The following is a 72,089-nucleotide window of genomic DNA, read 5'->3' as shown; positions in this document are numbered from 1 at the left end:
GAAGCAGAGTTTTTTTCTGACTACCCCCAGAAGAGGAAACCAGAGAAATCAGAAGCACCAGAATGATTTGACACACTGTTGTTGGCTTTGAAGATGGAAGGGGATGTGTGAGAAATGCAGACAGTTTCTAGAAGGTGAAAGCAGCCCCAGGCCAAGACCCAGCAAACAGGGTCTTTGGTCTTACAACCACTGGTTGCTGAATCCTGCTGACAGCCTGAATGAGCCTGAAAGTGGATTCTTCCACAGAGCCTCCAGATAAAAACCCAGCCCGGTGATATTTTGATTTTAACCTTATTAGACTCTAAGCAGAGAACTCAGCTAGACCAAACTGGACTTCCAATCTATGGAAACGGTGAGATAATAAATGTGTCTTGTTTTAAGCCACTGAATTTATAATCATGTTATGTGACCATACAAAAGTAATACAACAGTGATTGAGGAAGGAAGTGAATCATGGGTAACAAATTTAAAGAATTAATATGCTGAAATGTCTTAGGAATTGATTTACAGCAATAGCTCCTAATAAGATCCCCAACAAAAGGTCTGGAAGTCTCTGCTTCATTCTTGGAAAAATCGATTTTAAGATGACACAACTACAGATTTCTTCCTTAGAGTGAATTGACACCTACCTCCCTGTAGTTTTCAGCTCTGGATCTTTGATCTAAGCTGGAAGATACTGAAGGAAATAACACTCAAAGAAGCTATGGGGCTGACGTGACCTACTTCTAGCAAGAAATAAGTTTAATTCTATATCTAAACCATGGAAGGGGTGGTTATGAAACCAGCATTTGCTAAACTACTTTATGCAAGTCTTGTTCCATAAAACAAGCTATTTGGTCCTCTTAAGGTAAGAGTGTCCATTTTATATACCAGGAAAGCAGATGTAACACTGAGAAGGGTTAAGTAAGCCACCCAATATCAAATTGCTTTTAAGTGGTAAAAGGAGAATATAGAAATTCCTTTGAATTGCCATTTGCTATACTTGTCCTTCTAGAAAAGGTTAGAGTTTCCTGCTTGAGTAGTCCTCAGGGAACTAGATAAAGTGGTCCATTTAATCATTGATCAGAACTCTTACATAGAGGGATCAATGTTTAAAAAAGAGTTTTGTTATTTTTATTAGTATTTTTATTCAGTTAAAATTTTTATTGTTATCTTAAGATGTTATGTATATTTCAGCAAAGGTTAGGTCATGTTATTGAACATTCCCCAGTCATATGAAGTCAGCAATTCCAAAATAGACATCTGGGAGCCATTTAATAAATTGATTTTTTTTCAAGTGGAGAATATAATAATGGTTTCAATTTTATCCATAGTGCTAATCCCCTAATTACTCTTTAAATTGCTCAAGCATCAGGAGCACAAACCTGACTGAACCTTTTGATATTAGGGGACCATACTTTTGGCAGGTTCATTTTTCTCCTTCATAATTATTATTATTTTCTTTTTCACATTGTTTAAATTGTGTATCACACTTATCACGGAGGGCACACCTTGCTTTGTCACTTCCATCTCACATAGGCATTGATCCATGTTTTCTTTTTTTTTAATTCTATACCTGCAATAGTTTTGCCATTTTTTAACCAACTTTAAGAATCGTTATTTACCTAGGGATTGTGCATTTTGAAAAACTAATATGGAAGGATTTTAGTCAGCTTCTCAAAGTATTTAAGCAGGTATAAAATTCATATCATTTGCTTTGAAAATGTTCAGATGTATGTATGTGACATGTTAATGTTTAGTGGAGCTAAAAGGAAAGGATGTATTAGTTTTGTTGAAATTAAAGGATCATTTTCTTTCTTCTTTAAAAATAAAGCTAATGTGTATTTGGAGCTTCCAGTGATGGTTAAGTCTATAATAAAAACAAAAGTCTACAATAAGGGGCAGAATCATGCATTTAATATTTAGTGTACCTTTGGAATGAAACTTATTACATGTTTAAACATATGTTTCTTTGTAAATGTTTCTCCTCTCCATTTCTCTGGCCAAGAGACAGAAAACAGTTTTTATTTTGCATGCTCCCTTCAACCTATTGATTAATAGTGGCTCCTTGAATATAAATCTGAGACTAAGTTCGAGATTGAGGGTCTGTTCGGAGGTAAACAATCTTAGTTCATTATCAGGAGTTACATGGACATAGAGGGACGCATTGGTACACATGGTGTATAACCTTGACCTCATCTTTTTCATCTCACTTTCTGGAAGGAGAAAGTTAAGTATGGATGTTGTGAAAAATCTCAGCTCATCTCATGTTCAAAGTGTCATAGGCTAAGTTGGGGAGACCCTACCACATTAAAATCTTCACATTAGGGACCCAGGTGTCTTTTGCACTTTTGGTGAGGACATCATATATGCTGTTGCCTTATTTCAAAATAATACTAAAAATTTCATAGAACATTCAGTTCAATATAGCCATAGGGGTCAAGTCCGTGCATAGCTTCCTTCTGCCTGTTAATATCAGCATTACACTATGGTTGATCTTAAAGAGTTAACCTAATAATATGCTGTTATATAGTTAACTCTCTGCCCACAACTGCAGTATCTTTCTTATAAGAGCTATCACTTTGCTTTGGTTTATACTATTTCTATGCTTTGGTTTTATGATCATCATCAAATATTGCCTATTAAGGGCCTCTTATTCTTGACATCTTTCTAAAATGAGCAGGGGAAACAGACCCAGTTCTTATCTTTGAACCATGGATGTTTTGGTATATTTAATTTTGCCCTGAAATTCTATAAAATTCTATTTTAAAACTTCATATATTAAAATATAATGAAGGAGTTTTTCTCCTTAATTTAGAACTCTGTACAAACATAGTGGCAGCTATGTGTTCCTTTGGACCATTGGACTAGGGTTTACAGTTTGCTATAACTACTATTGTTTAGCTTTTTTTTTCTTTTCTGTTCTTTCATTCTTCTTCTTCTTCTTTTTCTTTTTTTTTAAAGGATCAGAGAGAGGGACAGGAAGGTTAGAGGGAGTAAATCTTAAACAGGCTCCACACCCAGTGTGGAGCCCAACATAGGGCTTGATCTCACTATTCTGAGATCATGATCTGAGCTGAAATCAAGAGCCAGAAGCTTAACCAACTGAGCCACCCAAGTGTTCCCTATTTGCTTAGCATTTTACTATTCCTCAGACCTCTACCCAAAGATGCTACTAAAGCTTTATTATAGTCCAAGTAAAAGTGATGACATTGGGTTCTCCACCTTTTTAATTTGCTAATACTGATGCTGGATTATTCCTACACTATAATACCTTTTAGCTAAAAAAGACCCAGAGGTCTGCCTTAAACTTCTCTCAACTCCACCTTCTATTGACTAAATGACATATGCAGATAGTTATATCTCTGAAGAATAATACTATTCAGACTCTGAAGGGATAAACACAAATTTTATTCTTATTTTCTTCTTTCTCTATGTTACCAGTGAAGGAATAGGGGAAGATTCCAGGCTTTGGAACATTTGTAAAGCTAAGCATGTCAGACCTTATTGGATTAAGACATTAGATACCTGTTCTTGAAAAAGCAGTGTGGCGATCCCTGGGTGGCTCAGCAGTTTAGTGCCTGCCTTTCACCCAGGGCATGATCCTGGAGTCCTGGGATCAAGTCTCACATCAGGTTCCCTGCATGGAGCCTGCTTCTCCCTCTTCCTGTGTCTCTGCCTCTCTCTCCCTCTCTGTGTCTCCCATGAATAAATAAATAAAATCTTTTTTAAAAATTAAAAAAAAAAAGAAAAAAGAAAAATCAGTGTGAGCAATCACTTCCAAGGTAGGAAGTCCATTATAGCAAATGCTGGAAATGGGGAGAGGTTTTAGCAAAATCAAATATCTTGCTTTAGAATGTTCAGAAAATGAAATATGTTACTCCTAAGTAAAAAGAGTTGATTTGTGTAAGTTTCCATTTTTATTTAATATATGGTAACTATTTCCAACACTATTTTAGTCCTGCATTTCTAAAGCAGATGGCAGTCCTATGGAAATATAGGTATAAATAAATAATGGAGAAAATCAATCTATTTGAAAGTTGATAAATATTAATAATGACCCTGTGGAGAATGCATGCCTATCATCTTCTCAATCCAAGAGAGCTTTGTAGATGTTGTTGGACAATTTTGGGAACATATATTCCTTGGAGGAATCAAGGAGTTCATCTTGGAATGTAATTATGGTAGCTACTACTGTCACCATTAATAATAATAACACCAATACTGATGTATTGAGTAGCTCTAGTATACCAAGAATTTTACAATAATCACCTCATCCTGTCGCTCAATGAATATAAAACAGATAATATTATTTTCTCTGTTTGACAGGGTTGAAGAAATTGAGTCACAGAGGCATCAAAAACCAGTCCAGAATCAAATAGCTGTTGATATTGGAGCCAAGCTTCAGATATACTGTTATTCAAAAGTTCAGACTCAAAGCCTCTCTCTTCACCTCCATACTTTGTCTGTTTCCAACAGGATGTTTAGGCAGAAGTGTTTAAATATCTCAAAATGGGAACATATAACACAAGGACTGATAACAAAATTGGACAGAACAAAGGAAGTCTGTAAGTGGTGAGGAGAAGTTCACTATCTAGAAAAATGTCGAGGGAATCAACCTGGGATGAAATGGGAAGTGACTTCACGTTTTGACGGGGGCTATTTACATATGGAGCTTTAAGTACAAAATAATAGGGACAGGAGCATATAGCATATGCATAAAATGGACAGGAAATTATTGTGTTACTAAAGTAGAAGTTGATCTTGGCTACCAGTTTGTTTTAAAGGGATTACTTAGACAAGTAATGCTGGAGGGGGAAAAAGTCTGAATAGGCAGGAGCCTCCATGGAGAACATAAAGAACTATGAAAAATTCAGTTGAGATCAAAATTTGTTTCTAGAGCATTGATAAGAATGTGGAATCAGCCATAAAATGAGGAAGCTGTGGGGAAAAATTCAAAAGCTCTCTTTGATCTCTGAGTAGATTTTTTCAACCATGGCTAGCTGATGAGAAAATGTTAGGAAAAAAATTACCCACAGTGTACAGCCATAGTTTCAGAATGGAAAATAGACCTTATTCTGCTTATTTTTCTAATCAACATACTACCCTCTCAAGAGGAGTTTCTCAATCAAGCTTCTTAATTATCTGTTGTTTTATAGGATTCTTAGTCTGTTTTTTATTTTCACTGGGCTTTCTAGAAAAGCAAACTTAAAACTAGAAAAAAATATATATATACAGTAATACAAAAATACCTTTAAATGTTTGTTGAAATGTTTCCTTTCATATTTGATAAAATTTGAAAAATTCATTTGGAATATAATAGCTTTTATTACAAATGGTAACATTTTACATGTAATATTTTATGTATACTAGCCACTGTTTTAGCATTGTACAAAATATATCTGACTCATTATTTGTGTTAGAAATCAGGACAAAGACCTAATTTCCAATAGGTTTCTTAACATATTTTGGACTATTTTTAAGGAAAATGAAACCATTCTGAAATCTATTATCTTTACTTTCCATCACATTTATCTATGTGCAGTTTTTAATTGCTGTTTTTATGTGGACTTATAAAGTGTTGAGCATTTTATAAACAGTATTTGACTAGTTTATGGTCATACACTCAAGATAAATGTATCTTTGAACTCTTTGAGGGAAGGTTCCTATTAATATAATTAATATAATTGTCAATAGCCTAGCATAAAGTTGAAAAGAAAATTCAGTGCTGTGGTAAAAGAGATAGATAGATAGATAGATAGATAGATAGATAGATAGATAGATGATAGATGGTAGATAGATAGATGATAGAGAATAACAGCATTATGTGTCTTTTTCTAAAATGCAGTTGATTAAAAAAACAAGTTGGTAACAAACATTCTTGTTCATTTAAAAATTAAATTCAAAAGAGAGAGAAATGAGCAATAAAGATGTCACAAGGGAAAGAAAATGGAAAAATCATTTATTAGGAAGATAATAATGCTTAAAACTTTTATGGTTCTTTACACCTGGGAATTTCAAAGCTCTTCATTAAATGTTAGCTCAAAGGACTTCACACATGTTTCATTTCGTCCTTTTCTTCTGGGGAAATTATATAGAGGCATAAAATGCAATAGAAATTACCACTACAATGGATAAAAGCAGTTTGAGTATATTATGTGCCAGGCCATATTCCCCAAAAGAAGGATTTAATTGTGGGATATATATAGCAGATTGACTCTCCCCTGAGATTAGCCAAATGGTCATGATCACCCTACTAAATATGAAGTTGAAAATGGGAAGAAACTCAATGATGAAGAAAAAAAAAATACAGCCAAGCACCTAAAGATAATAGATGGATGGGTCTGTTGAGCATCACTTCCTACTATACATCAATTAAATGTCTTTGAGTGAGGTGCTTTAGACTGGGCCTTTTTAAATTCCTTCTCTGAATACGGATATAAAAGAGGAGCTGAGGAAAAGAGAAAAAAAAAAAAGAGGAGCTGAGGGAGAAGTACTTCTTTTTGAGATCATTAACTCCCAATTCAGAGGCTGGAAGAAAAGATTTAGATTTGGACTCCAAAGAGAATTAAAAAGTACATGCAATTTCCAATCCCTCCTGGGGTCATTTTGAGTGATGAAAAACTGTGGAATTTTATAATGCCAATATGTATGAACAAACTTAAATGCTCACTAAACTTAAAAAAAAAAATCAGGCCCAGTGTGCTTGAAGTACCTACCACAATTCACTTAGGAAGTTGCCTTACTGATCAAAAAAATCACAAGGCTGACAAACAAATATCATCTGCTAACCAGAATAACCTAGGAAAAGATGTAGGATGCCCCTACTGATAAAAACATTTCTGGGACCTTTTTTTTTTTAAGATTTTATTTATTTATTCATGAGAGACACACAGAGAGAGGCAGAGACACAGGCAGAGGGAGAAGCAGGCTCCCCATGAGAAGCCTGATGCAGGAGTCGATCCTGGGACCCCAGGATCACAACCTGAGCTGAAGGCAGGTGCTCAACCACTGAGCCATCCAGGAGTCCCCCTGGGACAGCTCTTACAAAAAACTTACACCTTTAATGCTTGAACTCCTAATTTTTGGTCAAGACAATCAACCATAAAAGAGAAGGAAATCCTGCCATTCATTTGTAACAATGTGGATAGAGCTTCTGAGGGCATTATGCTAAGTAGACTAAGACAGAGAAAGGGGGATACTGTATGATCTCACTTATATGTGGAATCTAAAGAAGAAAAATAAAAAACAATCACAGAGACAGCGAACAGGTTGGTGGTTATTAACAGATGTTGGGGGTAGGAAAAATGAGTGAAACTGGTCAAAAGTTACAAACGATAGTGACTATCGTTAACACTATTGTGTTTTTGAAAGTTGCTGAGAGAGTAGATCTTAAAAGTTTTCATTACAAGAAAAAAAATTGTAACCATATATGATGATGGATGTTAACAGGACTTACTGTGGTAATCATTTTACAATATATACACATATCAAATAATTATGTGTCCCTTAAATGAATAGAATATTATATGTCAATTATATTTCAACAGAACTGGGAAAAAGACATTTTGAAACCTTAAAATTAACTGATTTTATAATCATTTTCCACTTAGCTCCTCCCTGAAGCCACAACATCTTCCATGCCATTTATTTATATGAATGGAATCTCCTCTGAATTTAGAAGAGGGTCAGGGTCTTCTGCATCATTGGTAGTTGTATATAATCTTTTCTTTTTTAAAAATAATTTGGCAGAATGTAAATCATTTTATACTTTAATGGTGAGAATTTGTTTAAAGGCAGGACTAAGTATATTGCAATCACCTCAGGTTACTTACTCTCCTTTTATCCTTGTTCTGCTACAGTCTATTCTCAGTCTAGCAGCCAGTGTCATCTTTCTTTCTTTTTTTTTTTAAGATTTTATTTATTCATGAGAGACACAGAGAGAGAGAGGCAGAGACATAGGCAGAGAGAGAAGCCAGCTCTTTCTGAGGGAAGCCTGATACAAGACCCGATCCCAGGACCCTGGGATCACGACCTGAGCCAAAGGCAGACGCTCAACCACTGAGCCATCCAGGCACCCCTGGTGTTATCTTTCTGAAGGATGTATAATATCCCTCTGCTCAGAACCCATCAGCAGCCCATCATGCCCATCATTTCATTCAGAGTCAAAGTCTAGATCTACAAAGAGTCTTTCAAATGTCTACAAAGTGCTATTTGATCAGGAGCCCAGATACCTTTCTAAGCTCCTCTTGTTCTGTTTTCTTCTCTCACTTAGCTGTAACCACACTGACTTCCTTATTGTTCCTTGAATGCTTAGGAGTGTGCTGCCTTGGATTTTTAGCTCCAACTCCTCTTTTCAGGAAAGTTCTTTTTTCCAGATACTGGCTTGACTAACTCCTTTTCTCTGTTTCATCTTGGCTCAAGTATTTTGTCCTCAAAGAAGCTTATAATGGCCACCCTATTTAATATTTGGAATCTGTATACCAGCACTCCTAATCCTTATTCCTTAATCCTCCTTATTCTACTCTGCTCTTTTTCCCCCATAGTATTTATCACCTTCTAACAGATAATTTACTTAGTATTATGTTTACTTTATATTTTCTGCCTCTCTATTACAATGTAAGGTCTTCAAAGGCAAAATCTTGTCTCTTTTGTTCACTGATACATCCTAAGCTCCTAGAGCAGTTCCAGGAACATAAATACATACTAATCCACACTTGATAAATAGTTACTGAGGGAATAAGTGAATGAGAAAATACAACAATGACTATATCAGAGTTTAACTCCTGTCCATCCTTTAATCACAGAAGTCCCAGGAAGTATCTCACTACTAAATGGCTTTGGGATTGATCATCGGATGGTTTGAATCTTCTAGGTTTCCATTTTTTGCATGCCAATAAGCAATAACAGAACACATTCCATGTAAGTGGCTGAAGCAGTTTGGATTTGTGAGAGATAACTATATTACAGAATTCATTGTTTTTGATAGCCATCTAATTTATGTGATGATGCTTGTCTACTTGTTGGTGTTAATGTTTATTTTATTATTTCTTATGCTTAAGTTGTTATTTAAAACAAAAGTAGTAGGCTAAGAGAAGCCATCAGATAGCAAAGGCATAATTAATTAATTTGAAAGACTCAGAAGACATAGTTCAGATGATGATGTGCCTAAAGACTTGTTGCTTACATAATTTTAATTAACCTGTAATTGTGCTTACTTTTTCTGTAAATCTACCAAATAAAAAAGCATGTACCCAAGACCCCCCACTGGGGATTCCTATTGGATACTTATTTGAAACCATTGATATCACGTGATCAATAGATTTTCTTTTTTGGTATATCACGTCATAGTTAGGTTACCCCCACATACCTGCTTTGGGTATCTGGGCAGCTATAGATCTAGAAATCAATAAAAGAGCTGACATTTTTCTGTAAATTGGAAAAACAGTAAATATTGTACATATAAGCATATAAGTTCCTATTTTTCGAGTATATTTATCCATACTATTTTTCTCTACTGACATGTATACATCCTATTGTGTCTAATAGAACAAAAATATTTCTTACATTGAAAAGTTGATTTTATAAATTGTAACTCATAGTGATGAGAATTATGGAAAACTTTTCATATAGAAAATTTTATATCAAAATGACATTTATTAAGTATCTTTTCATTGTTTCTACTTCAGATAATATAGGAACCATGGACTGAGGGATTAAAAAATTATGCCGAGCAATATTTTCTTTACTTTCACTAATGAAATACTTTACTTGGCTGTCTCATTGTTAGCTACATCTAGGCATATAGAAAACTAGTTTTATGCCTTTTCCTAGTAAAACTGCCCAAGGTTCTGTTACAGATATTAAAGGTAAAAACCAAATCTGATTAGCCCCTAATTGGTTCTTCTTCCCACTTGATAATACTTAATGTGTCCTCAAATCCTTTGGATTTGAAATCTTTGCCTACTTCCCTACTCATATTCTTAGTTCAGCTTCATACCTCTTGTTTTTACGAGTTCATCCCATCTGGAATTCCTAGCCCATTGTCTGTTGATTGAGTTATCACATAATCATGGAAGTTATCTTTCCAAAGCTCACATCTGAGCATGCCCTATTCTATACATTGTACTCATTGGTGTTACTTAAAACATATTTTCAGAGCCCAACTTACCTTTCCTCTCCTACTCAGTCACCATTACCATTTTCCTTTTCCACAGTCTGTCGTTCTCACAATTGTTTGTGATATCTCAGTCTGGGATTTTGCATAAGTTTTCCTTTGTTTTAGAAGGCCTATCTCTCATTCATCTCCAAGGGAACTTCAAATAAGATGTCTTAAGTCTTATTTTGCATGCCACACATGGGGCTTTCTTTCTTTTACTGTCCTCTCATTCTCTGTACTTCTCATATATCTTACATCTCACATTTCTTTACTAAAAACAAATCATACACTGAAATTACAGTTGACCTTTGAATAGCACAGGTTTGAACTGTGCAGTTTCACTTCTATGCAGGTTTTTTTGGACAAATACCATATAGTGCTATAAATATATTTTCTCTCCTTTATGATTTTCTTAATCACATTTTCTCTAGCTTACTTTACTGTAAGAACACAGAATATGATACATATACAAAGTATGTGTTAATCAAACATACTTCCAGTCAACAATAGGCTATTAGTAGTTAAGTTTTGGGGGAGTCAAAGTTATATGTGGATTTTTGACTGTGCATGGGGTCAGCTTCCCTAACCCCTGTGCTGTTCAAGGGTCAACTGTATTTACACACACACACACACACACACACACACACGCATGCACACATGTGTATCTATATACCTGTATCTGTCTTTGCCTAATCCATATATAGTCAATCTTCATTATTAACATATTTTTTGTGTGTGAATTCATCTATGTGCTAAAGTTTATTTTATTCCCCAAATCAATACTCACTGGGCTTTCATGATCATTCACAGATCTGCACAGATGGGTGAAAAATCTGAGTCACCCAATATGCACATGCCCAGCTGAGAGAAAATAAGGAACTACTATACTTCCTTGTTTCAGTTCTCATACTGTAAACAAGTGTCCCTCTCAGAATATATTTAGTGCCCGTTTTTCACATTTTTGTGATTTTCCTTGATGATTTCACTGTTTAAAATGGCCCTCAGGTGTAGAGCTGAAGTGTTACCTAGTATCACTAAGCACAGGAATGATATATATTGTGCTTTACACAGAAAATGTAGAGGTTACATAAGCTGTGTTCAGGCAAGAGTTATAGAGGCATTGGCCATGATTCAAATTTTACTGAATAAATAATATTTATTAGATGAATTTTAATAAGGTGTATTTAAATAGAAATACACATAAAACAATGTTATATATTGATTACTTACTAAAAATGTTGTGATCAGAGGCTCATTAGAACCTAACTCTATATTAAACCCTAGGAGCCGGGCTCAGTTTTCACTTAGTTCTCTCATTCTTGTGCCAGTTTCTACCTAGGCCAAAATCTTCTCAAAATTGATGGCAGAAGCACAAGATAAACACTGCAAGTGCACTTAACGCCTTAGCAGCATGCAAAGTCACCATTTGTAGGAGGCAGGACATGTTCTTTGCCTGCTCTGATGGAGATACTAGAAATTCACAAGGTCTTGAATGCTTAATTCTATTTTAGGGAGGAAATTAATTGGAAAGGCTAAGCCAATCTACCACTGTAGTAAGAGAAGAGTTACAATTTAGTGTAAAACAATTAGACATTATTATTGTTAATATTATTGATATTATTTTAGCTTATAACATTGTTAATATTAGCATCTCTTTTCCCAAATGGCATCCTTTCCATCCTAATTTTAACATATTTTTAATGACTCTCCTGTTTGCTAGAAGTCAAATCCAATATTAAGGACAAGGAGATTGTGTACTTTGTAATTTGTAATGGCCTAATTCTGAGTGCTTTTTCTAAAGAGTACATGAGATATAAAAAAAACTTAGCCATACAGGCTCCAAGTAGGAGTTACAAGCAGGACTGCATGTTAAAATCATTTGGGAGAGATTTTTTAAAATGTTAATACCATGGAAGGCTGCCCCATACCAATTCTATTAGGCTCTCAGAGGCGAAGTTCAGGCATTTTAACAAAATCCTCAAGGATTTGTATGTACATTAAAGTTTGAAAAGCACTGCTCTAAAGTCAAATGGCTTAAGGCTGATTTGATCACTTCTGTGGATCGCACACAATGTTGCTTAACATTTCTAAGCTATTTTGTCATTTAAAAAACTAGAATAATCATAACACATAACTCACATACTTGCTCAGTGATTATCAAATGCAATCATGATTGTAAATCACAGTAGGAGATACATAAGTACGCAATAAATGATATGTCTTACTAGTGCTATTATCTCAATTTTGACATTGTCTATGACCTTGGCAAATTTGAGTTTCCCCCAGGGGGAATTTTCTCATGTAAAATGATGAGTAATTCTCTCATTTTCCTTTCAACTATAACATTCAAAGATTTTCTGGTGTCACTTCAAAATTATTATTTCATCATTACAGAGATAGGTTATCTCTTTGTATGCATGTGCTATCATAAGAATTTAAAAGAGTAAAGGAAATATATGACATCTCTTTCATTTGAGTTAGCTTTTGTGGTTGTTTTGGTTTGTTTTGGAATATGTGTTTATGGATTTGCAATGTCTAAATGTGGTTTGACAGGATGTCAAAGAGAAAGGAGCTGTTTCTATATTCTGGGTGGATTAGTATGGGTTGTCTAGAAAAACAGAATCAATAAGATGTATGTGTATGTGTATGTATGTATATATATACATACATATACATACACACGTACATGTATGTATATACACACATATATGCATATGTATATACACATGTATGTGTTTGTATATATGTGTAAAAATATATATGTATAAATAGAAAAAGGATATTTATGATAAGGATGTAAAAAAATAAGGGCATAATAATTGTCTCATGCAGTTGTAGAAGCTGAGAAGTTCCATGATCTGCAGTCAGCAAGAAAGGAGAGCCAGTCATGTCATGTTCAGTTCTAGTCCAAGTCCAAAGACTGGAAAATATCTGTGTCCCAGCTTTATGGTAGTAAGGCAGAGAAAAGAAATTCACCCTCACCTCAACCTTTTTGTTCTATTCAGGCCTTGAACACATAGTGATCACCCACAATGGTGAGGACAATCTGCCTTAATCAGCCTACTGATTAAAATGTTAATCTCATCAGAAACATCCTCCACAGACACACCCAGAATACTGATTAACTGTATACCTGTGGCCAGTTGATACATAAAACTAGCCATCACACTATAAGATGTCAATAAATCAAACTTATTTCCCCTCTAAGTTTCTCAGTCTTCAAAAACCTATAGAATAAGATTGCTAATTTCAGTACCTATATGTTGTTTTATGTTGTAGGTCTTTTTCACTTATTATCCATTTCTGAACAAATTGCTTATTGAAAATTTTGTACAAGAAGGTGGTTGTTACACATTCTATTTTCATGCTGTATTATGGTTTCCATTTTAAGTTTGTAATTCTCCATTACATCAACCTAGAACGGAATTACTAATATTAATTGGTAATATATTTTTACATCATTATCATCTATTACTATTATTACTATGCTTACTATGTTATGAATACATGTTAAGAATACCCTGTTATGAATAATCAAATATACCCATGACATCTAGAATGCAATCTTCCTGATGGCAGGGACCTTATCTCTCTAATCCCCCAACTTTTTACCAAAGGATCTTGTGAATAGTAAGCATTTATTATTTTTTTAAAAGATTTTATTTATTTATTCATGATAGTCACACAGAGAGAGAGGCAGAGACACAGGCAGAGGGAGAAGCAGGCTCCATGCAGGGAGCCTGACGTGGGATTTGATCCCGGGTCTCCAGGATCACGCCCTGGGCCAAAGGCAGGCACTAAACTGCTGTGCCACCCAGGGATCCCCATTTATTATTTCTTAAATGAATGGATGCTCTTTTTAGTTTTTCCAAAAATTGTATGACTAAGAGGCCATCTCAATTCTCATTTTATCAGTAAGAAATTGTATCAATTCCCTCTTATTACAGTAATGCTGTATAATACAGTATGTGTACAGTAATGCTGTAAAACACTTAAAATAAAATATGTGTTTGTTTTTCATATGCTTGCCAGTCAACTGGGACAGTTCATCTAGGCTAGATGGAGTAGGGACAGCTCGACTCCTCACATGTTGATCATGGAACTCAGGATCAAAGAAAAGAAGCTGCTCAGGATAATATTTTCTCTTGGTGATGACAATATGCAAGAAAGTAAGCATAAACAGATAAGGCCTCTTCAGAACTACATTCAGAAGTGGCACCTGGACCTCCACCCACATTTATTGGGCCAGAACAAGTTACATGGTCAAACTCAAAGTCAAGGGCAGGAGTGATACCCTCCATCCACAATTAGGCCATGATAGTGATGTGGATATAGGGAGAACTGGAGGGAGAAGTAGAATCAGTGATTTAATTTGCCTAAGAAACTGAGGCTAAGAAAATTCATTTGATTTGTTCAAGGTCATAGAGTTAGTAGACCCTGGAGTGAAAATTTGACTTCAAATTGTTAGCTCCAATGTTTTAAAACACTTTACTATGCTTTGATTAAGAAGTTCTAATGAATCCATTCTTGGTTAACATGGTAAATATCATACATTCATTCTCTCTCTCTCTCTCTCTCTCTCTCTCTCTCTCTGTCTCTTGCATTGAGTTTAGTACAAAAAATAACTAAATTAAAATACAATGCATTTATCACCTTGTTGAGTATGGGGATCTTACAGCTGCAAAGGATTTAATTAAAAGTTGATGATTTAATAGGCAGCTTCCATCTATTGTTTACTCTGGAGGGTGAGATTCAATTTAAAATTGGGCTCCAAATTTCATTTTGGAACAGCATTCTTGTCTTCAGCAGGCAGAAAATGTCCCAAAGGAAGCAGACATGTCCCTGAATAGGGAGCACTGAATCAGACAGCCAAGAGCAGCTCAGAAGTTAAAATACAAGGATTTTATGTAGTTTGGTTCTATGAAGGGCTAAGTATTCAGTTGTAGATATATGATTGCATATTTTTCACATATTTGTCCCATCCCACTGGTTCTCACTATGTATGTACCCACATACATATGTGTGTGTATATATACACACAGTGTATATATCAATAAGACAAAGTTTATATTCATAATATAAAATGACTTATTTCTATTTAATGCAATAAAACACTGGTTAATAAATATCGTAAATACTGTAAAGCTAAAATCCTTTGTAGTTTTTTTTGTGCACTACAGATTGAGAATGAGAAGGAAGACTGGACCATTATTTAGGGTTAAAATCTCAGAATAAATGTTTTTTTTTAAATTTTTATTTATTTATGATAGTCACAGAGAGAAAGAGAGAGAGGCAGAGACACAGGCAGAGGGAGAAGCAGGCTCCATGCACCGGGAGCCCAGCGTGGGATTTGATCCCAGGTCTCCAGGATCGCGCCCTGGGCCAAAGGCAGGCGCCAAACCGCTGTGCCACCCAGGGATCCCTAAAATCTCAGAATAGCATGAAGTTAGAACATTGAGTTGATGTGGGAAATGTTCTTGCCTTTGCAGATGCTGCTAGTATTTCACTTAGCATTGCCTATACTTAATAGCAAATGCCCTCCAATTGATTTTCTACATAACATTGGTACACATTCATGAAATTGTTATTCCAGCTGCCTGGTCTGACTGAATCTAGAGACCACTAACAACTCCTAGTAGGCGATTCTGGACCTCCTTTCTCATTATGAATGTCCTTAAATAATAGAGGGTTTGAGGATTTGAGTAGAAAAGTGTTTTTTTTTTTAATATTTTATTTATTTATTTGACAGACAGAGAGAGAAGGGATACAGCAGGGGGAGCAGCAGAGGGAGAGAGAGAAGCAGACTCCACTGAGTAAGAAGCCCAATGTGGGGCTGGATCCCAGGACTATGGGATCATGACCTGAGCTGACCACAGACAGCTTAATCAACTGAGCCATCCAGGTGCTCCTGGATAGAAATTTATCAATATATGCTTCTTCTCAAAAACAAAAAATCTTGTCAAATGTACGAAACTTGTATCAGTATTTTATTTGTAGACATTTATTTATATACACAGCTACATTTTCAGGTATATTGGTAGAATATTATGACTAATTTAAAATCAGGACTTTATTTTATCTGTAATTTAGTTTTAGCATGTGTTAAAATCAATAAAGAAAAGGTTGATTTTCTACAAACCTGAAACCTATTTGTTTTATTGCCAGAGAAATGTAATATATATAATATTATATTAGATACAGGAGATGAAGACTGTGTCTTTTAAAATCAAGCCAACCAGATTGTTGTACCAGGGTATGTTCATTTCTGAAGGTTGCACAACCACTCATGATGGCCATGATTTGCCTCTGCTGACTGCCATCTATCATAATGAAAATTATTCTGTGGGCCAGATCATTGCTGGCAATGCTGAAAATCAAATTTTGTTCTTTCTATTAAGACTTCAAATCTCTAAATTTCCATCATTAGAGTGAACACTTTTAAATCTCTCCAAATAAAGTGTCTCTGAGTATATAAAATCAGAGAATCAGAAAGAGCTCTGTGATGTTGTCATTACTGAACTAGGTTTAAATTGGCATGGCACTCTCTTAAACTTCTCTAATTGCTTCAAGTGTTGGAGTCTACAACTTGAGTTTGACACATGATCCTCAAGGCCTCCTATTGTGACCACATCGCAAAGTAACTGAGGCAGCCTTTTAGAGCAGCCAGTTTTGCTTTCTCATAAAAATTATAAAAAGGCTTTTACTCACAAAAAGAGTACTAATTAAGCCAATAGCTATAAAAATGTCCAGAAAGAGCATAGACATAGGAATGCAGAATGATCAGTTAGGCCAGGTAATCCTGGATTCCAAACTTGATTCTGCCCCTTACAAGCTGTGGACCCTTGGGCACTGTCAGTGTTTAGTTCTTCTATTAAATGCATTGTGAATCCTGTAAGTTCACATTTATTGCACACTTCCTGTCCTGGGCTGTGTACAGAGGAATTGCAGGCATTTTCTTATTTATTCCATGCAATAATCTGATAAGGTAGGCATTATTACTTTCCTCATAGTTTAGATGAAGAAACTGGCTTACAGAAGTTAAATAAACTACGGTATAGCAGAACAGTATAACATGAGAGTGCCTAGTATAATAATTGGTTCATTGTAGCACAATACATACTAATTTCAGAGACTGACTTCTAGTTTTCCACTCCTTAAAATTCTTCCTAATCTGTTCATATGAATGTCACTCAGTTTGGATCTTGTAAAACTTAATTCTTCCACCGTTAACTCACTTGTGCTTGTGGACCTTACTATTCCAGCTACTTCCAGTTCTAAAGTATCAGATAAAAATTGCAACATGAGCCTCCCTACATATTCAAATATTTATTGATTACTTAAGTATGCTATGTAAAGAAAACTGAGTAGTGCAAAAGTCAGTTGAGATCTTTGCTTCAATAGAAATTAATTCTACCAGGGAAAATAAAAAATAAAGAAAAGTGGATAATGAATAAATTAAGCAAGACCAACTGAAGTAACGAGAGGAATGCTACTATAGATATGTAGTCAAGGGAGAGTCTCTTAGATGGTATATTAATTTGCTGGAATGGCATAAAAAGCACAAATGAGTGATACAGATTCACATAATCAGAATTTGTTTTCTCATGGTTCTGGAGGCTAGATGTTGAAGACAAAGGTATCAGAAGGTCGGTTTCTTTTCAGGATTGTGAGAGAAAACCTTTTCCATGCATCTCACCTAGTTTAGCTTCAGGCATTCCTTGGCTTATAGATAGCATTCTCCCTGTATCTTCATATTGTCTTCCCTCTAAGTGCATGTCTGGTTCAAATTTCCCCCTTTTTATAAAGACATAGTCTTATTATGTTAGAACCCACCCTAATGACCTCATCATAACTTGACCATCTATCCACAAAGACCCAATTTTCAAATAAGGTCACATTCACAGCTACTGAAGGTTAGAACATCAAAGTACTTTGGGGGAGGGATACAATCTGACCCATGACAGGGGGTGAGATTTAAAGTATGCGCTACGGGGTAAGTACCTTAATAGTGAATGAGGAACATGCCAGATATTGGAAACATAAGAAGAAAATCACAAATATTCACCAAAAATATATACTAAATAATTCCCAAACCACTAATAATAACCCAAACTAGAAATTTTCTAGATAGCCATCAATAGTAGAATGAATAGACTGGGATTTAGTCACACGGTAGAAAATGAAACAAGAATTGGCAAACTACAGACCATGGACCAAATATGGCCCACTGCCTGTTTTTGTAAATACAGTTTCATTAAAACACAGCTACTACGTCCATGCATTTACACTTTGACTATGGTTATTTTGACTCCACAATGGCAGAGTTAAGTAGTTGTGAAAGAGACTATGTGGCCCACAAAGCTGAAAAAACTTGCTATCTGTCTCGTGTGTGTGTGTGTGTGTGTGTGTGTATGTATATTGCTGGATCCTGCTATATAGCAATGAAAATTGGCCATTTACAAATACACACAATAATATAAATGAACCTCACTTATATAATCTTATGCAGAAAAAGTCAAACACAGAAGACTAGATAATATATGATCTCTTTTATATGAAATAAGTGATCGAGGTTGTTGTAATGACAGAAGGGAGGTGTTGATAAGGGGGGAAGGAATGGGGGGATTGCTGGGATGCCAGTAATGAATTCTATTTCTTTATCCAGGTGCTGGTTACAGGAGGAGGGCTCAGTTTCAGTTTGTGAAAAATCATGTAGATTGACAGAGAATACTCAATTTTCAGTATATATATATATATATATATATACATATATATATACATATATATACACACATATATATACATATATACATATATATTAAAAATGAATCCATGTTAAAATAAAGATTGCAAACTTTGCATATTCATATCTAAAACTTAAAAGAGTCAGGTTGCCCACATTATTTGAAGCTTCAGCTATGTTAAATTGAGACACTAATTTGTGATTGCTTTATTCTACCCAGGGCTGATTTAAAGGACTTTCTGCAGTGATCAATGTGGTCTATTCTGTGCTATCCAATTCAGTAGCCAGTAGCCATGTGTGTCTATTAAATAACTGGAAGATCATTAAAGCTACTGAGCAAATGAACTTTTTACTTTGTTTTAATTAGTTAATTCTTTAATTAGTTTAATTTTACTTAGCTTATATTCAATTGGTTTAATTTTGCTGTGTGTGAACAGTGGCTATAATGTGGAAGGGCACGGCTCTCTCTACCGTATGACACAACTCTATCATCATCATTCTTCCTCTCGGCCCAGATCTGTCCCATATCCTTACTAAGGCTCATGCTGTGTAGCATTTAGAAAAATAAAAACCTCAATTTCCATCCTAGTCCAAATATGTGTTCATCTAATGTTTGAAGTCTAAAATTGCTTTTCTTATTTGAACTTTCATTTTGGTAGGGTAGAAACTAAATCGCTGGTAAAGAGCGTAGATTTAATGGCTCTGCAGGTTTATTAGCTGACACACTTGACTTTGAGATTGTTTTGCCTATTATGACTTTATGAAGCTTTTTAATAGGATGTTGTTTTAATGTTGTGTGCCTGAAAAGATATAGGAAATAGAAAAAAAATTACTTTCCAAATCAGTTGTGCCCCCAATTGCTATAGTGTTAATTTGAGGCATCTTCTCCTGATACTAAGAAAATAATAGACAGCGTATATTGAAAATAAAGTTATGGTGCTCAGAAAAGCAAAAGCAATTGAAAATTCTAAACTTTAAGTGGGTAATATACTCAAACTCACCTTTCGGGGACATATTTTAAGTATTTTAATGACATTTTTAGATTTTTCATATTTTCAAAACACATGCAGTAATCATAAAAATAGTTCACTCCAACATCATTTCTAACATAAACACAAACACATTTATAAAAGCAAGGAAATGGAGCTATTCAAATTTGGAAGAGCTATGACAATCGTGTTATTGTGAGGGTTTACTACTTACCTTGAAGTTGTTGGTGTAAAGATACACTACTGATTTGGTAATTTTTAATCAGTATATAAAATTTAGAGTAATCTAATAAATTATTATTTGCCTGGGACCAAACAAACAATATTCAAATGATATCACCTTTGGAACATTGTCTTGTTTGTCAAATTAAAAACGAATGACAAGAAATAAGAAAAGCTAAAAATCACCATGAGTATATTGAAATAATTAGCTCTTTGCAAAATTATGGTACTATATAAACCTACATAATGTACAGTGAGATATAGCAATCAGTTTGGCAATTTTTTTCTGGTTCTCTAAATTTTTTAAATTCCCTGTAAGGAGGGAAGATTAAAATGTTGATGTGTAAAGTTTCAGTTACAGATATATTTCATTGTGCTTAAGTTTTTAAAAATCAGCCATTTCTTTTTGCGATGTTCATCATCCCTAAGAACTGTGTGTTTTGTTGAATTAATTGCCACCTCTTGAACATCATGTCCCAAAGAAATGTGGTGGGGAGTGAGCCTGCATTCACTTGAAAATCACGTGTGTATCTACAGTTTTATGTGCATGGTGAATACTCTGTATTTTTAGGTATGGTGGGAGAAAATGTTGAATGGTCTGTCTCCAAAAATTCTGATATCTTTCTAGTCTGTAGATGGAGAAGGGCTTCCCAGATGAGTGGAAGCATTTTCAAGTATCAGATTCTAATTCTCCATACACTTAGGTGTAAGAGATTAGATAGAGTTGGACACCATTATGTAACCCACTATTGATGAAAAATGGGTTAGTGGTATACCTCATTTTATCTTATGTGACCAATAAACTATTATAAACTTTTTAAAGGATGGTGGTGAATTTCATAGAGCAAACATATATTTCAAATATGTATATCAGAGTTCAGGAATGGTAAGAGTGTGGAAAATTGGTAAGTTAACTGCAACATTGATTTTTTTAAACACATAAATCCCTATATTTTCCTAGTGCCATCAAAGAACACACACAGTAATTCTATATAACATATAATTCCTAGTTTATTACCTTAATCGGAAGTGTCAAAATAAAATGGCGGTGATCTCACCTTTGTTATATAATCCAATATTTTTTCTTGTTTTAGCAATTTGTTTCATTCAAGCATTCGGACATATGTTTAGCCCAAATAAGTCATTCAACTAGAACTTTAGGAAGATTAATTTGGGATGAGATCATTAAGGATGGGGAATTCAAATGTTCCATAAGGCAACATTTTGAGAATATGCCATCTTCTATAGAGAGCCATGTCTACTTTGTCTTCTTTATAAGCTTGTCAAAAGCAGTGATTTTTTCAGGACTATTTCTTTCAGAAAGCAGAATTCCAAACTTTCCTCTCTGATAGTGTCTTCACTTGTACTTCTTCATGCATTCCTTCTCCCTGGAATGATTTACCCTCTTCCCCTCACTTCTTCAAATTTTATCCACACCTGCATCTCAAGTGAATTCTACTGAAAATATTTTTATGTTCTTTACCTTCTTCTTTTTTTCTTTTAGATTTTTAAAAATTTAAATTCATTAGCCAACATATAGTGCATCATTAATTTCATATGTAGAGTTCAATAATTCATCAGGCGTGTATAACACCCAGTGCTCATCACATCACAGGTTCTCCTTAATGCTGTCACCAAATTACCCCTCTCTCCACCACCTTCCATCCAGGAACCCATAATTTATTTCCTATAGTTAAGAGTCTCTCATGTTTTTTCTCCTTCTCTGATGACTTCCCATTCAGTTTTCCCTCCCTTACCCTATTATCCTCTGTGCTGTTTCTTATATTCCACATATGAGTGAAACCACATAATAATTGTTTTTCTCTGATTGACTTATTTCACTCAGCATAAAACCCGCCAGTTCTATCCACATTTATGTAAATGTTAAGTATTCACCCTTACTGTTGGCTGAGCAATATTCCATTGTGTGTGTGTGTATACACACACACCACATCTTTATCTATCTATCTATCTATCTATCTATCTATCTATCTACACCACATCTTTATCCACTCATCTGTCAATGGACATCTTGGCTCTTTCACAATTTGGCCATTGTGGATGTTGCTACTATGAACATTGGGGTGCAGGTGCCCCTTTGGATCGCTATATTATATTTTGGGGTAAATACCTAGTAGTGACAATTGCTGGGTCATAGGGTTGCTCTATTCTTAACTTCTTGAGGAACCTCCATACTGTTTTCCAGGGTAGCTATACCAGCTTGCATTCCCACCAACAGTGTAAGAGGATTTCCCTTTCTCCACATCCTCCCCAATATTTGTTGTTTCCTGTCCTGTTAATTTTACCCATTCTGACTGGTGTGAGGTGGTATCTCACTGTTGTTTTGATTTGTATTTCCCTGTTGCTGAGTAATGTGGAGCATTTTTTCATGTGTCTGTTGGCCATTTGTATGTCGTCTTTGGAGAAATGTCTGTTTATTGTCTTCTGCCCACTTCTTGACTGGATTGTTTGTTTTTTGGGTGCAGAGTTTGATAAGTTTTTTATAGATCTTGAATATTAGCCCTTTATCGGATATGTCATTTGCAAATATCTTCTCCTATTCCTTAGGTTGCCTTTCAGTTTTGTTGACTGTTTCCTTTGCTGTGCAGAAAGTTTTTATATTGAAGAAGTTCCAGTAGTTCATTTTTGCTTTGGTTTTTCTTGCCTTTGGATATTTATCTAGCAAGAAGTTGCTGCAGCCAAGGTTGAAGGTTGATCATATGGTTCTTGTCCTTTATTTTATTAATGTAATGTATCACACTGATTGATTTGTGAATATTGAACCACCCTTGCAGCCCAGGAATAAATCCCACTTGGTCATTGTGAATAATCTTTTAATGTACTATTGGATCCTATTGGTTGGTATCTTGGTGAGAATTTTGGCAGCCATGTTTATCAGGGATATGTTTTGTAATTCTCCTTTATCGTGGAGTCTTGTCTGGTATTGGGATCAAGGTAATGCTAGCCTCATAGAACAAATTTGGAAGTTTTCCTTCTATTTCTAATTTTTGAAGCAGCTTCAGAAGAATAGGTATTATTTATTCTTTAAATGTTCAATAGAATTCCCCTGGGAAGCCATCTGGCACTGGACTCTTGTTTGTTCGGAGATTTTTATTATAGCTTCAATTTCCTTGCTGGTTATGGATCTGTTCAGGTTTTCTATTTCTTCCTGTTTCAGTTTTGGTAGTTTATACATCTCTAGGAATACATCCACTTCTTGCAGACTGCCTAATTTGTTGGCATATAGTTGCTCATAATATGTTCTTAAAATTGTTCATATTTCTTCAGTGTTGGTTGTGATCTTTCCTTTTTCCTTCATGATTTTATTCATTTGGGTCCTTTCTCTTTTCTTTTTGATAAGTCTGGATAGGGGTTTATCAATCTTATTAATTCTTTCAAAGAACCAGCTCCTAATTTTGTTGATCTGTTCTACTGTTCTTTTGGTTTCTATTTCATTGATTTCTGCTCTAATCTCTGCCATTTCTCTTCTCTTGCTGGATTGAGGCTTTATTTGCTGTTCTTTCTCCAGTTCCTTTAGGTGTAAGGTTAGCTTATATATTTGAGATTTTTCTAGTTTTTGGAGAAAGGCTTGTATTGCCATGTACTTCCTTCTTATGAGTGCCTTTGCTGTATCCCAAAGGTTTTGAACAATTGTGTTTTCATTTTCACTTGTCTCCATGAATTTTAAAGATTCTTCTTTAAAGATTTTTTATATAAATTTATTTTTATTGGTGTTCAATTTGCCAACCTATAGAATAACACCCAGTGCTCATCCCATCAAGTGCCCCCCTCAGTGCCTGTGACCCGGTCACCCCCACCCCCAGCCCACCTCCCCTTCCACCCCCCCCAGTTCGTTTCCCAGAGTTACGAGTCTCTCATGTTCTGTCTCCCTTTTTCCCACTCATTTTTTTTCCTTTCCCCTTTATTCCCTTTCACTATTTTTTATATTCCCCAAATGAATGAGACCATATAATGTTTGTCCTTCTCCAATTGACTTATTTCACTCAGCATAATACCCTCCAGTTCCATCCACGTTGAAGCAAATGGTGGGTATTTGTCATTTCTAATGGCTGAGTAATATTCCATTGTATACATAGACCACATCTTCTTTATCCATTCATCTTTCGATGGACACCGAGGCTCCTTCCACAGTTTGGCTATTGTGGACATTGCTGCTGTAAACATCAGGGTGCAGGTGTCCTGGTGTTTCATTGCATCTGTATCTTTGGGGTAAATCCCCAGCAGTGCAATTGCTGGGTCGTAGGGCAGATCTATTTTTAAGTCTTTGAGGAAACTCCACACAGTTTTCCAGAGTAGCTGCACCAGTTCACATTCCCACCAAAGGTACAGGAGGGTTCCCCTTTATCCAGATCCTCTCCAACATTTGTGGTTTCCTGCCTTGTTAATTTTCCCCATTCCCACTGGTGTGAGGTGGTATCTCATTCTGGTTTTGATTTGTATTGCCCTGATGGCAAGTGATGCGGAGCATTTTCTCATGTGCTTGTTGGCATGTTAATGTCTTCCTCTGTGAGATTTCTGTTCATGTCTTTTGCCCATTTCATGATTGGATTGTTTGTTTCTTTGCTGTTGAGTTTAATAAGTTCTTTATAGATCTTGGATACCAGCTCTTTATCTGATATGTCATTTGCAAATATCTTCTCCCATTCTGTAGTGTCTTTTAGTTTTGTTGAGTGTATCCTTTGCTGTGCAAAAGCTTCTTATCTCAATGAAGTCCCAATAGTTCATTTTTGCTTTTGTTTCTCTTGCCTTCATGGATGTATCTTGCAAGAAGTTGCTGTGGCCACGTTCAAAAGGCTGTTGCCTGTGTTAGCCTCTAGGATTTTGATGGAATCTTGCCTCACGTTTAGATCTTTCATCCATTTTGAGTTTATCTTTGTGTATGGTGCAAGAGAGTGGTCTAGTTTCATTCTTCTGCATGTGGATGTCCAATTTTCCTAGAACCATTTATTGAAGAGACTGTCTTTTTTTCCAGTGGATAGTCTTTCCTCCTTTGTCGAATATTTGTTGACCATAAAGTTGAGGGTCCACTTCTGGATTCTCTATTCCGTTCTTTAAAGATTTTATTTATTTATTCATGAGAGACACAGAGACAAAGGCAGAGACATAGGTAGAGGGAGAAGTAGGCTCCCTGCAGAACCCTGAATCACACCCTGAGTCCAAGGCAGATGCTCAACTGCTGAGCCACCCAGTCATTACTTAAATTCTTCTTCAATTTCTTGACTGATCCATTCATTGTTTAGTAGGATGCTTTTTAGCCTCCAAGAGTTTTCGTTCCTTCGAACTTTCCTCTTGTGATTGAGTTCAAGTTTCAGAGCACTGTGGCCTGAAAATATGCAGGGAATAATCCCAGTCTTTTGGTGCCAGTTGAGATCTGATTTTCGACCCAATATATAATCTCTTCTGGAGATTATCAGTACGTTTCTTTAATTTAGTTACTAATTGGCTCATATAATTGGCTGCTCCCAAGTTAGGAGCATAAATATTTATAATTGCTAGATCTTCTTGTTTAAAGGACCCTTTAAGTAAAAATAGTGTCCCTCTTCATCCCTTACTATAGTCTTTAGCTTAAAATATAATTTATCTGATATGAGGCTTGCTACTCCAACTTTCTTTTGAGGTCCATTACCATGATAAATGGTTGTCCATCCCCTCTCTTTCAATCTGAATGTGCCTTTAGATCTAAAATGAGTCTCTTATAGAAGCATATGGATGGATATTGCTTTTTTATCCAGTCTGATACTCTATGTCTTTTGACTGGAGCATTTAGCCCATTTACATTCAGAGTAAAGATTGAAAGTTATGAGTTTAGTCCCACTGTATTACTTTTAAAGCCCTGTTTCTATAGATTGTCTCTGTTTCTTTTGGTCTATATTACTTTGGGCTCTCTATTTACTTACAGGATCCTCCTTAATATTTCTTGCAGGGATGGTCTGGTGGTCACATATTCTTTCAGTTTCTGTCTGTTCTAGAAGATCTTTATCTCTTCTTCCATCCCAAATGACCGTGTTGCTGGATAAAGTATTCTTGGCTAAAGGTTTTTCTCATTTAGTACCCTGGCTTGCCAGGTCTCTGTGGACAAGTCTGTTGCCAGTCTAATGTTCTTACCCCTGTAGGTTAAGAGCCTCTTGTCTCAAGATGCTTTCAGGATTTTCTCTTTATCTCTGAAATTTGTAAGCTTCATTGTTATATGTCGGGATGTTGATCTATTTTTATTGATCTTGAGAGGAGTCAGATCTACCTCTTAGATTTGAATGCCTGTTTCCTTCCCCAGATTAGGGAAGTTCTCAGCTATGATTCATTCAAGTATACCTCTGTCCCTCTCTTTCTTCTCTTTTAGGGGCCCCAATCATTCTAATATTGTTTCGCTTTATGGCATTGCTGATTTCTCACAGCCTCCCTCATGTTCCATTAGTTGTTTTTCTCTCTTTTTCTAGCTTTCTTCCTTTCCATCAACTTGTCTTCTATGTCACTGACTCTCTCTTCTGCCTCATTTATCCTAGCTATTAGAACATCCAATTTAGATTGCACTCAGAGTATTTTTAATTTTGGCCTGATTAGATTTCATTTCTGCATTAAGAGTTTCTCTAGTGTTTTTTATGCTTTTCTCAAGCCCAACTAGTAATCTTATAATTGTTATCCTGAATTCCAACCCTGACATCTTACTTATATCCATATAAATTAAATCTGTGGCAGAGAGTATTACCTTTATTTCTTTTTTTGTTGTGAATTCCTCCTTTTAGTCATTTTGCCCAGAAAGAAATGGATGAGGGAAAGAGAGAATATAATCTCACAGGACAGACAAAACAGGGTGATTCACTTGGCCCTGAGTGTCTTTTGGTCTGGGTTAGAAGACACTATGTCCCAAAAATGTAAAGAATGCAAAACTTATATATATAAATATATATACAAAAATAAAATTGAATACAGTGAAATGAAGACAAAAATGAAGAATATATTTATAAAATGTAAATCCAAAAAATGAAAGCTAAGAAAAGACTTAAAAACAAAGAGTTGATAAAATAAGAAACTAGTGGGCAGGACTGGTGGCACCGTGGTTTGGCACTGCCTGCAGCCTGGGGTGTGATGCTGGAGACCCGGGATCGAGTCCCACATCGGGCTCCCTGCATGGAGCCTGCTTCTCCCTCTGTCTGTGTCTCTGCCTCTCTCTCTCTGTGTGTCTATGAATAAATAAATAAAATCTTTTAAAAAAATAAGAAACTAGTCAAAAAGGAAAACAAGAAAAAAAAAGGAACTGAAAAATTTAAACTGAAAGATATATGAATCCTAAGAGAAAACCTGGAGTTCTAAATACTAAATACTATTTAGTTTTACAGTCTTGTTTGGTTTGTAAACTTGGTGTTCACCTCTTTTTTCAGCTGGTCTTCCAGGGGAGGGGTCTGCTGTGCTGATTCTCAGATGTCTTTGCTTGGGCAGAGTTGCACTGCTCCTTGCCAGGGGGCTGGACTCGGTGTAAGTTGGTTGTTCTCTGGCTTTTGTCCCTGAAGGCTTTTCATGCCTCTTTAGAGGGTGAGAATAAAAATAGCCACTCAGGACCTCCAGCATCAGAATTGAAGGATCACTGTATCTGTGAAACTCTGAAGACTCCTATGGTGTGTGCCCACAATGATCCTCCCAGAAGAAGGAAGAGGATCCCCTCATTTCTGTCCTTTACAGACCCCTGCACAGAGAGTGTTTACTCAGTCTTGTGCACACCTGCTCCAACCCTCCCCAGGGAAAGGCAGAGGGTTGTCGTGTTCCAGTTCTTTGCAGGGCCCAAACAAGGACAGTGGTCACCGAATGGGGCCATTGTCTGAGTTTTATGGCCAACTGAGCTGAGAAACCTCTCCCGGACTTACTGACCTAAACCAGTTGTCCTATTCCAATGCTTGGGAACTCTGCTGGCTCAGGCACTTCTGCTTTCTGTGATTCCAGGAATCTTGAGACCCTACTTTCCCATCTGCCCCACTTTACCACTGAGCACCTTTCAGGCAGGGAAGTCTCTCATTGGAGTAGATTTCTAAAGGTTCCAATTTTGCACTCCAGAGTTGTATTACTTTCCCTTAGCTGGCTTATGCAGGTTCCCTCCTGCTACCATTTATTTTCTGATATATCCCCTTAGTTTTGGCTTTTCCATACTCCTATCTTATAAAAACTGGTCACTTTTCCATTTGTAGAATTCAAGCCATTCTTTTCTTACATCTCAGGTTGAATTCATAGTTGTTCAGGATGATTTGATAGTTATCTAGCTAAATTCAGGGGACTAGATGAAACTAGGTCACAACTCTTCTGCCATCTTGCCTCAGCCCCAAAATTTATAGCTGTCCTTTACCTTCTTGATCTCTTACTTGTATCACACATTTGGGGCACATAATCTATTATCTGAATTATATTGGGTCAAATTATTCTAGAAAACTAAGATTTCTCTTGCATACTAAATCATGAAGTCTACTGAAATTTTAATATTGAAAGTGAATTTTATCTGATATACATATAAGTTATTTGTTAATTTTTTTGTTTTTGCTAAACTCTATTTTATATAAGACCTATTTTATTTTTGCTAATCTCTATTTTATTTTTGCTCGAGACTAAGTGTGATCACGGAGCATTTACTTGTTCCTTTGCATAGCACCTGAGTAGAGCTCAGATCATAGTAACAGTAAGTAAAAGTTCAGCTAATAATATTTATAATAATAGTAATATATCCATGGAGAGAAATGTAAGTAGAATATTAGCATAAAAATGTCTCCAGGCTTCATCTGTGAGAAGCCATTGAAGATAGCTTGACCCAGTGGAGAAAGCTAAAAGTGTTTGCACTGTGCAGAAAAGTCTTTGTCCTCTTCTGCTGAATGGAGTTGTGAATTATTTACATAACTATCATATAACAACTTATTGACTTCAAGATTGTAAAGTACCCTATTAATGTTTTAAGCATTTCCCTTTATTCTAAACACAAGTAAATTATTGAGGCAATGTTAAAATGTTTTATGCTTTGACTAACGAGTAGAGAAAGTGTGTATCATATCTTATTTTAATTGGCTGTTTACCTTATCCTATGAAAAATCATACATTTATTATTTCAGACATAATTAACTATGCATATACTCCCTGATAGATCTGTATGCCATTTTCACATGCAATTTAGTCATTAAGACACATAGCTGTGCAGATAATTGTTACTTAGAAAATGTCACTCTTTTTTCAACAAGGAGCTGCATTTCTACCTAGAGGCAAAGCCAAATTTTTACCGTATCTCTTTCCTTCGTGTCATCCTCTTGGTGCTATCTAAACAAGCTCTATTATTGGTTTTTTAACATCTTACACTCTCAGTCAACAGATCCTGCCAGTATAAAATAGACTACCACCACAACAATTTCGTAGAAATAAATAAGTATTCTTTCAAAGTGGCATGGCATCTCCAGGAACGGAGTGACTCCAAAGCAATATCTCCAATAACATCCTCATAATTTATTAGTCTAGTCCATCCTATCATCTAAAGGAATGCCCTTTGATAAACTGGACCTTGACTATTTTAGAAGTTAGGACTATTTTTCAGAGTTATATTAGTATAGTATAGAATGAAAAAAGTCAGAACTTCTTTTAATATCTGTAGCAGGTGAAGGTTTTATTTAGTTTATATATTCCTTATACTTTATATTCCTTTAGTTTATATATTCCTCACAAAATCATGAAATAGACAGGAAATTTCTGTTTTCTGCAACACTCAGGCCAAAACCAGGTGTAAAGCCACTGTCTCACTCTTATGAAAATATGACCAGAAAATGAATCTCACCATTAAAGAGCCCTAAAGAAAAATATTCTGCAGTCTCCTGAAGACTCCTAATGAATGTCAGAGGTTTCTTTCCCAGGGATCCTCAGACTAGTTTCCCAAAATCAGAAGTGCATTAAAATAAGTATATTTTATATATTTTTCTTTCTTAGATGAAAAATGCCTCTCTCTTGCCGAAGATATATAAAATTCCATTAGGCTACTGTAGTTAAATTTCAAATGCCCAAAGTAAGCAATGTAAATGTAAGATGGTTGGGTATAATATAATTGAGAGCCCTGGTATTTATAGTAAACTAGAGAAATCAAGTCTTATAAAAAAAGTTTTCACAGTTAAATTCTTTTTTAAAAAAAATTACCATTCATACATTTTATTTATTTATTTTTAAATTCAATTCATTAACATATCATGTATTATTAATCTCAAGGTAGAGTTCAGTGACTTATCATTTGTATATAACACCCAATACTCATTACATCATATGCCCTCCTTAATACCCATTACCCTGTTACCATTAAATTTCTTTAAAAAATACTGCACAATAGTACTCTTTTTTATTTTTCTAAATAAGTTGAAAATTTGTGTCTAAGTAAACCTGCCCTCTGATATTTATAACAGCTTTATTAATAATTGTTAGAATTTAGAAGGAACCAAGATGTCCAATTCATAGGTATACGAATTGATAAATAAAATTTACACCTAGACAATGGAATATTATGCAAAGACATTAAGGGATCCTAAATGCATATTTGTGAGTGAAAGAAGCCAATCTGAAAAGGCCAGTTACTATATTTCTAATTATATGACATTCTAAATAAGGTAAAGCTATGTAGACAGAAAAAGTCAGTAATTGTCATGGATTAGGGGAGAAATAAGGAAGAATAGGGAGAGCACAAAAGATTTTTAGGGTAGGAAAACTATTTTGTATGATACTATTGTTAAAACCCATAGAGTTAAGCCTAAAGTAAACTATAGGCTTTGGATGATTCTGATCTGTCAGTGTAGCTTTGTAATTTGGAAAAAAAATGTTCCATTCTGGTCAAGGATATTGGGGGTGGGGGAAGCTATGCATGTGGGGAGGGGGGTATATGAGAACTCCCTCTAATTTCTGATCTCTGTGGACCTAAAAATCCTCTAAAACGTAAAGTCTATTTAAGAGTTAAAAAGAGAGAAACAAAACAAAATAGAAAAACACTAGCCACCGAAGAGATTCTACAAGCTCTCTGGATTTCAACTGCTAGCTAAAATCTAAATGAAGATTGCTTTCTACTTTATCTCAGGATAGAAGAATCTTTCTCTTCCTGTTAATACATGTAAAATTATTTTAAAAATATTTTAAAGAATTTTAAAGACAATTTGTAGGTAAAGTTACCAGTTGGGGGTATAACTGAGTGGCTTTGAAAACTATAATAATATAGCCTTTTGAAATGAAGTTACCATAGAGCAACATGTATTTGCATAGTCTCACTTATAATTTATTTTTAACTGCTTTCTATGTATTCTTAGATCCTCTTTACCATCTTTTATTTATTTTTATCTTTTTAATTGATTCATTTGGTCTGGAGATCATCTTCTACTGTTTATACTGTTTATATTCGTGTTGTGTTGAGTCCCTTCATCCCTCAAAATCCAACACTTAGATTTAACAATACTATTTTTCATTAAAAAAAAAAACCAGTAGTTTTTAGCTTTTTCTTTGCTTTTTTTAATTTTCTTTTTTCTTTTTTTAATATTTATTTGAGAAAGAGTGTGTGCGCTTGTGTGCACATGAGTAGCAGGAGGGGGAGAGGAACAGAATTTCAAGCAGACTCCCTGCTGAGAGCAGAGCCCACTGAGGGCTAGATTTCGGGACCCATGAGATCATGACCTAAGCCTAAACCAAGAGCCAGATGACCAACCTGGTGAGCCATGCAAGCACCCCTGTTTTCTTCCTTATTTTAATTTTGTTTTCTTATTGTTTTTCTTCTTGAGCTGAATTCTTTATGTTTCATTCCGCTAAGAATGACAAAATTTATTTTTTTAAAGATTTTATTTATTTATGAGTGACACAGAGAGAGAGGCAGAGACATAGGCAAGCTGCCTGCAGAGTCTGATGCAGGATTCAATCCCAGGACTCCAGGATCATGACCTGAGCCAAAGGCAGATGCTCAACCATGAGCCACCCAGGTTTCCCAAGAATGACAAAATTTAAATCCAGAAGTAGTTCTCTGAATATAATTTTGGCTGCTGCCCCTATATTTTGATAATTATTGCTGTCAATATTACTATTTTAGTGATTATATTATTTAAATTTTGAACAATTTTTGTATCCTCAGTCACTTGCAGAAAGTAACTTTGTAACTTTTGAGTAAATGTTTGATAAATGAAAAAATTTCTAGTTTAGTTATTGTGTAAGTTCATATATAGACTTCTCAGACATAGATGTTTCAAATAAAAATAAATACATGATTAAGTGTGATGCCAGTGGGGAAGAGGATTTTTTTCTCTTTTAAAATACAAAAAAATTTTTAAAACAGCTCATTTAATATCCATTAATTCCCCATATTTATTAAATAATATACTATGCAATAGGGTTTTTAAAAAATATTTTATTTATGTATTCATGAGAGACACAGAGAGAGACAGAGACATAAGCAGAGAGAGGAGAAGCAGGATCCATGCAGGGAGCCTGATGTGGGACTTGATCTTAAGACACCGGGATGACAACCTGAGTCGAAGGCAGAAGCTCAACCACTGAGCCACGTGGGCGTCCCTATGCAATAGGTTTTAATAAAGTATTTACCATATAACAAGAATATAAATCAACAGGAACTCATTTATTTTTATAATAGCTTATATTGTTTAGAACAAATTATTTTAAGATTTGTGTGGAATCAGAAAAGACCCCAAACAGCCAGGGGAATTTTAAAAAAAGAAAACCATATCTGGGGGCATCACAATGCCAGATTTCAGGTTGTACTACAAAGCTGTGTTCATCAAGACAGTGTGGTACTGGCACAAAAACAGACATATAGATCAATGGAACAGAACAGAGAACCCAGAAGTGGACCCTGAACTTTATGCTCAACTAATATACGATAAAGGAGGAAAGACGATCCACTAGAAGAAAGACAGTCTCTTCAATAAATGGTGCTGGGAAAATTGGACATCCACATGCAGAAGAATGAAACTGGACCACTCTCTTGCACCATACACAAAGATAAACTCAAAATAGATGAAAGATCTAAATGTGAGACAAGATTCCATCAAAATCCCAGAGGAGAACTCAGGCAACACCCTTTTTGAACTTGGCCACAGTAACCGGAGAAGGACAAACAGTGTATGTTCTCATTCATTTGGGGAATATGAATAATGGCGAAGGGGAATATAAGGGAAGGGAGAAGAAGTGTGTGAGAAATATCAGAAAGGGAGACAGAACATAAAGACTTCTAACTCTGGGAAATGAACTGGGGGTGGTGAAGGGGGAGGAGGGTGGGGGGTGGGGGTGAATGGGTGACAGGCACTGAGGGGTACACTTGACGGGATGAGCACTGGGTGTTATTCTGTATGTTGGTAAATTGAACACCAATAAAAATTAATTTATAAATAAAAAAATATATATATATATAAAAAAAAATAGCTTATATTGAAACTAGCATCTAAGTAGAAACTTCCTCTAAATACCTATTTTACCTTACAAGAAATTCTAGTTTTAATAATAAATCTAAATATATATATATATTTAATGTTTCTGAACCATAAAATACATGAATCTTGTATTGTTAATAGTTAATTAATGATAAGAAAATTGACGAGAGCTTTTCCACTGAGTACCTGGGCAGCAAAAATGAACAAAGAAAGAGACAAAGTAAGGGACTGGGTGGGGGTGGGGGAGTGAGGAGAGAAGAGCCAACAGAAACTCACAGGAAGAGAGCTGGTCTTTAATGGTCTCTGTTTTAGATGCATTCCTAGTTCTTATCACATTTTATGGACCCTGAAATTCTAATGTGAGGACATCTGTTTAACAGCCAATGAATCAAACAAATGATTCCCAGAGGGCTCTAAAAACTCAAAGTTTGCCTTGCAATTTCTGTTAAATGATTTTAAGTAGATTTGTTACCTAAATGTAAGCACCTGGTAAGAAGGCATGACTACTTGTATTTCGGGTGGAATATTTTGCTTTCATGACTCCATGACCAAATTCTGTCTTCATCTCAAAGGTAACTGGACACTGGGACAACTATAGAAAGAAAGCAGAACACTTTTTTACAATAATAATTTTCAATGACTTTCTTCTAAGCATTGTTCAGCAAACTTTTTTCTATAAAGGGCTAAATAAAAAATATTGTCAGTTTTTCAGGTCATATATGGTCTTTACCATAACTCCTCAACTTTGTTCCCTACCATGAAAGCAGCCATAGACAATATGTAAACAAATAATTGTAGCTATGTTCCAATAAAAACTATTATAAAAAATAGGTAACAGGCTAGGTATGACCCACGTTTCCCTAGTTTTCAATACTGAAGACATTCAAGCACTTTAAAGTGTTCTTTCTAAGATGTTTCAAGTAATTTTTACAGCCCATCAGTGTTTATTTGGTCATTTTTGATACCAATTATTTCCACAAAAATTTGCCTAATTATGTCTGTCTTAGCAAATTTCACATTTTTTAAGAGGTAAATATTCGTGCCTTTGCAACCTACCACTATCAAATACAAGCTTCATCACTTATAAGCTGTGAATTTAGGTGAGATGTTTATCTCTCTATACCTCACTTTTCTTGAATGAAAACTGGTAATCATGATAATGCTTCACAGTGTTGTCACAGACTTAACTGTGATAATACCTAAAGTTCTTGGAGCAGTACCAGGGCACATAGTAAATGCTTGATAAATATTAGATATTACTCTTATTAATTAAAACATTTAGTTTGTATAGGGTACAACAAATATTGCACATGTTAGTTTCTTTCTCCAGTTAAAAAATTCTTATAGGAAAGGAAGTAAAAGACATCAATCCATGGAACAAACCTTTATTTTCTCCCTTTCACTTTTTTCCTATGATAGGAAGTCATTAGGCATTTTGAAGAGAACAGTGACATGATTTCCCTTGGCAGGATCTGGATGTGGCCTGCTTTATGGACAAAACACCAAAGCTCAGCAAGCCTAAAGGTGCAGAGATCTGTTGGGAGGCTATTACCATAAATCTGGGAATAGGTTGATCTTGGCTTGAACCATATTTCCTAGTGCTGGTAGGAATTGGTCATATTATGGATATAGAAGACAGAACTGGGCAGCCCGGGTGGCTCAGTGGTTAGCACTGCCTTCAGCCCAGGGTGTGATCCTGGAGTCCCGGGATCAAGACCCACATCCAGCTCCCTGCATGGAGACTGCTTCTCCCTCTGCCGGTGTCTCTGCCTCTCTCTCTCCTTGTATCGCTCATGAATAAATGAATAAAATCTTAAAAAAAAAAAGAAGATAGAACTAACAAGTTTTGCCAGTGTACTGGATGCAAAGTATAAGAGATCAAAATGACTGACAGGCACTCTACTGTTTCTTTTGGAAAGAATATGCTTCTTTCCATTTACTGAGAAGAATTTACTGTGCAATGAGTAGAGATAGGAAAAAAATAAAAGAACTGAGGATGGAGCTGTGGGGATGCTGAGAGGTAGAATTGAAAAAAAAAAAGAATAAAGGAAGGAGTCTGAAGATTAACCAGAGACATGGTTAAAATGAGTCTAAAGGAAGTCAAGTCCTGGAAGCCAAATGAAAAACTTGTTTTAAAGAGGAAGGACTGGAGCATCTGAGTGGCTCAGTGGTTGAGCATCTGCCTTTGGCTCAGGTCGTGATCTCCGGGGGTCCTAGGGTGGAGTCCCTTATCAGGCTTCCCAGAGGGAGCCTGCCTCTCTCTCTCTGCCTATGTCTCTGCCTCTCTGGTCTCTCATGAATAAATAAATAAAATCTTGAAGAAGAAGAAGAAGAAGAAGAAGAAGAAGAAGAAGAAGAAGAAGAAGGAGGAGGAGGAGGAGGAGGAGGAGAAGGAGAAGGAAGAAGGACCAAGAAGAGTGTAGCATGAACAGAAGGAAGCAAAAGAAAGTATGAAACCATGAACTGAACACTTAGTCTCTGAGATCAGAGGCTTTAAGAGAAGGATAGATTAAAACCTAAAAAGAAAGATCTCAGTGCATCCAAGGAAAAAGAAGTCCCCCCAACATCCTTCCTGCTTATTCTCCCAACACAATACACAGCTGACCCACCTTACCACATCCTGGTTGATAGCAACTTTTCCATTAAACACAAGCATGACTTAGTAGTCAGTGATAAGCCATACGTATGCTAAGTGTTTCCCTTGTATAACTGACTGTGTAATGGCTGAAACTGAGAGATTGGAACAGAAGTTATCAAGTGGCTCTAAGGATTGCCAAGTATCCAAGATTGGAACAATTACCACGGACATACAAAGGAACATATGCAGATGACTGCTTAGTACAGAGAATAATTCAGTACAAATGTTATCCAGTAGCCACTGAGACCTTAAAGGAAGGATCTGAAAGATCCCTGGAGTTCTCATCATGTACATTTCTAACCATAGGTACAACATTGAGCAAACGCCAGATGATTCTGGAGCCCCACAGTTCTAATTCTTTAAAGATCCAGTTCCTCTGCCTTTATCAACTTGTTCTGCTGTGAGTTCATTTAGCAATACACTATATAGCATGAATTATTCCCCTTCCCCATTTGCTTTGTTATGAGCTGAGTATGGTTAAATACACTCACCTTTTGATATTATTTTGATATTTGTATTTTGTATCATTTTAAATTTTGTTGTACCTTTTTATAAATCAAATGATTGCTCACATAAAAATAAATATATAAATACATACATACATAAGACTGATAACCTGAAGAAAGAAGAAAATAATAAGTAACACATAATAAGTGAAATATTTATGGATTAGATCAGATCAAAATTATGGATTTATTTCTTACATAGGACATCATGGACAAAATTAGCAGTCTGGAAGGATATATTTTCAGTATCTAAATTGAAACAAGATATTACTATGTGGAATACATAAACCTTGCCTTCAAATCACCAACAATAACAACAAAAGACATTAAACTTGATAAAAGGAATAAAAATGTAATTTAATAAAAAGGAAAGTGCATATGAAGGGAAAGTCCATGTTTTTAGTAATTAGAAAAAATGGTTATTAAAATAATTGTGTGATATAATTTTATACCATCACATTGACAAAAATTAGAAAGTGAGAGAATTTTAGCTGCTGGTGATGGGTGAAAAATGGAACCATTTGGGGCTCTGCTGGTGAGATGTAAACTGGCACAGACTTTCTGGAGAGCAATCCATTAAATCTGGAGATTTAATGAAATTAAGTGTGCATTAATCTAATATCACTGCTGGTTTTACTCCCCATCCCACAACCTGACAGCCCGAAGGAAAACTCATGCATAGAACCATACGGTGGCAAATACAGGAAGCTCTTTTTAGCATTGTTTTACACAAACAGAGAATTGAAAGCAGCCAAATGTCCTACAAAGGTGATAAATAAAATAAATACAGTGGGTTCTTTCAGTGGAATATAATGCAATAGAAATAGTGAATGAGAGTTATACATAGCTAAATGAATAAATAAAAAAGAAAAGGTTTAATGGAGAAGAAATTAAAAATGCTAGGCCAATGTTCTCAGTGTGAATTAAACCTGCATAAGAAGAACTATATTAAAATATACTATGTTATTTTAAGGAAACATATAGGTCTCAGGCCATGTATTAAGTGCTTTATAGTGCCTACTTGTATGTGGATAAGGAAGATGGGTAAAGAGACAATAATTTTATACCATAATAGAAAGAATATTACAGAGATGATGGTTATGGTTTCCCATCTTTTTAATTTTGAGAGTATTTGAAGTTAAAAAAAAAACAGTTTAAAAAAAGCTTAAAGAGCATACCCCCATAATCACCATTCCAAAGCTTCAGTCAGCATTATTTCTTTGATTACTCAGTGTTCCTTTGTTGAAAAGTGGAAGCAAAATGAACTTTCATTTCTTCATCCATATTAGTAAAACATTTCTCTGTTCAGCTAAGTAATAAAAACAGACTTCTCAGAACCTCCATGCTGATCTGTGTTTACTCTCTGATTGTTAAACGGTGTCTTACTCTTTCTAATTAAAGTTTTCCCTAATGGAGTTTCATTAGAGTAGGTCAACTTAAGTTCCTTTAACCTGATGAAGTAGGGATAAGCAAATAAGTCTTTATATTTTTCTTTTTAAGTTACTATTGTTCACAACTTCAAAGCTTCAAAAGATGAGTTTATGCATCTGTTTTCTTACTAAATAATTTATGATTTCAAGTATTATACAACATTAATAAGTGAATAAGCAGCACTATGGAGCTGCAATCTCATAGAAAAATAGTGGTAATGGAGGTTCCTTTTCTAACTTACTATTATATTTCCAGTGTATAATAGCTTAAGCACATTTTGTTAAACTTGGCACAAGAAGAAATGTAGTTTTTCAAAATACTGACCAAATCAGAGAACTATCATGTAACATTCCTTTCCTAGTGACCTCTAAAAGTTGTTGTTGTTGTTGTTGTTGTTGTTGTTTTTCTTCTAAACCCATTTGATTTGTGTTATTTGATGTGCTGCTTCCTTTCTCTGGCCTTCTCTTTTAACTTTGTGACTGCCAAGGGGCATTTACTTTGAATATCTCTACAAGTTGATTGATTAATACAATGATATAGTCTCCATCAGAAACTGCGACATAGTCTGATGTATTGATTGCACTATCAATTGAAATACTGAAATAGCATTATGAAGAAAAACCCAGGTAGATTTTTTTTTTAATCTGGACCCATAGTATTGTGAAAGCGATGAAGGTGGAGGGGATATTTCTCTTGAACTAGAATGCTTTACTTAAAATGCAACAAAAGGAATGATACAGCTAAAAAAAAATTATTTGATCAAGAAATACAGCCATCTGTAGGAAATTTCATAAGGCGTGGTCGGGGCAGGAAATGTCTTTAGGCTCACATAAAATTAGGTCATTGTCTGATGTGTGTTCCAAAAATTAGGATGTTAAAAACTAAATGTCCACTTTGGGAATTTAATTTTGGCTCTCTGATTATCCTGAAATGCTGGAAGAGGGAGAATTTGACTAGAAAAAGAAGAATGGAACTTTCATTTGAGGGAAAAGAGAGTTATCAAGATGTCCACATTGACATACCAATGATAGTAAGCAAGATAAGCCTTTGTTTCTGCTAGGGCTAACCTCCATTTTTGTGGTCAAAAGTTAATACTACCAAATTTGACGGAAAGCTTCTGTAAGATGCAAGAAAGTTAAACAACATTCCTCCACAGTCAAGAACATTTTTAACCAGAAATTATAGTGTCTGTATCTACCAATCTTTCTCCTCAATTTTGACAGGAACCAGAGAAACAAACTTACTGAGTGGGGAAAAAAATGTTTCCCTCTACTACTTATTTCATAAAAGAAAACATATGGTTTGAACTCTACTCATTTCACAATGATTTAAAACTCAGAATTGGAAAGATGGCTCAGCTCCACACCATTCAGTTTTTGCTTTAGCAGATGAACACTTAGAGCCAAGTAAATATATCTATTTTTTTCAGATATAGTATAGAGATGGAGTCCTATGGCACAAAAGAAATATAAGACAGAAGCCAATATATGTAAAATAGAAAATCATAGAAGTGCTGTGAATAAAGCAGGAAGAGATAGAGTCTGTGGGCTGCTCCGTTCATTCACTCTTGTCCCTCACCCAACTTGTGCCACCCTCCCCCGCGCAAATGATACCTCAAGGCTTTTCTTTACATAATAAAGTTTGCAAACCACTGGTCTACACTGTGCCCCAAAATATTCACTCCTATTTTCTCAAATGCTATGCATAATTTCCTAACTTAAGTCTAAAATGATATAGAATCAAGATTCTTAGATTACAGAGAAATTCAAGGACATATATGGTATTTTATTCTGCTAATCACCCCACAATAATTTTTGATAGGTCTGTGGCTATACAAATAATGACATAGTTTTTTTCTAGTAAGTTTTTTTCCCCATGACACAGCGACCTGTTTTGTCATAAATCATATTCAAGGCAGCCTCCTGCACACTGTAGTTCTTCTCACAAAAGGTATCTTAATACTCCCTTAAGACTTGGCGCCTGCAGAGGGGCACAGCAGTTGGCTTATTATCTCTCATTCCCAGTATTCAGCAGATTTCATGTCATATTCTTTGAATTCAACAAACATTTTAGGAATGAATAGAACAAATGGGTAAACTGAAAACAAGTAAACGGATGTTTGGTTGGCTGGAAGAAATAAGTTCTACACAGAAACAAAGCTAGGGAAGAGAGATACAGGAAGATTGCCCTTTGGCTTTCTTGACTAGTGGCTTGAGTTGTAACTGGACAGGTCAAGAGATTGGGAAGGGTATAGGAGATTATGTAGCTGAGGAAGTCTTAGTAAATTTTATTATGCTGAGGTGAGTTTCCATACCACATTTCTACTATGTCTTCTGTTGTGTGCATTAGACAAAATAAAAATAGTTTCTCGTCCTTTTTTAATTCTAAAAACAGTGATCTCTTCATCTCTAAGATTCTCTGGAACCAAAAGTAACCACAGCTACATGAGGAAGGACTGCAGTTACTACTAATATGGAGTGAAATGAGAGACTGTCAGGTATGTTAAAATCTTGTGTCTGTCCACAAAATGATTGACACGTATGATTGAAGTCATTAGGTTCACAAAGCTTTGAATTTTTTATCATGCTTGATTGTGAAGAACCATGTATAGAATGAATCTTCCCATTTTTCTGTTGAGGATTCTAAAGCTAAGGGAGTTAGTGCACAGAACACATATATGTTAAATCTGGAACTTCAATTTACATACAGGGCTCTCAATCTATGTGCTCTTCAAGTATTACATGCCTCATCCACCTTGTTTCCATGTATCTTGTTCTATGATATAATTGGTTGAACTGTGTAAAGTTATCATTTTTGTGGGTCAAAAAATGGCCAAATTTGAGCAATTACATATGGTTCAGCTAATAAGGAATGGACCTATATTAAGTCAAATATACCTCTCATATTCATGCATAATAATTTGAAAAATTCCACAATGTTTTTATTTTAGTAAAAAGAATAACAAGGAGAAGACAAATATATCATGAAGGCTAGGAAATGAGATGTATTTTATAATAATCAAGACTCATTATATAATCAGTTAGGCTTGATACCTCCCTTAACATTGTGCTTATTGGGATCCCTGGGTGACTGTGGTTTAGCACCTGCCTTCAGTCCAGGGTGTGATCCTGGAGTCCTGGGATCAAGTCCCACATTGGGCTCCCTGCGTGGAGCCTACTTCTCCCTCTGCCTGTGTCTCTGCCTCTCTCTCTCTCTCTCTCTCTCTCTGTGTGTCTCTCATGAATATATAAATAAAATCTTTTTTTTTTAAATGTGCTTATTTGTTGCTCCTTTGAAACTACCTGGACCTATGATAGTTGATATTTGAAATATAAATGTTATTTATCACCTGGTATACTTAGGGTATATATGAAATGATGCTCAAAGCTGACTATTAGGAGATCTGAAATAAATCCACAGAAAATATACAAAATGTCATAAACGAGTTCAAGAATTAAAAATACCCAGAAAAAGGCAGCCCCCGTGGTACAACGGTTTAGCGCCGCCTGCAGCCCAGTGTGCGATCCTGGAGTCCCAGAATCCAGTCCCACGTTCCCACATCAGGCTCCCTTCATGGAGCCTGCTTCTCCCTCTGCCTGTGTCTCTGCCTTTCTGTGTGTGTGTGTGTGTGTGTGTGTGTGTGTGTGTGTGTGTGTCTCATGAATAAATGAACAGAGTCTTTAAAAAAAAAATACCCAGAAAAGAGTATTTTTTGGAGAAGATTAATATGGAAGACTCCTATATTTGAATTCAATAACATGAATATTTACATCTAAGTGTGTTTTGTCCCTGATTTCATTATCAAAATATATCAGTCCGTTGATACCCAGAGATATGATATGACCTTCTTAGATTAGTAATTCAGGTTTATAGACTCTGAATAGAAACAGAGTCCTCCAAAATACAAAAGTAAATACAGGAGTCAAAACAAAACAAAACAAAAACAAAAAAATGATAGTGTTGAAAGGCAATACAATCAATAAAGTTAGCTCAAATGAAATGAAAACCAGTCTAATTATTTCACAGGGCATCATATTAATCTATTTTCATATATTTATCAAGGTGCTGAAATTAATTATATGACTAGAGGGAACTTGTATATTCACTATTGTATTACCTAAAATGTGTATAGCCCTGTTGCATTTAAATACAAAGAATGATTTTTCCTCCTCCAATTAATATCATGAAATACAAAACATGCCTTCACTTTTCTGATTGACAGCCCCAATTTTGGTTATATATTCTAACTAATGGAATGAAAATTGCAATACATGAATCAATTACAGTTGTTCAATTGTCTATTTTGTAAAGTGAGGACAGTTTAAATTATATATGATTTCATTGTGTATGTGTCATGGTATCTTAACTGATAACACTACCATTGGTAAACTTGGTTTTAATGAAGAGCTTATCTGGATGCACACAGCCCTATCCAATTGCTCATTTCCTATCTATTGTTATTTATGGAAGAAATAGATCTTTATTAATATTTAGATATCTTCATATTTGCATTTGACACAGGAGTTTACTCTGATTTGGATAGGGCTTTCAAACAATACCATACAGGTGGTATCTATGTGGTATTAAACAAATCAATTACAGCTCTATTCCTAATATGATCTCTCCCAACCCCCAAAAATATTTAAAAAGATAAAAAAGTAAAGCAGTTTTGTTGATTCAGTGAGCAATAAGATGCCTCAAATATTCAACTTCAGCCTTATCTAAGTTAATCACTAGCATATTTTATACAGCAATTTTAAGGAAACTAAAGTGAATTGACAGCTTTTAGTTTATCCATATGTCTAGTTGCTAAAGCCAACTGATATGAATTGGATAACCCCCTGAAGAAATGCTGTACTAAGCTACCAGCCAGTTTTCAATTAATGGAACAGTAATGTAAAGGCAGGATGCTTGGTCTTTATCCAAAGAGTCTTACAATACTGTATCGATGGAAGTTTTCCCATAGTCAGAGAAGCAAGGCTTGAATATTTTCACCATGATAACATCCTTTGCAATTTTTGCTTTTGCATTTTGAAATGTCAATTTTATGACTAATAAAGGACTGTTCTAATTATCCATAATGAAAGAGGCCCCTTATAGAAAATGATCAAATCTTTCTGAATGATAATATTATGGAAAACTTTTTTCTTGATACTCTATATTTCTAAATTAACCACTGTGTGTTTATTTAGTAAAAGCATAGAAACAGAGAGTCATCTAACAACAAGAGAATGGAAATGTTAAAAAAAAAAAAAAGAAGAAGAAGAAAAAGTTAAGGGAATGGAGTCCCCCCCCCCCCCCCCGCTAAAGAAAAAAAGGATTAGGAAAGTTGTTGCTTGAAGTATTGTAAGTTTTTAATCCATTAATTAGTATTTTCTTACTACTTTGCTGTATGAATTTCTGCCACTTCACCTCTTCAGAATACTTTCCTTGTGTCTAAAATGGAGAGGTCAAATTTGATGATCTCCAGGATCCTTGAAATTCTGACTTTAAATGTGTATTGATTCAACTTTCTGCTATTTTGGTCAAGTTGACTCTTCTAATTTCTGGTATCATCATAGTGAGTACTTAGAGGCTTCAGGGACATAAATTCTATATTATATTTTTCTAAGCACAACAACTGATTTTATGAATTGATATTTATGTAATATTTTGGACCTAGGTACAACCAGGTGTAGTTCCATTAATAATAACTGGCTCAGGATCATACAGATAAATATTGGCTGAAATATTCTTTTAATCCAAAACTGTCATCTAGCACTATTTCTACTATACTTTGCTTCCCTTCTTTCATAATAAAAACAAGAACGACTAAACATTATTTCTACTTTCAAATATCATTTTTCAAACTTGAACTTAATTACAAAAATATTACTTTTTATATAGTACAAAATGTTGAGCTACATTGCCACTTTAAAAATGATATAAAAAATAAATAAATAAAAAATGATATAAAATATTTTGGGACCTACTGATTTATACTTAGTTTTTAAGCATATAATCACAAAATCCCTTCCAAAATTGTTTTGCAATCCATTTCTGTATGCATAGTTTGCTGATGTCCATAGGCAAATTTATTTTTTATATTCACAATGATATTTGCTACTTTCTAAGTAAGCTGCATTGTTGAATTGATATAAACAATAATCAGAAAACTCCACCATATTTGGTTTTCATAGTGCAGTACCTAAAATAAATAACAGAATAGATCATAACTTGCAAAAAATATTTGTCATCTGTATAGAAAACAGTATTTATTTTGAAAATTAGTATTCAACATTAAATACTCATATGGAACTATAAAACATGATGGGTCAACAGTCAGGAAGATATAATAAAGATCACAGTTATTTAAAAATGTCAATGGGCACACATATTTCATATATTACAAAATCCCCAATGCATAACAATGCATCAGAACAATGTCTTTTCCTCAGCATCTCTATCCTCTGCAGTGGTCATGTAGCATGAATTCATATAGAGAAATGGAATGTTTTTGAGAATTAACCATTGTAGAAATTACTTACAAAATTCTCTCTCATTAAATTTAATCTGGGTCTTAGTGACTTGAGCTGGAACTTTCAATTTCACTGGAACGCCTGGAAATTTAGACAGTTTTTTAATGCTGTTTTATTTCAAGTCAGTCTCATTTATTTTTCTAAGACACGATAGAAGATGAAAATTCTAATGGGTGGGGCTTAAAACTCTTAAAATATGTATTTTTGTTCCCTTAGTCATTTTCAGTTTACTTCTATCAGTGTAAATTGACATTTAAATGTAAATTTAAAAAAAGCTTTATTTTATATTGACTACTTTATTTATGATATGAAAATAATGCCTGTTTGCAATCAAAACTCACTCATGTTATGCAAAGTAATTTATTAATTCAGGCAGTTACATTCACTTATTCATTCATCCGTTTATTTGCTCAATCATTTAACATATGCTTTTGAGCATCAACTATGTGCCAGATATTATCATAGCAATAGGAAGATAAGAGTGAACAAAACAGTCTGAATCCCTATTCTCAGGGAATTTACAATCTAGTGGATAGAGATAGGAAATAAACAACAGTATCATGAGGTGATATATTTTGTCAATAAAAATAAAGCAGGATTAGAGTAGAGAATGATTGAGTGAGAATGCCATTTTTCATAGGGAGGCAAAAGAAAGATTTTCCAATACGATGACATTTGAAAAGGGCCTTGTATGAAACAAAGGAACAAGGAATGACAAAACTATGAATAAATTCTGTAAAACTAATCAGCATAATATATTATCTATATGAAACCTAAGAATTAGTAAAAAAAATTGGTTTTTTGTAGATCAATTAAATGATAGATTGGTTGTTCTAAGATTCTGTACATTGAAAAATGAAACTGAGGGACACCTGGGTGGCTCAGCAGTTGAGTGTCTGCCTTCAGCTCAGGGCGTGATCCTGGGGTCCTGGGATTGAGTCCCACATCAGGCTCCCTGCGAGGAGCCTGCTTCTCCTTCTACCTGTGTCTCTGTCTCTCTCCATGTGTCTCCCATGAATAAATAAATAAAATCTTTTTTAAAAAAAAAAAAGGAAAGAAAAATGAAATTGAATGCTTCTTTATATTTCACTTCCTTAATTCTTTCAGATTTTTACAATATCTATTTAATTCAAATGAATAATACAATAAAAACAGAAAGGAGGTCATTTTGTGTCAATATCAGAGAATCAAGTTTTGTTGGAGGATTGAATGAATGAATGAATGAATGAGTGACTAGAATTATAGAGATGGAAGGGCCCATCATAGATCATCTGAAAACCATGCTAACTCCTTCAGTAACAGTGGTCATACAGTTTTTTTTTAACATATCCAGAAACCACAAATTCATATCATAGAGCAGCACACTCAGTTTTTTGACAGCTTCGTTAATTAGAAAGATAGTACTTATATTAAACTGACATTTACTTCTATAAAAGTAGAGTAACTCTCTGCCCTTTGGATTCATAAAGATATAATTCTCGTGACCTGGCCTAAGAGTACTCATCCTTAGGTTGGTGAGATTCCTAAATCTAACTGCTGTCATCAGTGTTCCAGGTCTCCTTGGGAAGCAATATGGGTAGTTTGAGAAGTAGGCTATTTGCCAAGTTGAGCTGAAGCTCTGATTTGCCTCTGGTTTACATTCCATTTCCTCCTCAGTAGGTCAATCCCAACTGTCCTCTTTATGTGTCAAGTAGCTTTAGATGCCAACGACATCTGGGCTAAAATGTTGATAGTTCAACCTAGATCATGACAGTACACTTAAAAAGAACATTTTTTTACCTTGTTTTTTTCTTAACCTTTTGATCCCAATCCTGGAAGGCCTAATGCATTTTGCTCATTCATAAACATAATGTCTCTTTCATTCACCTTACAGTAACCAAGCAGATGCTTTGCAATGAGGAGCCCTGGTTTAGATTTTTAAATTAATGTCATTAGGCTTCATTTTTATTCCATCAAAAAGTAAGGAGTTGATATATATGGTAAAATCTTCTAGACCACTAATGCTTTGTTCCCTAAAATATGATTATAAATGTCAACAATTTTTTATAGACACCATTTTAAATTGTAGCTCATAAATAATTCCCTTCTATCTTAAAGTGTGATGGTTTCTTTGTGAAATACCTATTGGGGACATTTTTGGAACTACTCTACCCATGAACTCCTATACTGTTTAACCCAGTTCTACCATCTTTTTCTGTTTTGGAGTGCCTGGGAAGATACTGAGTTCCCCAGCTCTGCGGGTATTTTACAATACTTGGCAAAATCACAGTAGAAGAAACACAAGAATCAGATAGATAGTGACATTTAATATCACTCATCACCTTAAGATGACTCTAATGTCAATATGCCATAATGTTTTGTTGGGGTAGGTAGGAAATAAATGTTGCCAGGCTTTGTGAAAACTCTTGAACTCCTAAAAGACCTCTCTATATTTGACCCTATTTTGCTTTTGTGTTTCTAAGTTTGTTGCATTAGTTTGAGATATCATGTATCTAGAACCAAATCTGTCTGCAGGTAAACAAACTGCGAGACTCTCAGAGTTCACTCTTTATGCTAGCCTGAATCTTCGTAATCATAATATTTTTCATTCATGAAGGACACATTTATTAGAAGTTATATTCATCGATTTCACTGGCAAATAATCATTCATGTTATTGATTTTGTGGCTCATGTGTTCCAACCATTATCTTTGGGAAAATGAACAGCATTGATAGCTATCTGTCAACCCAAAACCATGGAGATTTTGATCTGTGAAATACCAGCTAACACATCCTAAAATAATTACCAGTGTTAGTACTCCTTCAGGTAGAAACTCTTAGAAACTAATTTGAAAGAGAAATGAATAATGGGATCTTTTTGCATAAATACAGATTGCACTGTGTGTTGCCATCTCCATGAAATGTGGCATTTTACAGCTTTGTTTTTAAGAAAAATCACAGAAGGCAATGAACAAGAAATTGTTTCCAAAAAATGGTCAGTAAGCATTGTTCCCACTTTGATTTTCCATGGTAATGAGTAACATAACTTTTAATCATAGATTTTCTAGCCAGTCATATTGACAAGCATATCCTCTTTGTGCTCAGTCCTGCAAAACAGAATATAAGCTGTTCTATATGCTAACAAGGGAGCAAAAGCAATATGAACAAGATCAAAATACAAAAAGAGATATACAGCCAAATTCTGGAATAAAAGTGATAAATTTGTGTGTAAACCTCTTTGACTTGAGGACCTGTGAGGCAGGGAGCAAGATGATGTGGGAAAACAGAAGTGATGGTCTATGCAGTATATGCTTTAGAATATGTTAAGAGACATGTAGGAACATTCATCTAGTCAGTAACCCAGTCACCTCTGCCCTCCTTGAAATTATAATTCTCTTTGCCATGTGATTTAGACTTTCAATAATGTCTCTCTATATGTAATGGGATAATGCAACACGGAAGTCAATTTATCCCTAGCGAGTCACTGGAAGACTGTTAATGATACCATATTCCAATGTCAATGCTTTAATAATTGTATGAGGCTGAGGCCTGCTGATATGCTCTATCCACCTGAAAAAAAAATAAAAAGGTCCACTTGAAAGCGATTAAATAAAAACTGCTGGGGTTAGAAGAGACCTCTCTGTTCTATATCATGTTGAAAACCATAAAAGGAAATTACTGGGAGAAGTTTACCAGAGATAACACTTCCATTAGGGTCCTGAGATGTGGCTTTGATAGTGAATGTTAAAAGAGATAAGGAAGATGGGAGGTATGACGTAGGTTGAACGTGTAGACTGGGAGACACTCTCACCATTTTAGGGCAAATTGTTTAGTGATGATATAACTGGAAAGAGTTGGAAAACAGAACTCTCCAGTGATATTTTCCTCTTTTCATGAGTCTTGGATTGCTTTTTCTTTTTAACTGTATCCTTATCTTGTGTCTATTGATCTAGTCATTTGAGTATCAAAACTGGCCTAAAACAGAAGCTTCTCTTGGCTTTCAGTTACGGAAGTCTTCTTTCCCCCTAAGCAAGGAGAGAGATGTGGGAAGAGGATATATGAGAGTTCAATAATGAATAGAAATAATATATCATGATGTCACTGATTATATTAATTTCTTCTAAAACTTTCTCAGAGATACCTCATTTTGTTCTGGAAAAATAATTTATTGAAAGCAGTAGGTGTTACCAGTAGACCCAGAGTTGAAGGTAGAGAAAAACAGAATAACTTTGGATTACTGTGCTTTGGAGTCACCCAGTCCTAGGCTGAATACTGGATATCATTACATATATGTGTGTGGTTGGAGGCAAATTATCAAAATTCTCTGTATCTCAACTTTCTCATCTCTAAAATGGAGATAACTATCATGTTTTGCACAAACTAAATGAGATATGTAAAGCATTTCATAAAATGCTTGTATCTCTTAAATTCTTCATCAGTGGTAGCTGCCTGTAGTTGTAGTAGTAGTAATAGTAGTAGCTGCTAGTAGTAACTATAGTTGAAGGAGAAGGAGGAAGAAGTAGGATTTTTGTTTTGTTTTGTTTTTGTTTTAGGAGATAATAGAATTCTTCAGTGTATTTTTAGGATACAATATTAAAGATGGAATGATCAGCTAGAAATACATAAGACGGTGACAAATTATAAGGTTGGGCTAAATGCTTCCAAATTGCCCTGATTCAGGGAAAGGAGAGCCACATAAGACTGTCATAGAGCAGCCAGTACACTAGGAAAGCCAGAGTAGTCAATGTGTTCCACCAAAGGTGAACCAACTCACTGGGTACCAGACACTTGTTCCTCTGACACCACCATGTTGTAAATAGTAGGACAAGGAGTATAATTTTCATGACAAATTGGACCATAAGTGCACATAATATATGAAAATTAAAGATGCTAATGTAATACCTTTAATTTGTTATCCAATAAAATAAATAAAAATGCTAAATTGTTTTTCTATAACCCACTGGTTGGTTTTCAAATATCATTAGTCTGTTTTAAATTAACAACAGAGGAATTGATTTTGCTGACTTTTTTCAGACCTCACAATCATTCATATTTTCTTTTTTCTCTAAAAATTGTGCGTACCAGTTCTGACAATCACTGCCATATTGAGTGACTATTTTTTTTCACTTCTGCAATGAACCAACAATCTACTCATCAGCAAAATATACTTAGCTTTAACTTCATATATCGTCTCATGACAATGAATGTAGAAGATGTGGTTGGTTAACTGGGTTAGATACTTCCACACTAAGGCAAAACTTATCTGCTTCCCCTTTAAAGAAATAAGTATGACATCCATCACTTGGAGGAAAGGGCTTGGTAAAGCAGCAAGGCAAGATAAAAATGTGCTTGCTTAGTTACTTATTCAGGAAACATATGGAGATAGAGTCAAATAGACAAGCACCTTTATGATTTATATTGTTGCCTAAAAGATAGACTCAAAATTCAAGGTGGTAGAAGAAAAATAAGAGAGAGGGTAGGGGCATTTTAACCTGTCACTGAATGATAAGTTCTCTGTCTTGACAGTCATGCATTTAACCCCATTTAAAAGGCCGAAGATGGAGATAAACTTTTGGGAGACATGCTGAGTGAATAATTTTATGTCCAGGACACATTTTATATCAATAGTAATTGTTTAATTTTATTTTCTAAGAAAAAAAGTACAGCTGAATCCATATATCAAAAATCACTATGATTTTCTTATTATACTTCTTTTAAACAAAACTCAGCTTCCTATAATTAAACTCTCTATACCATGTGTGTATCCCTTTTTAGACTACTTCTTCCCCAAAACTATATCCCTTCTCTGAACATCCAGTTTTGGGGGAATCGTTATCTTCTATTTTATATAGTTGATGTTTCTAATGTACTCTTTTTATCAGTTCCTTGTGGCTGCTTTAAGACAGCACCACAAACTTGGCGACTTAAAATAGCACAGGTTTATTATCCTATAGTTCTGGAACTCAAAAGTCTGTATTGGGTATCACTGGGTTAATATCAAGGTGTTGGTTAGGAGGTTCTAGAGTAAAATCTATTTCTTTACATTTCCAGCTTCTGGAAGCTTCTGGAAGCCACCAGTATTGCTTGGCTTGTGATCCTCTTCCAGCTCAGCAATAACTGGTCAAGACTGTTTCATGTCACATAGTTCTCACACTGATCTTTCTACCCCCTTCTTCCACACATAAAGACTGTTACCATTACATCCAGTTGCTCTGGAAAATTCAGGATACTCAACCCATCTTAAGGTCAGCTGATTAGCAACCTTAATTGCACAACCTAAATCCTACCCATGTAACAGTGTATTCACAGATGTCAGAGATTGGGCATGGACACTTAGTCATTTTTCTACTTAAGGCAATTCCAGATGTTAAGTTCCATGTTTCTCCCAATTAAATGTCACCCAGTACTGTTTACTGTACACAATGGAACTACACAGAATAAGTTTAATTCCTCTCATACAAGACAGCCTCTGAAATGTGTGAAGACAGCTATCATGGCTCCCCTGATTCTACAAGCATATATTTACTTTAATCACTTCAGGTGTAGCTTTACATCTACTCACTGTCCTGAAAAAAAAAAAAAAAAAAAAAAAAAACAACAGTGAGTAACATTTATCAAGCAATGTGCCTTGTTATGTGTACACATTTACTGATTTACATATATTTTCTTGTTTAATTACTACAATAACCTAATAAATTAGTTTCTCTTTTTGCCTACATTTTATAAATTTAAGCCTTCTGAGACTGAGAGGGTTTATATCACTAACCCCAAAATTGCAAATAGAGCAAAAATTGGAAGTACAGCTTGAGTCAGGTCAGTCTGAATATAGTAGAAGCTGTTCATTTAACCATATGCTATACTGAAAGACATATTCTATTTTGACAGTGTTTCTGGTTAAGTTATGGTTCCCAGCATTGAATGTCATGTCTTAGATGTTTTCTCTCCAACATATAAAATTATTTTGTCCTACTAATAGGTCCCCAAATCATTCAATGTTGAACAGCAGAAATACAGAAATGAATACTTCATCTGACCTAAAATATTTCTGCTAGGAGAAATAATGTAAGAATTTCCTGTACTACCAAGATTGTTCACAGAATGGGCAAAGAGGAAAGGAAATACATCTAAAAACAAGTTCTACATTTGCTTTGAGTATGTTGAAATATAATTATCTTTCTGACAACAATCTTATGCAAATTATTTTCATTACATCTTTTTAAAATGTGGGATTTGTTTAACATATACCAGACTACAGAACCTTATTGAGGAGTCAAATTTAATATAAATATTAGATTTTAAAATGTTACAGTACAATTAATTTTTGTCAAAACTCATTTGCACTTAGGAGCAATTCATCCTGACTAGCTCTGTTCAGTTTCTCAATAGAAAAAATAAAACATTTATGTTCTATTCTTATCGCTGATATGTCTTGAGTATAGGTTCTTAGGCTGTCACAGACTTGGAAATTGGAAGGGAGGTTTGCCTTCTTGTTTTCTTTCTTTAGCAGGAAGAGAATTATGGGAATTATATTTTTTTTCTTTGAGGTTTGCTGGGAAAATTTAATGGAAGCAGTAAAGGGATGATAATAACAGTGTGATTTAGATCTGGACATACAGGAATTAAAAGGAAACAAATATAGATCTTTGATATAGAAGCCCTACAGAATGTAAAGACTTGTATTGAAGCTAGTAATGACATAATTCAAGGAAAAGAAGCAAATGACTCTCTAACGTTCATTTCAAGTCTTTGTCCCTAATGACATCTGGATAAACACTCTGCTTCTCATTCAATCATACATTTAAATACCTGTATTTAGTACCTACTGTGCTCCAGTCACTATGCTCACTCTTGGAATTCAGGGGATTTTCTTAAAACACCAAAGATTTCTACCCTAGTCAGTTGACAGAGAAAATAAGATAAATATGTAAAATCTATTTTATAATATATTGGATGGTAGTAAATGTTAAGGAGGAAAATGAAGCCAGGAAAAAGGAAAAGGGACTGTCAAGTTTAACCTAGAAAGGCCTTCCTGAGAAGATGGCATTTGAGCAAAGACCTGAAGGGAATGAGGGAGCAAGTCATGTGAATAAGTGGGCAGAAAAAACAGAAGTACAGATGCCATTGTGTGGGTGGGTGCTGGAGGACCTTATGGAAGATTCATGGTTTATATTCAAAGTTGGAGATTTTCTTTGGAGGAAAGAAGGAAAATCAGTGAAGAATAAGAAGCACATCCATTCTTCTTTTAGGCTCAAGAATAAGGAGTGTAGAAAGGGAAAAAAAAAGACACTACTTGATAAGGCTCAGGGCAAGCAGGACCCTGGGGGCATAGGTAGCTGGGCTCACTTTGAGTAAGGGAGTGAAAAAAGCAAATATTCTGAAAAGCATTGGAGATACAGGAGATTTTGTTAATGATTGATTGTAAGGTTTCAGAAGTGAGGAATGGGTGGAAGATGTAGTCAGAAAGTGGGATGCACAAAGCAGCACTGGGATTATGGGAAAAGAGATAAACACTGTGGGAGTGCTGGGCTTCTATTTGGGAGTGACATATATGAAGAGAATGGCAGAATGCTGTGATTATCTCAAAGCAGAAAATGAAGTGGAAAGAGGTAGGGAAAGGTGGGAAAATGGTCAAGATTTTGCAGTCTTGAGCTCCCTCTTGACTATGCTACTGGAAACACACCACAGAGTCTCATCACTGCCACTTTCTGTGCTCTTGACAAAGCCCCTTGTCAGAAAATGTTGATTTTCTGAAGTAAGAAATAACTCACTGTAGTGATGTTTACTCTTTTAGCCAGAGGGAATTTGTAAGTTATAATGGGTTGAACAGGGTTGAACATCAACGGTAAAGTGGCTTAGTTACTGAGAAAGATCTTTCTTCTTCAAACAAGTTGAATCCTTTATAAAGAGTTTCTAAAGCATTTCAGGGCTCACTGTATCTAAGAGAAAGCTGAAACTAGAAATGGAGAGTAGTGTATAGCAAGCAAACAGCAAGGTCGAGATTCAGCAAAGGTATATGGCAAATTAACAGTGCAAGCTATCTGGAGACAAAAAATTAGAAAAGCATCAACATGAAGGTAAAATAGAATCCTATATAAGTTCAGGAGTTAATTTTAAAGTATTTGGTTTAGATTTTTATTGAGAATCATGCTGAATGTTGTTAAGGTAACCACTAAGGAATAGACATAGAACATGTAATTTCTAAATCATTGGGGGGAATGGGCAAATTGAATAATGAAAAAAGCAAAAAATTATTCTAAAAAAGTGAAAACCAAAAGAGGGATAGATAGACAGATAGATAGATAGATAGATAGATAAATAGATGATAGATGATAAATAGATGATAGATATAGATAGATAGATGATAGATAATAGATTTTAAAGATTTATTTATTCTTGAGATATATATATAGAGAGAGAGGCAGAGACACAGGCAAAGGGAGAAGCAGGCTCCTCACAGGGAGCTTGATGCAGGACTTGACCCCGGATCCTGGGATCACGACCTGAGCTGAAGGCAGGTGCCCAACTGCTGAGCCCCCAGACATCCCCCAAAAGAGGTATATTAACCATGTTTTGGTTTTCAATATTTCTGATACTTTGATATTTGAGGCCTTACTGCCTCTGGAGGAACTGCCTCTTCTAGGATTAGCTAATTTCTAGGAAGAGTAAATAATTCACCTGTAAACACACTTTTCATGTGCAAACCAATCAATCAATCCAGAGGCCATACTCCAACCACTTACTTTAACTGGTTCTCACAATCTGGGCCACTATCATCTGCTCTGTCTTCCCAGAATCAGGTCCCAGACAAAAAAATGACAGCCTCCATGCACCAGAGCCTGCTGAAATTATTCAAATTCATCAGTCCTAAACCTACAGAAATCAAGATTGAGAAAAAAACTTATGAGAAGTCAGAGAAATTAGATTGCCTATAGAGAAGCAAAAATAAAAATCAAATACGACTTCTCCTCAGAAACCATGCAAGAGTGAAGTGAAACATTTCAAGTGTTAGGTAGGGAAAAAAAAAAACCCTACAAATCTAGAATTGTATATCCCGGGAAATGATCCTACAAAAATGAAAGAGAAATAGAATGTCTCAGATAAGCAAAAATTGAGGGAATTTATGGCAAGTAGACCTGCCTTGCAAGAACTATCAAAGAAGTTTTTCAGAGAAGAGGAAAGTGATATAGGTCAAAAAGTTTGACCCATATAAAGAAAGAAAGAGCACTAGAGAAGAAATAGGACACGTAAAATAAAAATTCTTGTTTTTCTTTCTCTTTTTTCTTTATGTATGTATGTACTTATTTATTTATTTTTAAGTTTTTATTATAAACAGCTGGAGTTCATCGTGACAAGTGCCTTCCTTAATCCTCATTACCTATTTCACCCATCCCTTCATCCACCTCCCCTCTGGTAACTATCAGTCTGTTCACTGTAGTTAAGGGTCTGATTCCTGGTTTGCCTCTCTTTAAAGTAATTATTGATAGACATGTATTTATTGTCATTTTATTACTTGTTTTGTGATTGTTTCTGAAGATTTTCTCTGATCATTTCTTTCTCACTTTCATAGTTTGCTTATTTTCTTTAGTAATATGTTTGGATTTCTTTCCCTTTATTCTTTGCATATATTCATTAGTGGTTTTTGATTTGTGGTTACCATTAGGTTTGTGTATAACATCTTTTGCAGATAGCAATCTATATTAAGCTGATGGTCATTTAAGTTTGAACCCATTCTTTATTCCTCTCCTCTCCATGTTTAAAGGCATATGGTGTCACATTTCACATCCTTTTATTTTGTGAGTTCTTTGACTTATCTTTTATGGAAATATTTGTTTTTACTGCTTTTGTTTTTTCCTATCTTCATACTGTCACGTTTGGACTTTGTTTTCCACTCAAAAATCTCCTTTAATATTTTTTGCAGGGACGATTTAGTTATCATGAACTCCTTGAATTTTTGTTTGTAGGAGAATCTCTCCTTCTGTTCTGAATGATTACCTTGCTGAGTAGAGTATTCTTGGCTGAGATTTTTCACATTTAACACTTTGAATATATCATTCCACTCCTGTCTGGCTTGGAAAGTTTCTGCTAAAAAATCCATTGATCGCTTTATGGGATTTCCTTTGTATGTAACTATCTTTTGTCTTGCTGCTTTTAATATTTTTTATCACTGTATTTTGTAAATCTAATTACAATATTTCTTGCTGTGTATCTTCTTTTGTTGATTTTGTTGGGATTTCTCTGTGCCTCCTGGATCTGGGTGTTTGTTTCCTTCTCCAGATTAGAGAAGTTTTCAGCTACTACTTCTTCAACTAAATTCTCTGCCCCCTTTTATCTTTCTTCTTCTTATGAGACTCCTATAACACAAATATCATTACATTTGTTGGAGTCACTGAGTTCCCTAAGTCTAGTTTCGTTTTGCATAACTCTTTTTTCTCTTCTGTTCAACTTTCTGTTACTCTGTCTTCTAGGTCATTAATGCATGCCTCTGTTTCTTCCAGCCTGCTGTTCATTCCATCAAATCTGTTTCTTATTTCATTTATTGAGCCCTTTATCTCTGCTATGTTATTCCTTACCTCTGTGTTAATTGTTTCACTGATGTCATCCACTCTTTTCTCAAGTCCAGTGAGTGTTCTTAAAATCATTGCTCTCAATTCTCTATCAGGCATGTTACTTATATCTGTTTTGCTTAGATATCCAGGATGGTCTTTCCTATTCTTTCATTTGTGGCAAATTGCTCTGTCTTCTCATTTTGTCTAGGTCTCTATACCTGTCTCTCTGTGTTAGGAAAGTCAGTCATGTCTCCTGTTCTTGAGGGTAATGGCTTTATGAAAAAGAGTCTCTGTAGTGCCATGCAGTGTAGTATCCCCTGTTCTTCAGGGTCTAGTGCTTTCAGGAATGTCTCCAGTGTGTGCTGCATGTGCTCTGGTGTTGTGTCCTGGCCACTTTATCCTTCAGGCCAGTCATCTGTAAAGATTCTTTGCCTGTTGTGGGCAGTATTTGATTCCTGGCCTGAATGTAGCACATTTTAACTAGCGGTACTCTCATCTGCTTGTGAAGTGAGACCTCTCAATTTTGCCACCAGAACCAAGGCCTCACAAGACTCCTAGTCAGAAGACATGCTTTTGGCAGGGATTGGAGCCAGTCTTCTGGGAGAGAGGGCCTACTGCACTGGGACTGAAGCAAGTTTGCCTGGAAATGGCAATTTTTTTGAAGCATGGAATGGGCAGGGCTTGGGTAAGCAAATTAGTGAATGTCTATGTTGTTCTAGTTCATGCAGGTGGCCCTGTGCTTATGCTAAGAAGCAGGGGAGGGAAATGGTGCCAACTACTTCCTTTGTTCCTAGAGCAGTATCTCTGTGAATGGTGCCTCTATTGGATGCACACAGAGATGAGCAAATAACATCCCATTATGTGCTCCAGTCACTCTTTATACCGCTGTTTCTACACTGTATGTTTGCAGGCTCTTTGCCTAGACTTTTTTCTAAGAGCTGCCCCAATGCCCTCAAGTTCTCCCAGGGCCAAACATACTGACCTTTAAAACTCTTGGTTTTAAGCTTTACTGGTTACAAGAACTCACAAAATTCAGGCTCTCTTGTTTTCCAAGTCAATTGATATGAAGATGTTTTCCCCCATATGCTCCCCTTGTGTGAGACTGTCTCTTGCCCTTCTCCATGACCCCTAGCTTCCTCCCCAACACTGCCACCATGATTTGTTTCTCTCCCAAGCTGTGTCTCTGAACATCCTACCTTCTTCATTGTGGTCTCTTCTGTACCTTGAGTTGTAGAATTTGTTCTGTCAGTTCTCAATCGATTTCTGGAATATTTAGAATGATTTGATAGTTATCTAGTTATGTGGTCGAGTTACCTAGTTGTGTTTGTGGGATGAGGTTAGCCTAAGCTCCTCCTACTCTGCTTCCAACTTCCCCTCTGCTCTTCTTATTCTTTATTGAACTAACAGATCAGTTTGTTCATGATACTAATGGCAAAACAATATATTTTATTATTATTGTTTGTGTATAAATAAAATGAGTGATACCAGTGATACAAGAAATGAGAAGGAGGAATTAGGAAAATTTTATTACAAAGTACTTGTACTATCTGTGAAACAATATAGTTTATTTTAAAGTGGACTTGGGTTACTTGTAAATATATAATGCAAACTGTAGGACAATAACTAACTTTTTTTAAAGAAGTAAAATTGATATGCTAAGAAAAGACAGAAAATTGAATTATAAAATGATCAGTTAAAATCACAAAAAGTAGAAGGCAAAGTAAAGACAAAAATAGAAATAAAGAACAAAGACAACAAATAGAAAACAGGAAACAATATGATAGTAGTCCAAGCTTATCAGTAATCACATTAAATTTCTATAGTCTAAATACACAAATCCAAAGAGATTTTCATACTGAATTAAACAAAAGGACTCGAATATACGTTGCCTACAAGAAACCCACTTTGGGAAGCCTGGGTGGCTCAGTCAGTGAAGCAACTGCCTTTGGCTCAGGTCATGATTGCAGGGCTCTGGGATGGAGCCCTACATTGGTCTCCCTGCTCAGGGGGGAGCATGCTTCTCCTTCTGCCACTGACTGTTGTTCCCCCCTGCTTGTGCTCTCTCTCTCTGTCAAATAAACAAACAAACAAACAAATAAATAAATCTTTTAAAAAAGAAAGAAACCCACTCTAAATAAAAAACATATAAACTAAAAGAAAAGGAATGGAAAAAGCTATACTCTCCAAACATTTATTAGCCAAAAGAAAGAGTAGATGACTTAAATTCAGACAGAGGAAACTTCAGAGCAAGGAAAGGCATTACATGTAATGGGTGCATCTATCCATGGTGGACTCACAGCTGCCTGTGAGTGAACTTTGCCTCCCTGTCATAAGCAGTACCTCCTGCCCCACCACCCCTCTTCTTTGTTACCTGTGGGCCAAGATCTGCAGCTTCCAGCCTGGTTGTGTGGGTCCTACTTGCTCCTGCACTTTGTTGCTACCTTCACCTGCCAGACCCTTCTCCTCTAGCTGGAGGCAAGCAGATCTGCACTAGTGGAACTAAAGCCATTCTAGAATCATCATAAACTGAGCAGAGGGACCTGAGTCATCACATACTCTCCTAGCTGGAAGGTCTTTGGCCTCAATTCTTGTCTCAAGGCTCCACCTTCTACCTACAGTGGAGTCTTCTATACCTAGCACATCAACCACTACCAGCAGTCCTCCACATCAGATCCCCTGTGCTGGATGCTAAGGCCTTAGGAGTAGACAGGGCCAGCTTAGTGAGATGGGTCTTCTCCATGGGCAGAGGAGCCTGGTTCCCAAAGGGACAATGACCCTCAGTTGCTCTCACCCAGCTGAGGGAGTTCCCTTTACCCCTCACCACCCCCCAGGGCTTGTATATAGATTATAAATATATAAGGGGGTAGGAGGTGGGTAGGGAGGAGTTGTGGGGCTGGGGCCTCACTTCGACTCTACTCCCCTCCCCTGGTCTTCTATCCCTGGGGCCATTTGGCCACTAAAAGAGATTAGTGAAAGGATTTTTAAAAATAAATAAAGTGCATTACATAGTGATAAATGGATCATTTTTTAAGAAAACAGAAGAATCCTTAATGTATATGTTCCTAACAAAAGGGTACCAAATTATGTGAAGTAAAAACTGATAGAACTACAAGGAAAAAGAAGTGCATCCACTATTATAGTTGGAGACTTCAACACCCCTCTATCAGAACTGAATAGATCTAGTAGTCAGAAAATAAGTAAAGACATAGCTGAATTTAATAATACCATCAATCAACTGGTTAAAATGGACATCTATAGGTGACTTTATCCAACAATAGCAGAATACACATTCTCCTCAACCTCACATGGAACATTTGAACATAGATAAACTACATTCTGTCCCAGAAAAAAAAAGTGTAAAAGAGTGAAAATCATGGAATACACACTCTTAGATCACAGTGGAATTAAATCATAAATCAGAATTTTAAAAATTCCAAAGTCCTTGGAGATTAAATAATGTATCAGTCAAAGAAGAGATCTCTAGAGAAAATTTTTAGAATATTTTTAACTAAATAAAAATGAAAATACAAATTACAAAATCTGTGGCATACACAAATTTATAGCACTGAATGCACATATTAGAAAAAAGAAAACTAAAATCAATCTAGGCTTCTACTTTAGGAAATTAGAAAAAAAATACCAAATGAAATCCAAAGTAAGGAGAAGAAAAGAAATAAAAATCAGGGGAGAAATCAATGAAATTGAAAAGAGAAAATCAAAAGAGAAAATTAATGAAACAAAAAGCTGGTTCTTTGAAAGGATCAACAAAGTGATAACTCACTAGCCAGAGCAACTAAGCAAAAAAGGAGAAAAAACAAATTACTAGTATTAGAAATGAAAGAGAGGCCATCCCTGTAGATTTTATGGAAAATATATAATAGAGGAATACCATGAAAACTCGATGCCCACAGATTTGGTAATTTGGATGAAGTGGACTGATTCATTGAAATATACAAACTGCCAAAACTCACAGAGGAAGAAATAGACAACATGAATAGGCTTATAAATATTAAATACATTGAATCAGTAATTAATGACATCCAAAACAAAGTGCCAGGCCCAAATATTTAAGAAATTGATTATACTAATATTCTAGAATCTTTTCCAGAAGATAGAATACCATCTAACTCATTCTTTGAAGCCAGTGTTATTACCCTAATACTCAAAGTGGACAACGTTACAGGAAATGCAAACTATAGACCAGTATCAAACATAGATTCAGAAATCTTCAAGAAAATATTAAAAAAGCAAATCCAACAAAGTAGAAAGGCAGTTATTCACCACAACCAAGTGAAATTTATCCCAGGTTTGTATGTTTGATTCAACCTTTGAAATAATACATGTATCAACTTTTGATAATAAATGAAATTCATCATAGTAATAGGCTAAAAGAGAATAATCATATGATCATCTCAATAGATGCAGAAAAAGTGTTGATAAAATCCAATGCTCATTCATCATAAGAACTTTCAGTAAACTAGGAATAGAGGAAGACTTCTTCAACTTGATAAGGAATATTTACCAGAATATCTATAGCTAATATAATACTGAATGGTGAGAAACATGCTTTCCCAGTAATTTCAGATACAAGGAAAAAAATGTCCCTTTCATCATTAAACTGATAAGCTAGATTTCATTAAAATTAAAAGCTTCTGTGTGAAAGACAATGACAACAGAATAAAAAGACAAGCTACGCATTGGGAGAAAATATTTGTAGAAGATACATCTGAAAAAGTACTGGTAACCAAAATATACAAGGAATTCTTAAAATTCACTAAGAAGACAAACAATCCAACTAAAAAATGACACAAAGACCTTAACAGATTCGTCACCAGAGAAGATATGCACATGACAAATTAGCATATTTTGCTCCACATCATATGTCATCAATTACCACAATGCCACTACACTCCTATAGAATGGTCAAAAGCCACATACTTAAAACAAGGATGATGGTGAGGATGTAGAGTAATAAGAAATCATTGCTGATGGGAATTCAAAATGTTATAGCCACTTTGGGAAACAGTTTGGCGTTTTTTTTGCTTTTTTTTTTTTAAATAAAACAAGATATATTCTTACCATAAAATCCAGCAATCTTACTCCTTGGTTATTTATTTAAAACTGTTGAAAACTTAGATACACACACAGCAAACACACATGTGTTAATAGCAGCTTTATTCATAATTGCCAAAACTTGTATGCAACCAACATGTCCTTCAATAAGGAAATGGATAAATTGTGGTACATCCAGACAATGAGATATTAGTCAATGGTAAAAAGAAATGAGCTATCAAGACATGAAAAAAAAAGAGAAACCCTCAAATGTATATTATCAAGTGAAAGGAGGCAGTGTAAAGGGGGCACATAATGTATCAACTATATGGTACTTCATAGAGCTGAAATAATGGAAACAGATTAAGATCAGTGGTTGTCATGGGTTAGGGACAAGGGAGCACAGAGATTTTTAAGGCAGTGAAACTATTCTGTATGATACTTGAATGATGGGTACATGCTGCTACATATTAATCAAAACCCATAGATTGTACATCAATAATGAGCTTTAATGTAAATTATGGTCTTTGAATGATAATAACATATCAACATCATAGATTCATTGATTTTAATAAATGTACCGTTCCGTTGGGGAATATTGAGAGTAGCGCAGCCTGTGCATGTGTGAGGACAGGGGATATGAAAACTCCCTGTACTTTCTACTCAGCTTGTTTGTGAGCCTAAAAATGCTCTAAAAATAGTCTTATTTTATTTTATTTTTTTAATTTTTATTTATTTATGATAGTCACAGAGAGAGAGAGAGAGAGAGGCAGAGACACAGGCAGAGGGAGAAGCAGGCTCCATGCACCGGGAGCCCAACGTGGGATTCGATCTCAGGTCTCCAGGATCATACCCTGGGCCAAAGGCAGGTGCCAAACCGCTGCGCCACCCAGGGATCCCTAAAAATAGCCTTTTTTTAAAAAGAAATTTTGTTTAAGGTTTAATCAACTGCTATCAACTTTTTCATATGTTTATATATGTCAGGGTATATTAGTTTTAGTTTTTCAAATACCAAAAGTAAGAAATAGGAAAAGAAATAGAAGAATAGAGCTATAAAAACATTGAATTTTGGGTCTTAGCAAAAATGTTTTAATAATATGATGACATTAACTTAATATAAGTCTGATGACTGATGTTTGTACTTTATAAAGGTTGTCTCATTTACTTTACCTTATTTTATTAATACTATATGTGAAGTTCATAACGTAAAAATGTTTTTATTATTTCATAGTAAGAAAATTGAGGTTTAGTGATTTGCCCAAAATTGCAAAAATAGTAAGTAGTAGATTTTTTTAAAAGAAAATCTATTATATGTTCATTACTCCTTTACTTACAAGATAGTGGATAAAAGACCTGCTCTAAAAGTAGAAGACTGTAGAGTGCCTCAGTGGCTGAAAGCATCCGCCTTTAGCTCAGGTCATGACTCCTTGGTCCTGGGATCAAGCCCCACACTGGGCTCCCTTCTCAGTGGGGAAACTGCTTCCCCTTCTCCCTCTGCCATTCCCCCTGCTTTTGATCTCTGACTCTCTCTATCAAATAAATAAATAAAATCTTTAAAAAAATAAAAGTAGAAAATTGCAATTATTCCTGAGGTATTTCTGAAACTACAAAAATGATTTGTATAAATAATCCATAATTTATTATTTTTTATTTTTTTAAATATTTTATTTATTTATTTATTCATGAGAGACACAGGCTGAGAGAGGCAGAGACATAGGCAAAGAGAGACAGAGGCTTTCTCCGGGGAGCCTGATGCAGGACTCCATCCCAGGACCCTGGGATCACGACTGAGCCAAAGGCAGACACCCAACCACTGAGCCACCCAGGTGTCCCAATAATCCATAATTTAAATAAAATATTTCACTTAAACTATTGCTAGTGAAACTATTTAGTTACCATCTATAATTTGTAGTGCAGAATGGTTATTTGAAAGTTCTTTGTATGAAAAGAATAATCATGTTATAAAATCAAGCTTGCATTTAGTTTTGAAATCATAGAACAGAAGCAAAATGGTAGCACAAAGAGAATTTAACAGTGAGCTAAGAACTGACAATTCACAGTCTGATTCATTAATTTGCCATCTGGCATTCATTATATGCCTCAGTTTCTACTCTCTGAAATGACAAAGTTGATGGAAAATGATCTCAAGCACTAAAATTCTCTGATTTTCTGCCCATGTGGCACTATATCTTAAAGCACATATGCCTCCTATAAACTGAAATTAAAGTGAATAAGCACACATAAATGGTACAATGATTAAATTTACTGAGAGCTAAAAGTCATAGCATATTAGCCTTACATATGAAAAGTTCACCTAATGAATCAAACTTGAACAATCTGTCAGTGTGTAGTTGTTTGACAGAGAACAAGAACTGTGAAATTGCTGATTTTATCCTAATGATTTCTTGTTCCATGGGTCACACACAGGAAAAAGGGGGGTCAGTAAGTTTCTCATTAATACGTATCAGCTTGTAAAAGAAAAAAAAATATCTTTTGACATTGTAATGAACTAGAATAGTCTTAATGAATATTACTGCTAAAGCACCCATATAAATTAGCATTTCCTCGTATGCATTAGCTTGAAAGAAATTAATTTTGGTCCAAATGAATTAAACCAGTGGACCTAAGAGACATCTGATCATTTTTGTGTCTCAATTATTTTACCTTTGGTCACATTTTCTTGGAAATAATTATTTGCTTTGAAACTCTGCTATTCTGGTTGTGTCTGTCTTTACAATGTATTATGCAGCTCAAGAAGCTTTGAAACTCTGTTATTCTGGTTGTGTCTGTCTTTATAATGTATTATGCAGCTCAAGAAGCTGTGGACTGTGGATTCCAAGTGTGATGCCCACTATGAAACACTAAATGTTCATAGGGATAATTTTAAAATCAAATTTATTCTGAATGTAGATATCTATACCATTACTAAAAAGTGTTGCAATTCTTTTTGTTATCTAGATCACTATAAGCAAATCGAATTTTTAGTATTCTGAATAAAAATTAGAGTTGCTTGTGTTTGTTTAGGTATTATGAGTGCTTCAGGGGAACCCAGGAGTCAGAGCGAGTTGTCCAAAGAGAATATGCTATAAGACAATGCCTATTTAAGTACAATAATAGATCAAAATTAAGATAAAAATGAAACCATATATTTCATATAGATATGTTATAAAAATGTGTTCTATATATGTTATGAAAACATATGCACAGCAGAATACTTATCAAAACAAATGTCAGGGTTCATGATTATGGTGAATGTTCATTATGTATGGTGAACTGAATAGAGGTTACCAACCAAATGAGTGAACATATATGTAAAAGAAGATAAAACCAGTGTTTCTCAATCTTAGTAGTATTGACATTTTGGGCCATATACTTTGTTGTAAGGAGCTGACCTGTGCAATGCAGGATGCCTAGTAGCTTCCCTGAACCTGATCAATTAGATAACTAGCACCACCACACAGAAGTTGTGAAAACCAAAAATGTCTCTAGATATTGCCAAATGTCCCAACATGGGCAAATTCTCTCCTAGGTGAAAACCACTGGCATAAACAAAGATTCCAGAGAAAGGAGGTAATCACTGTAAGAGGAAGTTTCTTGCATCTTATGTTTTATTTAGCCAATGGGATATGGCTAGTTTGACACTGATGATGTCACTATCACTAACGGCTAAGAAAGAGTATATTAGATTGTACTGGTGTATTTGTGCTTGTTGTTGCTTGTCCTAAGCCCTAACATTATAAATGAAAGTGGTGATTTTATTTATTTTGAATTTGCTTTTGTTTTGACACCACCTATAAAAAGCACCATGGAAAGATTTAGAATTTCAGACCAGTAACTCACTTGCATGCCTAACTGATTGGTGCAATATATAAAGCAGAGTGGTTCATTGCACACTTAAGGAAGCATTACCTACATGGCGGGGGGGGGGGTGAGTGGAAAATAAGTCAAATTGTTACTCTAAGGATAAATAGTATAAATCCTACCTCACTAGGGTTCTCCAGTAGGAGAAATAAATGTATAGACCAAAGAAAAAGACAGCTGTCAACTGCTGAATTTTGTAAGCCCTTGATAATGTATTAAAGTCTCTTATACCTTCACAAAACACTGTTTCCCTCCACTCTGACACTAAATGTTAGAAGGCAGGCATTTTCATGGATACACACCTATGTAATAGAGAAAAAAAAAACAAGCAAACAAAGAAAAGAGAGCTTATTAATTTTGTGGATAGAGAATTGTTTGCAGTAGGATACCTGGGAATATACACTGTGTCTAGACTTGTTTCACATTTTAATAAAGTAGTTCATCTTCTCACATAGTAATTGATCTAAAAGAGTATGTGCAAAATGGAATATGCAAGTTTACAGATGATACTCAGCTCATCTGAAGTAGTTACAAGCTGATGAGGAGAAGCTGTGGAAAAATTCACAAGTATATCACAGAGAGCTCAGAAATAGGCTATATGCCTCCATTAGTGTAGTTGTTGCATGTTATAATTAAGAGGGAATCTAAATAATTTTTGTAAAATAGTAGATGTTAAATTATTATTGTGAAATAATGGATGTTAAATTATTAGTTTTAACACTGGAGAAGAGCTAGAAGTAACTTATTTGAATTGAAATTATTGAATTAATGACTCTGAAGACAGACGACAATAAAAAGGATATTGTAAAAGAATAAAATATGGATAATAATAGCAATACCAAAACAACAAAGACAATGTTCTCCTAACTTCCAAATAAATTATAGTAAATCAAAACATTTAAGCTTATAGTTATAAATGCCCCTCAGAGAAGACATAATGATAGTTTCAGTGGTTTTGCATCTCAAAATAATTATGATCAATAAATTTAAGAGTCACATATAAGAATAGACTACAGGTAAGAATTATTTCCATCTTCACAGAGGATATATTCTTAATTTATAAACTCATGGAAAATGTGGTTAAGATAGTCATAGACTTTTTCAACAAAGCCTACCATAAAAGAACTAAGCAGATCCCATTAGAGCTTGAGAGAGAGAACAAAGAATAAAAACATCAGGTCTTACATTGTACCTAATGTTTCATAGAACCTGGAAGATGCCCTAATATAATGTATATCAAACTTTTATTTATTCTTCTGTTTGTTCAACTGTCAGCATGTTAGTTATATTTGGACTAGACATAAACACTGAATTTTATATTGAGGACAATTATGACTTCCCCATAGCAAGCATGAGATATTTATGAGAAACAAATAAGCTAATAGACATAATAGGCATTATAAATTGTGAAAGTAATGCAAATAGGAGCTTACTTGTCAGTTGATTGCATACCAGTCAGAACTTGATTGTCGTTGATTGTTCAGTAGCCATTAATTCTTCCTTTCCCTACATCTACACCCTTTAGGAATTACCTCTTAGACTGACTTTCAGCTTGGTTTTGTGACTTGTTTTGACCAATGGGGCAATATCAAACACAAGGCAAACAGAGACTTGAAAAATACTTTGCATTGGGCTGGCCTTCTCTTGTTCCACTTCCATGGAAGAAAGACTGAGCTAACCTGCTGAAAGAAGGTATGTGACCTTATCATCTCCATCATACTAGCAAACAACCAAGAACTGTAAGACACCGTTCTCGATCTTCTAAACCTAAAGAAGATCCAGAGAGGCCATTCTGGATCTTCTAAACCTAAACAGTGACTACAGACACATTATTAGGTACAGTAGAGATCAGCCAAGGTGCCTCAATTCAGAATGGCTCAGTTCACTCACACACTCATGAGCTGGATAGATTTTGTTTTGAAGTTCTTAATTTTGGGACTGTTTTGTTTTATAGTAGGAGCTTGTTCCTTAACAGTTTGCTTCCTAGAAGTTAGATATATTTACAGTAGATCTGGACCTTTTGAATTTTACCTTATGAAGAGAGTTATATCTTCCCAAGAGCAGACCCCATAGTGCTTTGGTAAGAAACGACTAAGAAAATAGGCAGGAGAGTGTTTTACAAATTATAAGAAGTATTTCAGAAGTTAACATATCATAGATTCAATTTTTCCTGTTCCACCTCTCTAAAATACAGCTAAATACTCTAGAAATAATTTTATAAACAGTCATAAAAGGATTGAAAGCATGGAAAGAAGTTGCCCTGACAAGGAACCTCAAGATTAGAAGAACAAAACCACAGATAATGTTTTGTATTTTCTTTTCATATATCATGCATCTTAGAGTGGGCACTGTTTCAGGACTGTGACCTGAAACTGCTGAAAGAAAACTGAAACTGAAGAAAGAAAGAAGAAAGAAGAAAGAAAGAAAGAAAGAAAGAAAGAAAGAAGAAAGAAAGAAAGAAAGAAAGAAAGAAAGAAAGAAAGAAAGAAAGAAAGAAAGAAAGAAAGCTATCTAGCCAAGCCTCCTCTGTTTGGGCAAATGATTGGGAAAGGGGATGCCTAACTTTCTTGCCCAGTGGCACCAGCAGAGACAGAATAGGATACCCACTGGAACTAGAAGGCTAAAGAATAGGCCAGGGAAAGTGTTCACTCTATTGTGATCCAGCCTCCCTCACCCAATGGCCCATGTAAACACCTTTCATTCCCAAGGTGATTATAGCAGAATTCAGTGAGAATTCAAACAGAGTTGGAAGAATGAAGCAAGAGATCAGAAAACAAATTCCCTTTGGGATGCAGCCCAGAAAAGTAGGCAATAAGCTGCATGTTGGACCTAAGCAGAGACTTCCTGCTAAAATAAAAGATGTAAATAAGATCCAGGGTTTCTTAGCATATATCAAAAATGTCCAAAATACAACCAAAAATTACTTCTTGTACTAAGAATCAGGAAAAGCATAGCTTGAATGAGAAAAGTCTCTCACCTGATGCCAATGCTGAGATGAATCAGATGTTGAAACTATCTAACATAACATAAACTTTAAAGCTCTATGTTTTCAACAAATGAAAAATTCCCAACACAAATGAAGTAAACTAGAAGATTTTAGCAATATGATTTACTAATATCTAATCTGGAAATGATTAAAAGGAACAAAATAGGAATTATAGAACTGAAAAGTAAGGCTAAAATAAAAAGCTCACTGGATAGATGCAGTAGTAAAGTGGAGTTCAAGGAGGATGGAATCAAACTTGAGAACAGAACAGTGGAGTTTATTCTACTTGAACAAGAGAGAGAAAATAAACAGTCCCTCCACCCCCAAGAAACAAAGAATGAAAGATCTTGGGACTGAAAAGGTATTTGAAAAAAATATGACTAAAAGCTTCCCAAATTTGGTGGAATATCTCAGCTTATAGATTCCAAAGCTTAGCAAATCCAAGTAGGTTAAACACAAAGGAATCCATGCTAAAACACATCATAATTAAACTTCTAAAAAGGAAAGACAATGAAAAAAAATTTTTAAAGCAGCCAAAGAGATATCAAATCAAATGACAGCCAATTTTTCATCTGAAACTATGGAGGCTAAAAGAAATGAGCATAGCATTTTTCATGAGCAGAAAGAAAAGAACTGTCAGATGTGAATTCTATATCTAGAAGAAACTGTCTATCAGGAATGAATGAAAAATAAAGACATTCTCAGATGAAGGGAAACAAAATTTGTTGGAAGCAGACCTACCTTTATAGAATGTCTAAAGAAAACTCTCCAACAGAAAAGAAATGATAACAGAAGGCATAGAACTTCAGAAAGAAATGAAGAATAAAGAAATGGTAAAAATAGGGGCACCTGGGGGGCTCAGTGGTTGAGCGTCTGCCTTCGGCCCAGGGCGTGATCCTGGAGACCTGGGATCGAGTCCACATCGGGCTCCCTGAATGGGGCCTGCTTCTCCCTCTGCCTGTGTCTCTGCCTCTGTGTGTGTGTGTGTGTGTGTGTGTGTGTGTGTGTCTCATGAATGAATAAATTTTTTTTAAAAAAGAAATGGTGAAAATAAAGGTACATATAATATACTATCTTGATGAGTCTCTTAAGTTATATTTCATAGTAGAAATAAAAATATAATAATCTCTTATGTCATTCAATGAACTGAGGAAATAATGAAAACATCGGATATATATAATGAGATAGATAATATTATCTGTGATAATGGGAGAGTTAACAGGCTTAAAAGAAAGGAAGTTTTTAATACTCCACTTAAAGTTGTTAAATGAAGATACCAATAGACCATATTTTAATATCCAGAGCAACCACTAAAAAATAAATTGAATGAAGCAATACACTGAAAATTGCTATAAATAAATCAAGATAGAATCCTAAAAAATGTTCAAACAACACACTTGAAGGAAAGAAATGAGAAGCAGAGGAAAGAAAGAAGAAATAAACAAAATAAATCATATAGTGTCAGCATTGCAAACATAATACAGATATAATCTGGAATGCAGTTGATTATGGAACAGAACCTGAAGGTGGTTCCATATTTCTGAAGCTCAAGGATCAGACTTTTGAATTAGTTTCAATGGTGTTTAACTTTGGCTTTGCGATTTAAATGTTTTGTTCTGTTTTGCTTTGTTTGTTTTTGGTGACTATCCATAGTGTTACACATTTGGGGAAGAATACTTCCTTATTTAGCTGTGGGTGAGAGATTCTTGATGGAAAACTTAAGAAGACTTAGGTTACTTCTAAATAATTTGTGGCTTTCAGGGTTCAGGGTACTTACAGATGTAAGACTACATACTTTGATGATTTAGGTTTAATCTTATGAAAAATTATAAGGACACAAGAAAATATGATAAAGTGGTGAATGGAGATTGACAATGACATTTCATTTTTACCCAGTTGACAAGCATTTAAATAGTTGATAACCAGTGTCTAAGAAAGTACTCTCTTTAACTATGAATGAGAAAGTCAATCTATACAGTAATCCCATAGGAGAATTTAGCACTATCTATTCAAATCTCAAATCTTCAGGTCCTGTGATCTAACATCGCTACTGTTCATCTACCCTAGAATAACAAACACTCAGTGTTCACTGATGTACACTGTAGAATTGTACAAACAATTCTTGTAAAAACAAACATTTTGAAACAATAAATGTTCATGAGTAAGATGATCACTATAGGGGCTGCCATGGGCAGAGTTCCTAAGGCCAATCCAGAAAAGTAATATTAGTAAATAGTAAGTCTTTGCATGAAGAATCTTTTTGGAAGGACATAAGACAGAGAATAGAGTACTGAGTCAAAGAACAGAACAGACCAACTGAAGCTTAAGAATGAGTGAAAGTGACAGGTTGCCAGAGAGATGGAACCTAATGGTTAGAACAGAGTGACCATGAGATACAGAAGCAGACCAGAGCCCTTTCAGGGTGACTTACAAATATGCCATCCTAGATAGCACATTATGGGGCAGCCTTCCAACAAATAATTGTATAAATTAATTGTAGTAAGTAGTTCTTGTTTTTACAATTAATTTCTCTGGAGACATTAGGATTTTCCTTCTAAATGTTCTGAAATTTCAGATATATACATATACATTTGGAATCAGTTGGTTTGGGTTTGTTTATTTTTTTTAATTTATTTTTTATTGGTGTTCAATTTATGAACATACAGAATAACCCCCAGTGCCCGTCATCCATTCACCCCCACCCCCCGCTCTCCTCCCCTTCCAGCACCCCTAGTTCGTTTCCCAGAGTTAGGAGTCTTTATGTTCTGTCTCCCTTTCTGGTATTTCCCACACATTTCTTCTCCCTTCCCTTATATTCCCTTTCACTATTATTTATATTCCCCAAATGAATGAGAACATATAATGTTTGTCCTTCTCCAATTGACTTACTTCACTCAGCATAATACCCTCCAGTTCCATCCACGTTGAAGCAAATGGTGGGTATTTGTCGTTTCTAATGGCTGAGTAATATTCCATTGTATACATAAACCACATCTTCTTTCTCCACTCATCTTTCGATGGACACCGAGGCTCCTTCCACAGTTTGGCTATTGTGGCCATTGCTGCTAGAAACATCGGGGTGCAGGTGTTCTGGTGTTTCATTGCATCTGTATCTTTGGGGTAAATCCCCAGCAGTGCAATTGCTGGGTCGTAGGGCAGGTCTATTTTTAACTCTTTGAGGAACCTCCACACAGTTTTCCAGAGTGGCTGCACCAGTTCACATTCCCACCAACAGTGTAAGAGGGTTCCCTTTTCTCCGCATCCTCTCCAACATTTGCTGATTCCTGCCTTGTTAATTTTCCCCATTCTCACTGGTGTGAGGTGGTATCTCATTGTGGTTTTGATTTGTATTTCCTGATGGCAAGTGATGCAGAGCATTTTCAGCAAGAGAAAAACCAAGAACCATATGATCCTCTCATTAGATGCAGAGAAAGCATTTGACAAAATACAGCATCCATTTCTGATCTGAGTGTAGGGATAGAGGGAACATTCCTCAACATCTTAAAAGCCATCTACAAAAGGCCCACAGCAAATATCATTCTCAATGGGGAAGCACTGGGAGCCTTTCCCCTAAGATCAGGAACAAGACAGGGATGTCCACTCTCACCACTGCTATTCAACATAGTACTGGAAGTCCTAGCCTCAGCAATCAGACAACAAAAAGACATTAAAGGCCTTCAAATTGGCAAAGAAGAAGTCAAACTCTCCCTCTTCGCCTATGACATGATACTCTACATAGAAAACCCAAAAGCCTCCACCCCAAGATTGCTAGAACTCATACAGCAATTTGGTAGTGTGGCAGGATGCAAAATCAATGCCCAGAAATCAGTGGCATTTCTATACACTAACAATGAGACTGAAGAAAGAGAAATTAAGGAGTCAATCCCATTTACAATTGCACCCAAAAGCATAAGATACCTAGGAATAAACCTAACCAAAGAGGTAAAGGATCTATACCCTAAAAACTATAGAACACTTCTGAAAGAAATTGAGGAAGACACAAAGAGATGGAAAAATATTCCATGCTCAAGGATTGGCAGAATTAATA

At 35.3% G+C, this 72,089-nt stretch overlaps 1 pseudogene; it reads left to right on the top strand.

Annotated features, from left to right (window-relative positions):
• The first annotated feature begins 35,974 nt into the window (after positions 1-35,974).
• Positions 35,975-36,518, top strand: LOC129521419 (rRNA-processing protein FCF1 homolog; annotated as a pseudogene).
• Positions 36,519-72,089: the final 35,571 nt, after the last annotated feature.

Source organism: Nyctereutes procyonoides, unplaced genomic scaffold (assembly GCF_905146905.1).
Source record: "Nyctereutes procyonoides isolate TBG_1078 unplaced genomic scaffold, NYPRO_anot_genome, whole genome shotgun sequence".
In the NCBI taxonomy this organism is placed as follows: domain Eukaryota; kingdom Metazoa; phylum Chordata; class Mammalia; order Carnivora; family Canidae; genus Nyctereutes; species Nyctereutes procyonoides.
This window is presented reverse-complemented; position numbering and strand designations above follow the sequence as displayed.